Genomic DNA, 72,089 nt, shown 5'->3' with positions numbered 1-72,089 from the left:
TATAGCCCTCTCCCTCTCTTTCACTCACTCTGTTGAATGAAGCGAAACAGAAAAGAAAGAAGCGACTGTGGAAATTCGGCAAAAATGAAAATGGAGTTGTGCACCAGTTCCGTCACCCCTTAACCTCGTCTCCTCCGCTTGCCTCTCTCTCTCCCCCAGCTCTAGAGGAGCAACCCAGGTAACAACTCCTCGGCAGTCCTCAAGCTCCCCTCTCCCAGACCGACGGACGGACCGACCGCCCGCCTAAGCAAACCCCCCACCCTCACACACATACACCTCCCAAAAACACACACATACTTCTTGGAAGACTTCTCTGCACCAAAAATAAATACTAATCTGCAGTTCAGTCCAGCTTCTGAAAGAGTCTCGTTGGCCCCATGACATTGTTTGCTGGGGCAAAATTGTTTGGTGGTGGACTTGCTATTTTGGCAAACACTGACACCTTTGGTACATGACTGAAAGCCAAAGAGTTTCCTTTCCTTTGTTTTAACTGATATCTATCTAGCAGTCTATCAGAACATCAGTGGAATTGCCATTTTTAATTGAAATACAGTTAGCTTGGCCACTAGGTGGGCCATAGGCGACAGCGAAGTGCATCAATGTGCGGTGGCTAAGAATAGAGGGTCTTATTGTGGCACATCTTCTAAGGATCAGCAGTCTGCAAATATAGCGCTTAGGTATGTAGACGTACATAAATCAGAGCAACAGACCTAAATATACAAAACAAAAAACAAAACAAAAAAACAACAACACCAGCAGCAGCAGCAGCAGCAGCAGTGGATGGAATATGTTTTAAGTGCTGATGCTAGCATAAGGTCAAACAAAGTACTTTAAAATCTGCCCATCATCTCAAGCTTTCACACTTTAAGATGCCGGTTCTACTCAGCAGACTGAAGCTGACACCCTAATAGACCTGAATGCCCGGCGGGTATGTGCCGTTTCCCAGGGGATGGGGAGAAGCCATGTGAACACGCTGTGGTGTTTCCCCTGGAGCGCTGACTGTAAGCAATACCTCCAGTGCCTCGTACTGCACTCCCAGCATGGTGGGAGGGAGAGTGAGTCGTGTACATTGTGCACTGTGTCGATGATAAACATATGCCTTCAGACTCAGTTAAGCAGGCACCATGTCTCACCCCTCCAAATTCCATGCCTCTCCCTCTCTCTCTGATATTCTACTCACGCACAACTGCGGCACTGCTCCACCAATCCGTTGCATTAACCAAAATCTCAGACAAACGGGCCACTGGTCTCTCTGTCTCGCTCCTGACCAGCCGGATAGAAAGCCAGAGCTAGAAACCTCGCCAGAAAGTGACATTTCCAGACAGTGAGATTCAAAGGTCTAAAACTCAGAAATCACTCTGAACAAAGATGTGAAATTCATAAGAAATGTTGAATAAACGTACAATCTGAAATTGAATAAGATAACTTGTGACATTGACCATATAAATTTCTTTGCACAGATGGTCAGATCAGATGTTCTTGTTACCACCGAAGCACAAGACACTCTTTGAATCATCTCAAATCATGCTGGATAACATGATCATCAGGTTTTACACAATTAATGTAACTTGAGAATGGCTTTTATTAAAACTTAATACTAAAGCATTCTTATTTTTTTAATTCTTAAATTACAAATTATATTTTTACATTTTAAAATATTTTAAAAAATTATGCATAATTATGTACATTTCTTTAAATAGGAATTAAATTAAAATTGCAAAATATAAGCATTTTCACTAATGGTCTCAAACATTTGGACACCACTACAGTACATCATCCACCACATGTACTAATTTTTCTTTTTTCTTTTTTTTTTACTATAAAAACCAAGGCTTCTACATTAGATTAAAGGATTAGTTCACTTTCAAATGAAAATTAGCCCAAGATTTACAAGATTTACATCCTAGGTGTATATAAATTTCTTCTTTCTGATGAACACAATCTGAGAAATATTAAAGGTGCCGAAGAACATGTTTTTAAAAGATGTAATATAAGTCTAAGGTGTCTCCTGAATGTGTCTGTGAAGTTTCAGCTCAAAATACCCCATAGGTTTTTTTTAATAAATTTTTTTTAACTGCCTATTTTGGGGCATCATTATAAATGCGCCAATTCAGGGTGTGTGGCCCTTTAAATCTCATGCTCCATGCCCCAAGAGCTCGCGCTTGCCTTAAACAACATAAAAAAAGTTCAAACAGCTAATATAACCCTCAAAATGGATCTTTACAAAGTGTTTGTCATGCAGCATGTCTAATCGCGTAAGTATTTATTTGGATGTTTACATTTGATTCTGAACGAGTTTGATAGTACTCCGTGGCTAAAGCTAACATTACACACTGTTGGAGAGATTTATAAAGAATGAAGTTGTGTTTATGAATTATAAAGACTGCAAGTGTTTAAAAATGAAAATAGCGACAGCTCTTGTCTCCGTGAATACAGTAAGAAACGATGGTAATTTTAACCACATTTAACAGTACATTAGCAACATGCTAACGAAACATTTAGAAAGACAATTTACAAACACCACTAAAAATATCATGATATCATGGATCATGTCAGTTATTATTGCTCCATCTGCCATTTTTCGCTATTGTCAGTCCCTCCAGAAAAACGCGATTATGCGATCGCCTGATTTCATGCATAATCAGCCAAAGTCCGCATATTTATGCGGGGTCGCATTTTTTCAAATACGCCGCATTTTCGCCGCATAAATTGCCAATTTCAGCAAGCAAAATATGCGGGGCTAGCATGATTTCATAATCCCTGTATTTTTGTTGCAAAAAAGTCACATATATCTTAGCAGAAAGTTGACACACAAGTAAAGCGCCATTATTTTCCCCCTATTGCCATGGGAACCTTATGAAGTGACGTAATTACGCGACGTGAACATCATCTGCAAACCATGAAACCATGATGATAGAAGAGCCTGTGGCTGCTGTCCGTCCGGCACGTTTTCTTAAAAAATGCGATGGAATATGCGGGAATAGAATCATTCTCATTTGCCAACAAAAATAAGCGCAAAAGACCGTGCGAAGCAGTTTCCCGGTGTGTTACATGACAGTGAGGGCAAATTATTTTGCACTCCGTGCAACTGCGTGTTGACGCTGGAAAACCACTTTCACTTTGCCACCGCCAAGGATGGTTAAAGCAGCAGCGGAAGAAGCATCATTTTTGCAGAAGTTGTTGAATATTATTATTATTAATAATAATAATAATAATAATAATAATACGTTTATTTTATATAGTGCCTTTCTACAAACTCATATTCCTTTTGTAAAGCTACAGAACTTGTTTGACTCAATGTTTTGTAAGTTTGAGCCATGTGTTAATTAAGGTCTGAAATAAAACAGAATGAGAACTTAAATATTCTGTGATTTAGTATGCTTGCTTATCATAGGAAGTAATAGGAAATTACTCTTTACATTAAAGTAGTAGCCTAGTGAGAACAGGGTGTTGGGGGAATCAACAAATCTTTTTCATCAAACCGCAGTTTTTGCAAGTTCCCGCAATTTCATCTCATAAAACTGCAAAAATTCCCGCATATTCCATTGCAATTTTTAAGAAAACGTGCCACAAAATCAAGGATTTTTGCCCGCAACAATCACAAAAAAATTCTGCGTTTTTCTGGAGGGACTGTATTGTCCTTGCTTGCTTACCTAGTCTGATGATTCAGCTGTGCACATCCAGACGTTAATACTGGCTGCCCTTGTGTAATGCTTTGAACATGGTCTGGCATATGCAAATATTGGGGTCATACATATTAATGATCCCAACTGTTACGTAACAGTCGGTGTTATGTTGAGATTCGCCTGTTCTTCTGAGGTCTTTTAAACAAATGAGATTTATATAAGAAGGAGGAAACAATGGCATTTGAGACTCAGTGTATGTCATTTCCATGTACTGAACTCTTGTTATTCAACTATGCCGAGGTAAATTCAATTTTTGAATCTAGGGCACCTTTAATAAATATCCTGATGCATTCGAGCTTTATGATGGCAGTGAACGGGATCAACGAGTATGAGCTGAAGAAAGTGTTTCCATCCACATACATCCATCATAAACGTACTCCACACGGCTGTGAAGCGATGTATTTGTGTAAAAAAATATATCCAAATTTAACAAGTTATGAAGTAAAATATCTAGCTTCTGCCAGACCACCTTCTGTATTCAACTTACGAAGAAAGTGTAAACTGGCGTCGCGTCAGTTAAGCTTTTTTCTGTAAGTTGAATAGGAAAGGCGTACGACGTAGCGTAAGCATCAAAGAGTTTTACGCTTTCTTCGTAAGTTCAGTACGGAAGGTGATCTGGCGGAAGCTAGATATTTTACTTCATAACTTTTAAAATATTGATATTTTTTTACACAAACGCATCTCTTTGCTTCAGAAGGCCTTTATTTACCCCCTGGAGCTGTGTGGTTGTTTATGACGGATGGATGTGGATGGAAGCACTTTCTTCAGCTCATACTTGCTGGTCCCATTCACTGCTATTTTTAAAGCTCGGATTCATCAGGATGTTTATTAATATATCTCCGATTGTGTTCATCAGAAAGAAGAAAGTCATATACACAGGATGGCTTGAGGGTGAGTAATGCTTGACTAATTTTCATTTGAAAGTGAACTAATCCTTTAAGACACAGCATTTTAAATAAATTATCAATATTCACACGTCAAAAAATGACATTGTTGATAAAGGTTAAATACTAAGTAGACGGTGTCTTAATTACATCAAAAAATGTTGTGTGACCATTCAGCCCTTTGTCCCTGACTGAGACATCACCTGCTGCCCAGCAGTGATACTAGTTAATTACTGTTAATCTCGTGGGAAAGAAAACTGCCATTTTGTTTTCATTACAATGCAGTCTGCAGTCAAGGGAAAACCGCGTTGGTGGACCAATTAGTGTCATTTGGCTCTGATCTGTGGTAAGGTTCAAGCATCTTCTCTTTTGCTTTATGTTATCTGTGCTCCACATCTTAAGAATGTATTGGGGAAATAAGAGGATAGTATCCCTGTATAGCCAGAACAAGCTTTATGCAAGATGATGCATGTGAGTCTCAGAGGACATGAAGAGTCTCTTTGTTCCCGTCAACCCATGAACCACTGCAACACTATCCACTCTGTTCCACCATCGTCGCATCCACCCTTCAGGATTGGTTGAAGCCGATTTGAGACCATGACTCAGCAAGTTCCTCTGTGGTTCTCAGAGGGTTACAGTCTTGTGTGTCCCCAACTGACCTCAAATGCATTGTCAATATACTTCAGGCTTCTAATCCAACACGGGCCCAGTCGGCACCCTCAGCGTCCACACCACTCCCTCAAATCCAAAAAGCCTGGCATCAAAACAAGGATAGCTCCAGCTTCTGCACACTGTTTAATTTAAAATAAATTACCAGCTTAAAGAGTTTAAAACCCATAAAGTATGAGTGCCATAAATTTGTCATCAGAGTAAAAAGGATTATCTGAGTCTGGATAAACAGACAAATCATGATGTAAATGAATATACGGTATGCCAAAAACATTGTGGTGCCAGTGGGAGAGCTGGTGGTAAATTCAAAATGTCAAACTGAGGATCATGTGAACAAAACACCTTTGGAGTGGAAGAATTAAGCTCCTTTTGTACAAAAGTTGCCTTTTGTACAAACAAAAGACCTTCATGAAACGCACAAGATGAGAGTTCTTTGTGCGTGAGAAAACCTTTAGTTTTTAAGCATACTCTATTCTAAAATGTACACCTGGAACTGGACAAAAGCCGGGACAATAACAAATGAAGAACTTCTTGCGCAAGGCTACTCATAATAGAGTCGCAAAGTGAATTACTCTCGAAATAAGCAATGTTTTTTCATGCTAATTAATTATCCACTTCTTTTCTCATCACGGCAGTTGTTTTGCTGCTGGATTAATGAGAGACATATCACTGCTTTGATTTCATTATGCTTTATCAGACGAATTCTTGACTCAAAGGGGCAGAAATGAAAACCGCGTACCGGTGCGGCACACAGAAATAGAACGTAGAGACCTTCTTTTCATTCCTACATCAAGTGCACCTCATCTCTGAGACCCTAAGCTTGAGTACAACATCAAAAAATGTTTGAAAGATATCAGTGCACATTATGAAGCCCCATCATCTTCAGCGAATTGCACTGTGCCAAACTCTCTGGAGCTACAGCAGTCCAAGGCTCTGTCTCACACCCCCCCTTTCTTTTTTGTAAATCGCTGCACCTTTCTCTGTCTAGCTCCGTGCCCCCTCCTTTGGTTGTGCCCTTTTGCTACTCCTCTGCCACCCACTCCCTCCTTTTCTTTCTGTTTGCCTCTCTCCTTTTCTCTCCTGTCTCCCTCCCAAGCTTTCTCTCTCCCTTTAATTTACAAATCCTCCAGTGAAGGACAGGAAAAGTGAGCTCCATGGAAACCTGGCACCAAGCCATCTCATTACACCGCCAATTGATTCTGGCCCTACGCCACACTGCTGTCCCCTGCGAACCCACTTCCCATCATGCACCTGACATCCCCAGTCTGTCTGCAGCAAAAGAAAAAGAGAGAACACACACAAACTCACGCTCTCTCTCCCCCTCGATCTCCTACTAAAGCTCTAAACAGAGAAGACCGGACACAGTTCTTCATTGTGACATAATGAAATAGGCAGAAATGAAGAATAACTTGAAATAATTTGATTTATGAAACACGAGATTCGTTTAAGATTCGTAAAATATACTGCAGCCGATGTAGCTTGTACTAAATGGGGTGTTGAGACAAAGAAATACAGCACAACTCATGAGTTAGACATCGCAAATACGGTTATGGAGATATATGTCATTTCAAAGTGTAGTGATTTTCTTGGCTGGAAGTCTTTATTTATCTAATAATGACTAAAAGAAACATCTGCCTGGAGCTGAAAACACTTACAAGCCCCTTGACATGTCATGTCCTTATAAACAAAATTATTAGAAAAGGAAATGTATTAACAATTAACAGAACATGCCAATTTTTCTAAATGTCATCAAGGTGTTCGTCCTAAAACCCTCCAAGCTTTATTATTTGTTATCATCTAATCATCAAGAGATGATCCCCCTCACAGGGCCTTACGGACACTCATATCTGTATGAAGCCCTGCCAATAATTTAATCTCTGGATATGAACTGCAATTGCTTGCAAGAAATAAATCAGAAAAAGGGAAGGAAAAAAGAGTTAAAAGTAACACATGGACAACTTGTTGACATAATGAACTTCGCATGTTCTGGGATTGACTCTGAGCACAAAGACTACTCACATCTGGCACATGTGGTGTGGCCTGAGGAGAGCATTGGGGAAAATCTGTCTGAAACTGACCAGCTGGTTAGGCAGGAGAATAAGTAAGTATCTGCAGGAATGAAACAAGACTTTAAAATGCATATTTTAAAAAGAATTTAAGGGCAATTTTGTGACAAAATGAAAATTTTTAATGCAGTCTTTAGCTTCATATGATCCTTCAGAAATAATTCTAATATGCTGATTTGGTGCTCAAAAAACATTTCTTATTATTCTTTTTTGAAAACAGTTGCGCTACTTAATATTTTTGGTGGAAACCATGATGCATTTTTTTTCCAGGAATCTTTGATGAATAAGAAATTTCAAAAGAACAGCATTAATTTGAAGTATAAATCTTTTGTAATGTTATAAATACCTTTACTGTCAATTTTGAACAATTTAATGCATCCTTGCTAAACCTATTTATTAATTAAAAAACATAATCTTGCTGAACACAAACTTTTGAATGGTAGCATATACCATGAAATGGTATGTTTACACTTTGAAACATAGCACAGTGTATCTAACTATAAGTGTCTCCAGTCATTCCAGCAAATTTTATGACCTACATATGCAAACATTTTAGATTTTTTCTTCACGATTTAAGATGTTTTATAGCTTTACATTTTGAAAAGTTTAAAGTTATATGAAAAAGATTTTTTATTTACGTGGTTTTCAAAAAATCTGTGACAGAATAAAGATAACTTTTCCACACTTTGGGAAATCTGCAGAATTCTGCAAAAAGATTCATGTGTTCATGTATTGCTTCAGTTACTTGTAGCTGAAAGCATAATCAAAAAGGGTCATCATATTTATTAAGCAAACAACCAAGAACCTTATTAGAGATGCACCGGTCGACTGGCCATCAATCTGTATTTATGCACCAAACACATGATTGGCAACCTTTTTTTTTCTTTTATTTTGGCCGATCACTGTTCCGCACTTGCACACAAACTGCATTGCAATCATTTCCAAAGATGTAGTTTGTGTGGAAATATTACAAAGTCTGTAAACAGGACATTAACAAAGAGATGGGACATGAAATGTTCCCCTAGGGCCATTTTCCTAGTTACATTCACACCACAAGTAGGAACTCTGAAGTGACATAAGCCGTCCAATAGCAATGTCATTTAAGCGTGCAGTTCAAGAACGTCAACAACTCCATAGCGTAAAGGCTGAGAAGTGCCTGGACTTCGACGTTGGTCCATTTAAGACTGCTTTCTATGTTCGTGGCGTAAGTATATGTAAACTGTGTGTTTACAAGGCTTTTTAAAAATGCCGGGTGCTGGTGTTTCGCATGGCATGTGTTCGGCCAATCAATGTAAACTTGCATCATTGTGCTGGGTTAGACCCTACTCTATAGTAGCAAACTTAGTCCCCCCAAAAGGTGTTCCTATAACAAAATTGTTCCCAGTTCATGTGGTGAGAACATGCCAAAAAGGAAGTACTTCTGCCAATAGGAACTATGCCAGTTACAGGAACTCTGAAAAACATTCTTCTGATGTGAAGAGATGTTTTATCTCTAAGGCAAACTGACTGTCTTCGATGGCATTTTCTTTTCATCTTACCTCTGTATCATGCCTATTAAAGTAGTGTTTATAAGCACAGCACTGCTTTGTGTAAAGGGGCAACCAAGGAAATGCTATATTGCAGCTATTCTATAAGAGACAAAGCTAAAATCAGACTATTGTGTGACCATTGTAAATTTTTTAAATTATACAATCAAATTTAAATCAAAAACAACTGTTCATGTTAAATTTGTGTAGCATCTTTGTTTGGATCATGATTAAAATGCAGTGTTTGCCTCTAATTTCAAATGGCTACAGGTATTTTTTTTATTATTTAAGGCCAGTTTAGCCTGTAAAAGAGCAAATAAACAATAAATACATTTGCTTAAAGAAAAAGCAACCAGTATCGGCCCATTTGCTTGTAAAAAATCGGGAATCGGCCATGAAAAATCACGATCGGTGCATCCCTAAGCCTCATGAATGATGGACTTTCCGATTCCTTTTGCATATCTGGCAAAGCACTGAGCTGCTCATCAAGTGTTACATGCCATGAAACAAACACTGGGTCTCTAGGGCCATGCTGGGCTGAGCCAGCCACAGTTTGATACCACATTCCTACGATCTGGCCACTGACAAGGTGATTCTATCATCTCAGAATCTGTCAAAGTGCAAATTTAATTTGATTCTCCAGAGAATGTATAACAATTATGAATTTCCATGAACTGCAAACACAGTGTGATACGATCAAGTTGTTGTGATGCTGATGACAAAAGATGGATTCGAGCGTGCAGAGACTGGAGGATAGAGTGTCCCATCAAGGCCTCTAATTGTCCCACTAATGTGAACTTCAACAATATCAGTCAATTGATTCTTTTAACCGACGGCCTCATTGCACATAAAATCAATCTCTGTGATAAATCCTCTCATCGTTGCCCAGTGTGGGCAATTAGGTAGAGTTATTTTGGGGGATATGAATGGAATTCGATTTGGGGGGGAAGGCTGGTACATACAAACAGTCTGAGTGCGCTGCAGCTGCAAGCAGACCGCTGGCAGATAGAGTTAAAGTCCCTGCCAGCATGAGAGGCCCAAGTCTAAATGTATACGGGTTGTCTGAGGACACGCTAATTTATGTTACTCGATCCTGACGCAAGACAGGCTGTAAGATGCCAGGCTTGTGGGAGAGGCACGTCAGGAATCTTTGGTGAGGGGGCCAGATGTGAGGGGAGGAGGATACCTGCCCGAGAGGAAAGCGCAGGTGTGATGGGATGTAGCTGAGGGCCACAGAGGGGCAATGACTATGACATTGCTTCATCCTGTACTTAAGCTTTAGAGCTCAAAGCCTGAACGACAATGTCCAACTTCCAATGAGCTGCTAAATAACTGTTTTCCAAGTTTCTAGCCTGATTTATTATGTATTACAGAAAGTATCTCCAAAATATACCTCATGAGATGTGTACGGAGTGTTTTGTTCTGGAGGTAACGAGCCATTGTGGTTGCAATTGCTGTGAAGTTGCCCAGACTTCCTTCCTCAGCTTTCAAATCAAGAAGGGAGAAGCACTGTGATTCTGTGAATCACCGCCAGTGATTGAGAAGAAAACTTTACTCTTGCAGGAAACAGAGGGTTTAACTCGTAAGTACTGAGCGGTCTGAACGGAAAATATAAAATATCTAAGTATGGAACGTGAACACAAGTCTAAAAGATAAAAAAGGTGGTTACAATCCAAACAATGTGTTTATCTTGACAGAAACATCTAACTACTATATAAGCGAAACAGAGTTAAAGTCACAAAAAAAAAATTATCCTTAATATTACACTGTTCTCAAGGTTAATCAGTGAATCTCTTCTCACATTAAAGTCCATATTTCTACAAAAATGGCACTTTTGCTTCATCGCTAGAGACATGCATAGTAATTACTGTTGCCATGGAGAAGTGAACTGCTACACAGGAGAGGAGATGTTGGCTGTACTTACATATAAACACATGTTTTCCATTTCTAGTAGATGGGAACATTTTTGAAGAGCTGGAGGGAGTTGTAAAATATTTCAGGATTGAGCTGAAAAGAAGTTTTTTTTTTTTAATGGTGTTTTATCTGTAACTAATGCCTACATTTGTCTAAATAATAAAAAAAAAGCCTTTTGGTGAAGCAAACTGTTTCAGTAAGATACTGCACATCTACATAGCACAATCCAATGTACACAGCACATGCATAATGTGGCCTTTACAAAAGACCTTAAAGGCACAGTTCACCCAAAACTGAAAATCCTGTCATTATTTACTCACCCTTGTGTTGTTTCAAACTTGTATGACTTTCTGTGAAGAAAAAAAAAAGATATTTTGAAGAACTATAATATAATTATACATAATTTCTTTTTATATTATTGGCAATGCTTAATTGTTTTTTGGGGCTCTTAAAAGCATGAACTAGAAGTCACAGCTCAGTAAAGGGCTTGGATTCTTGCAGTTCCATCAGCCAGTCAGCACTGTCATGATGTAATTTCCTGTGGCCTTCCTTGGTTTGACAACATTGGCTCTAACTACCTTTCATTATTTTTACAAATCCATTCGGTGTCGCTATTGGAGAAAAAATAACACACTACAGCTTTAGCAGTTCTATTTATTTTCTATTCAATTTTGACATATTTTGTGCTGAACAACACAACCAAAAAGGAATGATTGTTCAGTCCAACAATTTATCCAGAAAGTTTCAAGGAAACTTGGAATTGTTTAAGGATGTAGCTCTGAGGGCCCAAACCTTAATGTCCTTCTCATCTCTGTCTTCCAATACTCTGCCGTTCTCTTTATTTCTCTATGCAGTGAGTGCCAAGCCCCTGCAGGGCTGGCTTTGTTTTTTAATAGGGGCTAATACTCGACCTTGGTTCCTTCCCATGGGGACAGGGCCCATGAATACCCCCACTGTGCACCTCTCTCTCTCTCTTTCTGTATCCTGCTTATTCGCTCAGGGAATGCCAATGCTCTGAGGTAAGGAGCCTTTGTACCTCTAACACACACACACACACACACACACACACACACACACACACACACACAGTGGTTCTGGTAGAGCTATTGTGAACCTGTTCCCTCTCACACTCACAAATAGAGAAACATAATAATCGCCTTGGATTGATGAAGTAGAAAGCGGGCCGATGCTGGGGTGCGGGCTTTGTGAGCCAGGTTAGTGTTACCGCCACAGCGGGAGCATTAGTGGACCATCAGAAAAGAGAGGTCTGCTCACTGGCGTAGGTTCAATGTTACCAGACATTATCAGGACAAGTTAATTACAACAAGCTGCAGCAGCCATCTTCCATTATGGTTAATTTTAGGGCATTTAAGAGAGGTTTGCCCAGAAACAGACCCCCAAAATAAAGTCGAACAAGGTTTGTGACTTGGCAACTAGGCTGATTTATGCATCAACAACAAAAAAATATTTTAATATTTAACTGAACATCCTAATTTATAAGAATTTATTCATTATTACAAACAACAACCTGAAGAGTTCAAATATAGTGAATAAAAGCTTCATTTCAAAATTTAAACAGGCCAAGGCAAATCAGATGCAGTAATGAAGGTGAGAGCACTTTATTACAGTTCATCTGAGTTGTTTTACGGATATAAAGTTTACCGGTTTATTAAGCACCACCTTGAAAGGCATAAGGACTTTATATATTTGTTTACTGTTAGTTGTAACGAGTGTTTCTGTGTAATTCGCTGTGTATGTTGATGATAATGCAAGGGAGAGAGAGAGTTTATGGATAATATTTTAATACACACTTGCACTGTGTTTTATTAAGCTCTTACAGTGATTTTCTAGAGTGAAAACAGACACTTCATCTTTTGTGTGAAGTACAATAAACATCATAAAACTCATCTGTAAAGTTTTGGCCTTCATTCGGATGGGGTCGGGTACAACAGGCTTGTACTAATATAGTGGAAGACAATATTTATTTTAATAGTTATAACCGTAATTGAACTAAACTATACCTGTTTTATCTCCATGCAGCATGTATTCGCAGTTTCTGACATTCTGACTGACACCTCACACCAGAGAACAAGCTCTTGAAGCTCTGCCCTCTTAGGCCGAGCACAGCAGCTCATTTGCATTTAAAGGGCACACACTGAAACTGCGCATTTTGGCAATTTTAACAGGCTATAAAAACTTATCTGTGGGGTATTTTGACCTAAAACTTCACATACACATTCTGGGGAAATCAGAGACTTACAGTATTTTACATCTTGTAAAATGGGGCGTAACAGGTCCCCTTTAAGTGACAAGCAACATCAAACTTTGTCAGTTGCTTAGCTTCTTTTTTTGCTACGTTGTAACAAAAGCATGGAATGATCCACTTTTAAAAATTTTTAATTGCTAGAAATATTTCTTGTAAAAAATTAAATCAAATTTTTAAATTGCTATAATGCTAAAAAAGCATTTGTAACAATCAGTAAATTATACAGCTACAGTGTAATTCCACAACATTTCTGGAAAACAACAGAATGTAATGCAAAACATCACTGACCAGTTTGTAGTTTTTTATAGGGACAGTAAAATTCAAAAACAGGGATGCTTTTGAGAATATACAGTACCACTCAATTAAGACTTTTTAAAAATAAAGAATACTTTTATTCAGCAAGGATGCATTACATTTATCAAAAGTCTGTTCTTTTAAATTTTCTATTCATCAAAGATTCCTGGAAAAAAATGTATCAGTTTCTACAAAAACATTAAGCAGCAACTGTTTTCAAGATTGATAATAATAAGAAATGTTTCTTGAGTATCAAATCAGCTTGAATCTCAATGATTTCTGAAGGATCATGTGACACTGAAGACTAGAGTAATGAAAAACTTGAGTCTTACTGACCCAAACTTTTGAACGGTAGTGTACAACAACATAAAAAATTCTTAAACTGGATGACATCATCTCCTGTAAGCCTGCAGTAGCAGATGTAGGACAATACCACAAACCAGTTTTGGGGGCATCACTGCCGCCAGTCCTGATATAGAGCAGCAGAAAAGCCTCTTAAGCCTCAAATAGTCATATTCATGTTGAAGCTTTTGCACTGCTGCTCAAACCTAATATGTCAGCGAATCCTAATTTGAATGACTGTGAAAGTCAAGCAGCTGAATTATTCAGTTATGAACTATTCATCCTTCTCCAAAGATCTAACTGAACGCTGGAGCAAACTTACAGAAGCAGGTACAAAGCCAGCATCAATAATCTGCATTTCTCAACACATTCACATGCTCTCTGTCTTTGTATGTTAGTACTCAGCCACCATTATCTCACGGGTACATTATTGACAGCGTGTGTGGATGTCCGTTAGCCTTGTTTCTGTAGCTCATCATTGTAAAGCTGGAATGTATGGGATGAAAAAGGTGAGTTAAAGGCACCGTATGGTAATTGCTTCTGAGAGGTGGACTGCTCCTATAATTCAAATGAACTCGCTTTCATGTGTTTGTGTATTCACAGACGGCATACAGCTTGTTCTGTTTGCATTTGCCACTATAATGTTTGTTTAGAAATGCTTAACATTCAGTGACATGTGTAAACTGATAAACCTGAGCAAAAAAGGGAAAATAAAAAAATCGCTTGGTAAATCCCTTATATGCAGTGGTTCCCAAACTTTTTAGCGTGGAGTACCCCCTGAATTGATTACCATCCTTCTGCGTACCCCCTCTCTTCCACTTCGACTGCAGTCACACCTTTAGCATTAAGGGACAATATTTGCCCCCTAAATTTATTTTCCAGTGCATGTTTTTTCCTTTATGAATAACTTTATAAAATAAATAATGTTTTAAATAAAAAATGTTCAATAGAGAAATATGCAGTGATGGTAAAACTAAGTAAAACGTTTAAATTTTAACTAGAACCGCCAGTAGGTGGCAGCAAGTCACTGTTTTTATGAGTGAATCATCGAGTCGTTCATTTAGTAACGAAGCAAGTGGCTATGAATGAATCATTGAATAATTGACTCTCACGATTCGTTCAAAGCCGCAGGATTGTTCGCGAAACAGACGTGTGTTGTAGTTCTGTGGTTTTCATCAGAACTATTATTTCATTGCAAAATAGAGTAGCTAAATACTGACATTAATGTGTTTAAAATGTACGTTTTGTTTTTTGACCTGTTGTATAATAATGTCACGTTTGCAGTCATGTGGATATTTGGGAACAATTGTTACCATCATTAAATACGAGAACTCACACAAGGTATGTTTTTGTATTGGAGAAAATTTTAAATCGAAATTAATCCATTATCTGTGTCTATATTTGTTCTTCATGCGAGTAAGGGCTAAATCCTCACTTTTACAAAAGAGAACGACAGTAATTTAGCGCGATAAAAGACAACATGCTGCACGCAATATAACGTTATCATATGCATGCTGCTTGTGTGGATGCAGTCATTTTTGACTGCAAATGATGAGGTAATTTGATTAAATGTACTGGATTTACGACATTTTGTTAGTTAGAAATACATGCTCGATTTTAATATTATTTTATGTTAGAATTAAATGAACTACTCAGCATTTGTTCGCGTACCCCCTTTTGTCACCTCACGTACCCCCAGGGGTACGCGTACCCCAGTTTGGGAACCACTGCCTTATATGCATTTAAAGGATGTGTCAATGGTTTACTAACTCCTTCTTAAGCCCTGAATAAGAGCAATACAGCTGCATGACAAAGATGCAGAGCTGCCTCAAACTGTGCTAACTTTGAACTCAATCTTCTAACTGACCTTCTGTCAAAACAGCCATGATCACAATTTACTATAGACGTTAAACCCTTTTTACAACAACTATCTACACAGGCCCTCAGCCCAGACATTTTGATGATGGATCTGAAAGCATCTATAATATTAAGCCAAGTAGTAGTGAGCTAATCGGTTTGGACTAAATAATCCTTTTGAACTAACTATTGGGAACTGTCAAGTAAGGCATGGAAAGCATTCTATGCAATGAGTTAATACAAATGCAAGGCATTAGATTAATGACAACAATGTGCTGTATCCATAACCATGAACCTGACCGCAAAGAGGAACGGGCTTACCCAAATCACAACTCAATAGATAGATGTTTAGATATGCAGAGGCTGTTCAACATGCCTTAGGCTAGACATCTTGATAAAATACTAAAATATGGGGAAAAGGTGAAAGAAATGTATACAAATGTGTTAAGTCGATAACATCAACAGTGGCTGACAACCCAGCCCACTTGCGGCATAGGAAAATGTATATCTTCGAGTTAAAATATTATTAAAAAAGTGTTCAAGATTTTGTAAATATACTGCGTAATTGTGTGTGTCAATTGATTTATTTGTGATAATGCAATGAAACATGCCAAATTGTGCAGACATAATTTTATTAATAGCTGATTATGACGTAGTCAGTGCTTTTTCCAGTGAGCTTTTTTTTTCCTATGCATTTTTTTTTTTTTTTTTGCATAGTAAAATAAAATATGTAGCTGTAGTTTGCCTTTTGTTTGCCAAATAATTTTGTCAAATATCTTAAAGGGTTAATTCACCCCAAAATGAAAATTCTGTCATTAATTACTCACCGTCATGTTGTTCCACACTGTAAGACTTTTGTTAATCTTCAGAACACAAATTAAGTTCTTTTTGATGACAGAATGCTGTCTGATTTCCTTCCATAGACTGCCTTTGTAACTACCACTTTGATGCTTCAAAAACTTCATAAAGAGATCGTAAAACTAATCCATATGAATCGAGCGGTTTAGTCCAAATTTTCTGAAGAGAATCAATCGCTTGTTATGACAATTTAATTTAGCCTTTTACTCGCATGTAAACACGTTTGAGCTTCCAGAAGAGGTTTGCTCTTCTGCGTTATTCAAGTTAGGTTGAGCTTCTGCTAATGTTTGCTGATCAACTTTTACATGGTCATCAGAAAGATCTTCATTTGTCTTCTGAAGATGAGCGAAAGTCTTACGGGTGTGGAAGGACATGAGGGTGAGTAATTAAGGACAGAATATTAATTCTGGGGTGAACTAACCCTTTAATCAATTTTAGTGTTTTGTTCTTCCCTCAGTTCTACTGCTTAATATTTTGGTGGAAACCATGATCATTTTTTCAGGATTCTTTGATGAATAGAAAGTTCAAAAGAACAGCAATTCTTTCTATTATATTTTGTTACAGTAAGATCAGTATTGGTTATTGTAAAACCAACAGACAAATGCAGAATGCTGACAAAAACTCCCTTAAAAATGTTTTATAATTATTTGGATTTTGCTATAATAAAGCATCCGCTAATAACTTAAAAGTAAATATAAAGTGTACAGTGCATCTCAATTAAGTCTAGAGTAATGCATTTAGTGACCTAATGCAATCTTGTGAAATTCTCACTATGACCTCAATAAAAACAAGCCAAGAGAAACTACATATAGATATGGTTTTCAAAAGGCAATTAGCATATAGACCGCCTACGAGAAAATATTCATACAGTATCTAATAATGAAAAGCTTTAGTAGATGTTATGACATGAGCAAAGCAGTGGTCCGGTCTATAACAAACTCATGAACTTTGACACAATTTGGCTCATCATTTAAACTAAAACGAATCTCAAGAGACAACATAAACCCTTATTTTTGATTTGTGCCAAGTTTGAGGTTTGTTTACTACTTAGTACTGATATTTATCCTTGAGGGCACTTTTACAATTTTGCAGTAGCACTCATTTTGATGGATGCAGTTGGCTTTACAAACGGTATCCTCTTATCGCTAAGCATTCACTTATTGAATGTTGAAAGACATTTTGCATAAACTCAAAAGTCCCAGATGCTAATTGTCAACTGTTGATGCACTTCACCAAAAAGTTCTCAAGTGATGGCCTTGTCTTTTTATCCTCATACAGTAAAACATAATGTTTTACATCGTAAAAAGCCCAAATAACATGAAGAGAATAATGTTGTGCTTCCACTTTGCATGAATTTGTGTTCTTGAGTGATTATTTATGTCACTCACAGTACTGTCATCAGTCAGCATCTCAAAAGGCTTTAATTGCACAGAATATCACTTAATTTCATCATTCAGATGCATTTTAAATATAGTTTCAAAAGTCCAAATGCTTCATGCAAAACTGAGCTGACCATTTTGTAGTATCTTAGCAACAGCACGAGCATCTGATCTTTTCCAATGAAAAGCTCTAAGCACCAGGTCAGGGGGTCTTTTCAACAGTAAATAACACTTTAGTCCCTGCCCTGGCAGCAGAAAATATATTTTGTAAGATAAATGCTTGTGAGATTTCACGTCTTATCGGCGAGCCGATTGGATGAGAGAGTCTCGAGACAGTGCTATTTCACAGCAGCTGACACTGACATAAGTGTTGAAAATCAGCAGCGGTCTTTTTCTTCTCTTTTGCCGTTGACAAAAGTGTTGCCCTGCCCGGTTTAATTCAGTTTGGGAGGGAGAGAGAGAGTAAAAGTCGAAGCATTCTCACAGGACGAAAGGAGTGGTCTCGGGCCAGATGGCTGCCCTACAGCTCTGGACTCAATACCTAGCCCTTGATAGAGCAGACAGGCCAGTACACTCTTCAAAAAGGCCTGAAAGAAAATACAGGCAGAAAAGACTAGCCTTTCCAAAACTTTAATTACCCAACTGTCTGTTGTTGCTTTTCACTGGTGATCTCTGGACTGCCCACCCCTCCTAAAAGCACACTGAACCCCAAGAGAATCCAAAACACAAGACACAATGCAAGAGGGGAAAAATGAGTCAGGAAAAAGGGAAACAGGCGATGGAATAGATGGGGGGGGGGGGGGGGACACATGCACACACAAACACTAATACACACACATAAAAGATATGCAAATGCATGTGTCTGGGGCGACAGGCATTAACTAGCATTGGTGCCATCTATTTTTAACTGTTGTCTCTTTGCAGTGGGAGGAAGGTGTGTGATAACTTCCTTAAGCCCGGCTTAAAAGAGCAACGCAGTCAGGATGAGCGCTTCTTCCAGAAATATGCCACTTACCACAGGCACAAAGGAGACGGAGCAGTCTAAAAAAGGTGCTAAGAGACAGCTATTGTAAAAATAAGCTTCTATGAAATCCTGACAGCGTGATGTCTTAATAAAGAGCAGAGAAGAACTCTGTGGTAAGAGAAAAAGCTGATTAAAGCAAGAGCTGACCAAGCTAAAAGTATAGAGATATGCAGAACTACATATTTTCAATATTAACTAGTCAGTGGGTTGCCTGAATGACTTGTTGACCTTCTGATCTTGCTCAGATGTGTTGCTTATGGGGCATTTACATAAGATGCACTCCTGTGTACAAAAAGAGAGATGGAGCACAAAGAAATGGGACAGAACACAGCTGTCTTGCTTTTAAAATCTGGACTATTTTTAACTTTACATACGCCTTTAATAAATGCTCACCGTGGGATGTTCAAAAACTTCGCAAGATGCGATTCAATGGCCAAAAACATCTAAATGTGCATGGCTGAAGTAGTGGGATGTATTTTAAACCGCAACTTCTCTGAGAGGGTTTTAGTGTGCAAACCATCTAACAAGATGCTGTCAGCAAGCTACAGTAAGCAAAGTGCCGCTACTGAAAATTTCAACACTTAGAAAAATTAATTCACCTCATTAATCAATTGGTGACTAGTTTTGAGGTTCCCAACATACAATGATCCCCTAGCAAGATGGTATGTGTGTATATATATATATATATATATATATATATATATATATATATATATATATAAATATATTTAAGAAAATTTGCAAATTAGCAAATACATTTAAGAAAATTATATTTATTACATTTATTTAAATATTTAAATTGAAATAAATGTAATTTAATAAATATAATTTTCTTAACTGATTGTTAAAATATATTGTAAATACAACAAAATTAAATAATGGTTTCAAAAGTTATAATTGGTCATATTGTCGCTGTACTAAAGCAAATGATTAAAATATTATCTAGAAAATATTTACTTTTTTATTTAAATTGACACTTTTTTTAATCTTAGAAAATTATTTACAGATTTTTTTTCTTCACACTGTTAAAAACTGCTCTCAAAAGAATAAAAAAATGTATAATCACAATTAATCTCATGATTTCTGACCAGCGTTTAGAAAGCAGAATGAAATAATATTACTAAATTTGGTAACGTGTACTGTTCATTAATATATGTGCGTGTACGTGTGTGATATATATATATATATATATATATATATATATATATATATATACACTAGTACACATTACCAAATTTAGTAATATTATTTCATTCTTGTTTCTAAACACTATACATATATATATAAATTTAATAAAATATGATAAGATCTCAGAGTTAAACTGTGTCAGAAAAAAATGAATCTTAATTATGTCAGATAACACTTAAAGGTGCAATGTGTAAGTGTCACAAACTCTGTCTCTGTGGCTCCCTCCGATCGCCACCTGAGGGCACCCTCACCCGAGTACTAACTGTTCCTGGACTACATTTCCCATACCCCATATCTGGACTGATTACACACTCACCTGATCCATATTCCCCAGACTATAAAAGACCCTCATGCCCCACAGTGCTTTGCGAAGTCTTGTTTTGCCCTGGCTGACATTTCTGAGCATTTATCCCTGTGTATTGTTTTCCCGTGTATGACCTTGGACTACCTTATACCTTCGTTTACTGCCTGCTGCCAGCCCTGTGTTATCTCTGCCTGTTTTCTGGATTACCCTGTCTTGTCTGCCGCCTGTCCTGATTGTTTGCCTGGTGTTGATACTGATTACGTTTTGCCTCTGACACTGCTATTGCTGGTATTTGACCCCTGCCTATACGACAACGAATATTTAATAAAGCTGCAAATGGATCTCCCCGAGTCTACCGCCTCGTTACAGAAGACTTCGCCTGACCACGATCCATCAGCTATTCAACGTCTGTCTACGGAGTTATCGACTCAGGCCAGTGTGTTAGCTGTCCACCAGCAGCAGCTCACCTGTCTTACCTCTGTCACCGAGGAGCTTGTCAAGACGCAACAAAGAATGCGACTCACCCACGCTGACGTAAATCCGTGGGTGAGTCTGCCGCCTCGTTACAGAAGACTTCGCCTGACCACGATCCAGCAGCTATTCAACGTCTGTCTACGGAGTTATCGACTCAGGCCAGTGTGTTAGCTGTCCACCAGCAGCAGCTCACCTGTCTTACCTCTGTCACCAAGGAACTTGTCAAGACGCAACAAAGAATGCGACTCACCCACGCTGACGTAAGTCCGCGGTGTCACCCACAAACACCACCAGCAACCCGCGCTTAGCCTTCCCAGAGAAATACGACGGATCACCGGCTAGATGCAAGGGGTTCCTGTTATAATGCTCACTGTTCATCTCACAACAACCCGCTCTGTATCTTAATGACGTGAGTCACATTGGTTTTGTGTGCTCCCTACTGACGGGGAAAGCACTAGAATGGGCAACGACTGTGTGGAGTAATGGACAACCTTCATTTTCATCACTGGAGGAGTTTCTGCAGCGTTTCTGCGAAATCTTTGAACACGCCGAGGGGGGCAAAGAGGCCGGTGAGTTACTGCTGGCGCTTCGCCAAGGGAGACAGACTGCTGAGGAGTACGCTCTCACATTCCGCACTCTAGCTGCTCAAACTACGTGGGTGGATGACACACTTAAACTGTTATTTCGCAAGGGGTTAAACACCTCCAGTCCGAGCTGGCTTGTCGCGACGAGGGTCGAACTCTGAACGGATTTATCGATCTGGCTATCCGCATTGACAACCTGGTTAGATAACGACATTTTATGGATTTGAACTTTGCCAATTCTCATAACGTAGCCCTAATTCCGTGTGGTTCTGTATTGTCAGTGGCCGTGCTAGATGGGCGCCCCCTGGGGACTGGACAGGTTAACTACACCACTGACGACGTTTCACTGCAGATTGGATCTTTGCACAAGAAATCTATGTGCTTCTTCATCATCAACTCACCACAGAATCCCATCATCCTCGGGTAGCCTTGGTTACGCCAGCACAATCCACAAATTTCCTGGGCAGACAACCAGATAACTCACTGGTCGGATTACTGTCGTCAGACCTGTCTCCAGTCTCTACAGCGCCAAAGCCCAACTAAACCCACTTCACCCACTGATAAACTACCCACTGAATATCTTGATCTCACCGAGGCCTTCAACAAGACCCGAGCCGCCCAACTACCACCACACCGCACCAGCGACTGTGCCATCGACCTCATTCCAGGTTCCACACCTCCCAAGGGTCGCATCTTTCCTCTCTCTCATCCAGAATCAGAGGCTATGAAAATTTACATCGAGGAGGAGCTAGCCAAGGGCTTTATACAACCATCGACTTCTCCTGCATCAGCGGGCTTCTTCTTTGTCAAGAAAAAGGATGGTGGCTTAAGACCCTGTATTGACTATCGTGGGCTCAATGACATTACAGTTAAGTTTCGTTATCCCCTGCCTTTGGTTCCTGCTGCCCTGGAACAACTACGAACCACCCGCTACTTCACCAAGCTTGATCTCTGAAGCGTATATAATCTCATCCGCATAAGGGAGGGAGATGAATGGAAGACGGCCTTCTCCACCACCACTGGCCACTATGAATATCGGGTCATGCCCTTCGGCCTTGTCAATAGTCCTTCCATTTTCCAAGCCTTTATTAATGACGTCTTCTGGGACATGCTCAATAAGTGGGTGATAGTGTATATAGACGATATTCTGATCTACTCTGATAACTTCCCTGATCATGTTCGTCATGTCCGGTCTGTCCTACAGAGACTCATTGAGCACCAACTCTATGCCAAGCTGGAGAAATGTGAATTCCACCAGACTTCAACATCCTTCCTGGGTTACGTCATCAGCGCTGAAGGGGTAGCTATGGATGACAGCAAGGTCCAGGCAGTGGTATATTGGCCATTACCAACCACGATCAAAGAATTACAACACTTCTTGGGATTCGCTAACTTCTACAGACGCTTTATCTGGAATTTCAGCCTAATCGCCGCTCCACTCACCTCCATGCTCAGAAAGGGAAACACCAGGCAAACAATCAGGGCAGGCGGCAGACAAGACAAGGTAATCCAGAAAACAGGCAGAGATAACACAGGGCTGGCAGCAGGTAGTAAACGAAGGTATAAGGTAGTCCAAGGTCATACACGGGAAAACAATACACAGGGATAAACGCTCAGAAATGTCAGCCAGGGCAAAACAAGACTTTGCAAAGCACTGTGGGGCATGAGGGTCTTTTATAGTCCGGGGAATATGGATCAGATGAGTGTGTAATCAGTCCAGATACGGGGTATGGGAAATGTAGTCCAGGAACAGTTAGTACTCGGGTGAGGGTGCCCTCAGGTGGTGATCGGAGGGAGCCACAGAGACAGAGTTTGTGACAGTAAGATTTTTGCAGCAAAATATCCAAAAACCACTAGGCCAGTGTTATATGTTTTGTTCACTTGATTACTTACAATATCCAAAATATTTCCAACTATTTGTAAATCATGAGAAAATTTCAATTTTAACCAAGGCTCTGGGACGTGTGAGGAGTCGCCTGTCAATTGCGTGATATCCGTGTTACCCTCGGTTTCTGGCTTTATTTTGTAGAAACCATGGAAACACCAAAGACGCCTTAATATACTACATGTTTTAATAGACAAGGGAACAACTGTTTTGATATATTTATAGACAGAAAACGAATTAGTGTTATATAGCTCAACACGTTTAGTCTTATTGTTCAAATCTAATTTTCTTGATTTTTTTGTGAGTACCATGCTTTACCATGCCTCAGAGAAAAACACTATTTTGTCAAGTAGCTAACATAGCATAATCAGATGCAGCTTTTTTTTTAGTAACAGTAATACAGAATTTTCTCCATCATACAATAGATTTTAAAATGAATTGCATGCCATTTATCAACACAAGCCATCCAGTATTTCATGTTATTCTAAAATCGATCTATCTTATTGCAGTGTGTAACAGTGTCTTACAGCAGCCGCTGAGCGAACGCACAGAGTAACGCTATAACATAATTTTCAACACACTCAAATGTATCTAATATGATAAACAGAGCTGTGTTACCTCATACTCATGACCGGAAAAGCGGAAGCGGTGCCGGCGACTGTGGCATAATAAAAGTTCTGCTGCTCGTGAGGCGTGTGTTGTGCAATCGCTCCAGCGGCCTTGTTCAGCTCCCACAACACTCGGTCCTGCTCTGCTTCATACTACAGTAACGTTAATAATCACATCCATGAACATGATTTCTTCCCGAGTCCTATCCCTATTCTTTTGCACCATCCATTGAGGTGAAGACCAAGATTCCGTGCTCAAACTTGGCTTCATCAAGCTACGCCTTTGTTTTGAATAGGCCTCTTGCGAACAGAAATCCTACATACTGCACCTTTAAGCAAAACATGGTCAGGTCAAAGTGTCTGAAAAATTTTTGGTTCCAAATTTTTATACATTTTATTGGAAGTCCACTGTATGAATAATTTTTGGGTATAATATGTCACAGTTTACTTTATTTTGCTATCCTCACTTGCATATAGAGTCCTGCACCCACTAGTAAAAATATATCAAAAAATATCAAAAATGTCTGAATATTTTTGGTTTGACTGTATACATTAATGAACAGCATATAAAAGGCACTAGCACTGCCTTGTGGTACCCTGGGATTACCAGACCCCAGTTTAATGACCTCTGAATGAGTTGACCACTGTGACCCAACAGTCTGAACGAACAGGTCGCCTGTGCTTCATATTCCCTGTAAGCAACATTGTAAGCAATATTCTGCCATATGGATAAGTATTATCTGTTCAGCACTCAGATCAGGGCGGAGAAAGGTAATAGGCACAAGGGGGCATATGGCCAGGTTTAGAAAGCAGGCTGAAACCGAACCGTACGTCTTCTGTCTCACGCCCAACGACTCCTTCCATGAAACAGATACAACAATCGTCCAAAAAATGCTGCATACCTGATGATGCATGTCGAGAGGAATCCGAGACCTAATACAGCACCACCCTGCAAATGACCTCACATTCATTGTCTGTCAGGTGTTAAAAGATACATTGCAGGAACACGGTGCCAAACTCCCCCCATCAAAAAAAAGAAAAGAAAAAAAGTACAGATGAGATAAGCACATAAGTTGTGTTTGTTGTTGTTTCTACTAAACATGCCAACACTAGGGAACAGCAGGCAAAGTGTGTCTCTTCTTCTCATGGTTGAGCATATGGCAGTTATAGTGAACAAACAAACAAACAAACACAGGAAGCAACACACAAGTGTGATCGCAGGATGGAAGTGCTAGTGACTTCTCTTTATATTTGTGTTGAATGGTTGTTGGGGTGCCTGGGGAGAGAGACATGTCAGGCTGACAGCAAGCAGGACAGGCTGCTTAAACCAGTGAAAGGAAGAAAAAGGAAAGCAGGAGGGGGAACAATGATCAGCTTCATATGGGGAAGACATCTTGTGGCTTTGCACAGCCGGGCCGGCTCACAAAGAGAGCCATTGTTCCTGCGCAGCCACCTCTGTGCCTCTCTGCTCTGAGACCAAGCCGTACGGGGCCTGTACGGGGCCGCTGCAACCTGCCCCGGACCCCACACGCCTCCGCTGCTCCCGCCGCTCCTCTTCTAAAGTTTCATGTCGTTTGAGCTTATCATTTTTAGAGTTTTTACCTTTGTGTATTGGAGGGCGCGTTCCGACACTGAATTAAGTTTCACGCCGACTCATAAGCAGACTCCGGCTCACGTTTCACCCGCAGATCGCTGACCGATGAGGATATGTTTAAGACAAACACACACAATGAAATCCTTGAGAAAAGAAGCGCAGGTCACATCCTGAGAGGGTCTAGTAGATATATGGCTTATGTTGCTTTGGCGGGCTCAGGATGAGAAGCAGAACGGAGGCCAACGACTAATTGAATAGATAAGATCAAAAGCTGGATGAGAGAATTCTTCCGAGCTAAAAGGCTGAAAGGAAACCAGGGGTAATGGAAAATGAGGATTTATCCCGCACTCTCTGAATAACAAAAGTATGAAAAACTAAATGGACTGACATCTCACACCGAGTCTATTACGTCCTCATGAACATAGATGGCTTTACTTAGCAAGCAAGCAAGCATGATTACAAACCCTGGCACTAAAGCAGATCCAAGCGCATGGAAGTGGAATCAGGCCACATTCCATCAGTGTTCGTGGAACTGTTTTGCCTCCTAAACCGCAAGCATACAAAATAGTTTCTCAATCCCACAGTGCTCGTTTAACATTTATACCACACATGTCTCAACAAACACAGAGGAAGACAGACCGACTTCTGTTTAAAGAGATCCTATTTTTCTTTCCTTCCTATTTTTACAATACATGCAACATCTCTTCCTTCCCAAATACTCTATACATCTCTGTCACAAATATACATTATACCATAATATACTACAAATATGTAGTTTTGGACAACCCTAACATATACAATAAACCAACCCAAACAATCAGACATGGGCCAAATATAACCAAGTACACACACACACACACACACTAACATGGGTAAGGTCACTCCATACTTTCTATTAGTGTAACATGGACTCGCTGCCCCTAGGCATCCGCTCAGAGACTATAATAATCTTGTTTATTAGCAGACGAAATAAGGAACCATCTGACAAGCCTAGCACCCAACTGCCGGGTCAAGAGGGGTGTTATTCTGTCTGTTTCTTCTTATTTTCACCTCTTTCTATCACTTTATCTTTATTACCTCTCTTTCTTTCCTCACGGCTTTATTCAGCCAGCTCTCATCTTCCAAGCCTGCTCGCTCTCCCTTATTCATGGTTGGAATGCCAAGGACAGCGAAGGTCAGGCTGCTTTGGATGGAGAGCCGGTGGTCTCTCAGCAGAGGTCATTAATGTACAGCTACTGCAGAGCTTCGCACCCAGAGAAGCAGACTAGAGGGAGTTCGCCCGGTGTACTAATGCACTGTACCACGGCACACTGCAATTCTTATCAGGGTCCCTTGCAGAAAGCTAAAGGGGAGTGGGAGTGTATCAGAGCAGACAATTCATCTAGGTTAGCAGCCGAATGGTTGATATGGGGTTATTTGTACAATCTGAAGGCTCAACTGTGAAATTCATCACCATCTCTCTACCATGTTTGAGCTGCTCTTCTAATTAGCTTTCAGACACTATTTAAGAGCTCGTTTTGGCATATCACTTTATCAGCCCCGGCTTGAGGGATTCATTAAAGCCATTAAAATGTTTCTGAAATCACCTCGTCCAACTCCGCGCTGCAACAAAGTCTGAATGCAGATGATGCCATTCTGACAAAAAGCATTTAACTTAACTTAGTCTAGCATTCTCTCTATTTTTCACTTTCCCTCCCTCTGCTCATCCATAGTGTAGGTCTTTCTCACAGTATGTATCTCATACTTTAGTACACTCTGCCCTCTGCAGAGATATTGGCTGATTTGCCTTGACTAATAGCAATGTGATACAATCAATCTTCGATTAGAAAGGAAAAATCCAGACACCTGAGCTGGATGTGGCTACACAGTATGCTCTTCTCTGCAAAGTGTAGTTCTCTACAGTGTTTGGTCTTGAGTCTGTTTGATGTCAAATTTCTGTCTATTTAGGATAGTGATGTTTTCTGAACTTGAGTTCAGTTGCTTGGTTCTGAAAACGATTAAAAAATATAAGTAAATGTGTTGACAAAATTTCAACATCAGAATTGGCCGATAAAGGCTTAAAATGTAATTATCGGCATCGCTCGATATGAAAAATTATGGCGACAAGATAACATGTCGATTATGAGCCTGCGAAGTCCTAGCGATAAGATCACATCAGCAGTGTGGTCATGATTGAAGTGAACTTTTGCATATACGGCGATTAGATTCACTGTTTTGGATTGTTGATTTGAACTTGAGCGCATAAGTAGAGAATGTGTCCGGTGACGCGTCCAGTGTGCGAATACCCGCCAACAGTCACTGGCGTGTGCGGTACCTCTGCAGTAGAAACAGCAGCTCCCCCAGGTCCTAGTGCCTGCCTGGTGAGAAGTTTTATTTCTTTAGGGGGGCGCTTGTGGACTACTTGTTAAAATGAAAAGTAAATAAAATATGCAAATAACATTAAAATACACAAGTTAAAAAATACACGTTTCTTCTGTTTCTGAATAAATAAAGCAGTGATTGATATCATAAAATGACAAGTCTGATTTGATTTAATGGTCAGAAACTATAGCCTACGTGAAAAATAACATTATATATACACCGATCAGGCATAACATTATGACCACTGACAGCTGAAGTGAATAACATTTTATCTCTTCATCACGGCACCTGTTAGCGGGTGGGATATATTAGGCAGCGAGTGAACATTTTGTCCTCAAAATTGATGTGTTAGGAGAAGCAGGAAAAATAGGCAAGCGTAAGGATTTGAGCGAGTTTGACAAGGGCCAAATTGTGATGGCTAGACGACTGGGTCAGAGCATCTCCAAAACTGCAGCTCTTGTGGGGTGTTCCCGGTCTGCAGTGGTCAGTATTTGTCAAAAGTGGTCCAAGTGGATCATGTTTTCTTTTACATGAACCATGCACTATGGGAAGAAGGCAAGCTGGCTTAGGCAGTGTGATGCTTTGGGCAATGTTCTGCTGGGAAACCTTGGGTCCTGCCATCCATGTGGATGTTACTTTGACACATAGCACCTACATAAACACTGTTGCAGACCATGTACACTCTTTCATGGAAACGGTATTCTCTGGTGGCTGTGGCCTCTTTCAGCAGGATAATGCACCCCGCCTCAAAGCAAAAATGGTTCAGGAATGGTTTGAGGTGTTGACTTCAAATTCCCCAGATCTCAATCCAATCGAGCATCTGTGGGATGTGTTGAACAAACAAGTCTGATCCATGGAGGTCCCACCTCACAACTTACAGGACTTAAAGGATCTGCTGCTAACATCTTGGTGTTAGATACCACAGCACACCTTCAGGGGTCCAGTGCAGTCCATGCCTCGACGGGTCAGGGCTGTTTTGGCAGCAAAAGGGGGACCAACACAATATTAGGAAGGTAGTCATAATGTTATGCCTGATCATTGTAGATAATTTTTATCTGAGTCTAAATGCTACATCCTTCAACTGAAGTCACGCCACCCACACTTCATGTGTTGACAACTCCATTATTTTTTTTTTTTTGAGCAGTGATTGACTTCATTATTGTTATTTTCAAAGCTTTCAATATACTGTACTCTTATTATAAAAAGATCAATGTTAACATTTATTTAGCTCTTACAAGTAACATTTTGCTAAGGAGACCTCAGAACTCTGAAACCGGAATGAAAAAATATAGTTTTTGCTATTTTATAAATAATTTATTTAGTATAAATGCTGATGGTTTGAAAAACAAAAAAAAACAAAGTTAAAATGCATTTATTAAAAAATTATAAATTAGTTAAAAAATGCAAATTATTATTAATATTATAATTATTATTACAAATGCATGTGTAGTTTGATCCTGGATCAACATCCTTTGGCAAACTCTTACTGTTAATTAGCTCTAAAACCAGTCTTAAGATTAACCAAACAGGAATGCTGATCCAAAACCAACAAGAAACTTAACCTACCAAAATAATGGTCAGTCTACAGTAAGTACAGTGGTAAACAGCTGCCACTAGTACTCAAAGTGTTATTCACATAGATAAAGCAAATGCACAGCGGTTCAGAGGCGAATAATACAATGTAAAAAGAGACCTGCGGGGGCTGAGGGAGGGAGGTAGAAGCGATCAAACCAAGTGTGAAAACAGCATAATTGACATCAAACAGCTTCAGGATTCAGCAAGTTCAAAAATGCTGTGGTCTGACCCTAGAGCTTGAAGATGATTTCACAGCAAATCCATTGTGTTTTATTTATTTTAAGATTCCACTGTTCAAAGATGAAAGCAGACAACCTTTTATGACGATCCAGCGGTATATTTTTAACAGTCCTTAATTTGGCGAGACCTTCAGATGATTTGCAGATGGAAGTGCTTAGTCCAAACGCCTGTCTGTCATTAACACAAATTGTCTGTAATATTTGTAGAAGTCATTTTTTTCTAGCTCTATGTCTCTCATCACACATTCTGCACACCTCAGCGGCCTCCAGCCTAAGAGGAGACCGTGAGCGGTTCAGCTTTCTGCACTGACCCTGTGACCCTGCTGCAATTAAAATAAGGCTCTCTCTTTCCTCTACTCGCACTCATCAAAAGGAGCTCCTGACTCAAGGTCAGCCCACAAGCTGCTGTTTTCTGAATGAGTGCACCGGGCTTGTGGCACTGACAAGAGTAGCCGTGTGGAGAAACATTTGGGGTTTGTTATTTCTGAGTAAGTCATGAGCAATTAAACAGCATCTAGGACAAGTGTTAGGAAGTAACTACTAAAAGTAGCGAAGCTACTAATTTAATTACACTTTTAGTAGAATGTCAGTAGCTCAGATATTTTGTAAAGTGTAGCTTTTCCATTAAAGGTAGGGTAGGCAATTGCAGAGAGGCTAGCAATAGCAAGTCAGCTTTGAAAGCATGCGATCCCACCCTCCCTTCAGAGCGCACTCCAAAGTCACGCCTCCTTCAAAACACATGAACGCTACACAGCAGATTCTGCAAAGCGTCACGATTCAACCAGTATAACAAAAAGTGTTTATAAAACAAATTGCCTACCCTACCTTCAACAATTATTTTTTTTCCTAACAAGTAGCAGTGCAGCCACAGCTTTATAGCTATCCGCTGCAACTGAAGAGGATATTGTTAGAATGGGTAAATTTGGTCAGTCAGTTTTGTACAGAATATTGCTCATGTGCAGGATATAAATGGTCACAATGTCCACAGAATTATTTAAAAGCACAGTGAGACCACTACCACGTAGAATGTAAAGTGCTGTGGCTGGTCTAGGAAGACTAGTGAGCATTTTAACAGGAGGATGAAAATCCCCTGAATGTGGGACCACCTCAAAATAGCTTCTAAAGACCTGGATAAGACCTCCAACCTCCAACTTTATCTTGAACTATAAGCCAACGGCTATAACAGGCTGGATTGAGAGATTGTGTACCAGTAGAGAAACCATTTATTAGTTTTATCTACTGCAAAAAACACCCCGCATTTGCCAAAGAACATAAGGACTGGAGTCCTTGTGCAGTCCGAATTTAACACTCCAGCATTAGATGGTGTCAGGTATGTTCGTAGATGACTGAATTGTTTTAATGCCAACTGCATGCATCCATTAAGCATGGCAGGGGAAACATAATGGTCTTGGGAACGCTTGTCTGCAGCAGGTGTTGGAAGGATTTACAAATTTGCTGGCACTTTGAAAATGGAACAATACTTGGGAATCCTGCTGAACACAATGTAGCCAAGTATGGAGGATCTGTTTGGAGATCAAATGTGTATTTTCCCGATCATGATAACGATCCAAAACACTGCGCATGCAACAACGTTGTGTGCGCAATGAAAGTGTCAACCCTCAGAATTATGAAGACTTTAGAACCATTGAAAACCTTTGTGAAATTATAAACATGAATTGTGATAAATCATGCAGGTCTTCCAATGAGGCTCAACTGTGGGAAGAACTTAAGAAAGATTGGAAAGAAGTTTAGCATGACACATGCTCAAAGTTTAGTGAGTCAATGCCCAGGAGAATGGCTGCTGTAATCAAAAACAAGAGAGAACCAATAAAATATGAATAACTTATTACATTGTAGTAAATGTATGCTTTATTTACTGTGATCTATGCTTCTTCTGCATGCTATAATAAAATTCATATTTAATTATATGCTGGAGTTTGCAGAAGTGTCATTAAAAGCAAATATTGTGCAAATATCCCCTATGGACATCACTTTGGCCACTACTATATAAAGTCACAATTACAACTAATAAAGTAGAAAAAGTAAGATACGAAGTCAAAGTGTGAGATAAAGTCACAATTGTGAAATATAAAGTGACTAAAGCTCTTTTGTTGCCTGTACCTCAGCATTTCTGGTGGTGAACTGCTATTTTTCATATAAATAGAGCAACATTCTCATTAATGGTCTTAAAGTTTGTATGTCAGCATATGTGTGTGTGTGTGTGTGTGTGTGTGTTGAGCAGCTAGTGGTGGTTCAGCTGCTGTTTCAAGACTGATGAGTAGAGGATATTAACAGCTGCGTGCAAACACAAGTTTTGTATTCTATCCATGTGCCAAATATTTGTTTACACACATAGCTATTAAAGGCATCCAATTGATGCCTGCAAATATCAGTAATGGATAGGCACAAAAAAGCACATACTTACATCTGAATGATGACTTTGTTCTTCGTGCCACAAAACTGGTGGGTGCAAATTTCAATTAACCCCTGAAAACAAAACAAAAAAACATTACTTCAAAATGAGTCTGAAGTCACAGTCATTAATTCACACTCTAGATTCCAGTGAGCTTGTAGAGATTTTCAGTGAACACTCTTCTCAATTGCACTTTGTTATCTAGTTAAAAAATGGTTTTAACTCCATGACCCTGTTTACAACTGGTATTAAGATGTGTTTTGGTCGATCGGATCACAAGTGGATGACGCTAAATACAGGTGTAAGTGGGGTGCAAAACATTTTGAGCTTGTCCATCTTCGACTATTTCCAGAGGTAGTTGAATACGCATTACTCGTGTGGTCAAATTAGCGTTTCGATCAGCGGAAAAAGACCACCTATTGGCCTAATGTGTAAACATTATGGAAAGCGCGCCAGCCAGACAGGATTTAAACTGTCGGCTGAAGACCCAAGTTTGGTTTGAAAATGAAAAACGTACCAAGCATATTGTTCTCTCACCATTCCTGATTTCTAACACACACTCACCACATTCGGCATGGTCTTGCATCTGTCAGAGCAGAAACGAAAGCTGATGCTCTCTGTGTTTTTTCGTTGTCTCTGGACACATTCATATGTAAATCGCGCGAGTTTATTTTGTCCATTAGATCGAAAGATCTGGAAAAAGCTGATACATTTACCCGCCCATAGACCTTCCACTCAAAGAAATCAGTACAGAAGTGGTTGAAAGTGGACAAAAGAGACGGCTTGAAATACCAGGTGAAAATGGGCATGTGTCTCCCTTGTCTACTTATGATCCAATCGACCAAAACGCATCTTAATATCAAGTGTAAACAGGGCCCTTGTTTTTAACACATGTGATTATATGGCAACTACTTCTGTTGCAAACACACTAAAGAAAACTACAGCCTTTAAAGTGTGGTAAATACTCTCTAGTATGCCAACTTCCCTTAAGCAGGCCTGCGGCAGACTGTAGTACCCACCAGAAACACGTACACTCTTATTGTTACCATTATCTTTACTGTTATTCCCCTTTGCCAGTGCAAACACATTCCACCCATTCCTGGCCTGTGCACTATTGGTTGAAAGCTGGACTCCTTCAAAGACAGATTTCTCATTTACGATCAACTTTTTCCTTGAATTTTTAAGACAAAGCAGCCAATTCCGGGCATGCAGTCAAACAATGGAAGATGAAAACAAAAAAGTTTTTTCTCCAACACACACGCTCCTGTTGCATTAGCTCACCGTTTTCTTTTATTGCACTTGAATATTTTTTAATTCTGTTGGCTTTTACGGAAAATGGCCTTAATTATGACCCTGCGTTCCAAGCGATGGCAAAATAAGCAGAGAGCTATTAACGTGTGGCTCCTGTATGCCTATTAAACAACATGGATCTAGGCAGGCTAGTCTCTCTTTTCCTACCTGTGCACAGCAGGCTTGAAAGCAGCCTTTTAGGCAGTCTATTTGTGTTCTGTGTTAAGAGCTTTAATTTCTTTAGTTTGGCAGGTCATGGTGAGCTGCTCATGGTTCAACCCTGTTTGACTGTGAGGCACGAGAAATAAGGAACAAGCAATGCAAAAACTGACAGTAACTAGCTTATTAATGGGCGGCTTATATTTTAATGCGCATAAAAAGCAATTATTGACTGCAGCGAGAGGGAATTATCACATAAATGGAATATGACACACTGGTAATTAAACAAGTTTTCCATAAATGACTATCTAATTCAAAATATTGAACTACTGTATTCTCGTGCAGTATGCAAATACAACATTTCAACAGTCTGAAGGACATGCATACTCAAGATACTTCCTAATCAAAGACATAAGTTGTCAACTTTAATAACATCTGATGTTCCAGTACATACTTTGATCATGCATGCTGTGAAAATATATACCACACTCCATTGACTACTGAAAGAACAATGCAAAACATGTTGTCTGTTGCTTTAAAAATGTTCTGTGCTCGATGTAGTTGTCATTTTATCTTTCTCTCATCATTCAAATATTTCCTCTGGGGTGCTCATATTACAGCAAAAACCTTGCTGATTATGATGGATTAGAAAAGTGTCCATGATCCGTTTCATTTATTTAAGAAAAAAACATAAAAAAACTACCTTGATGATGGCAAAAAAGCTCTCAAGGATAAACTTGCCTGCAGCATGAATGGTGGGATCCCTCAAAACATTTCAAAAGACAAAGAGCAGAAAGCAGAATGTATGAACAAGGTTTTGTTTTCCCACAATGATTCAGCCTCAGTAGTAAAAATAGTTTTTTTGTTTGTTTTATTTCAAAAAGTATTTTATATGGAATTTTATTTTATTTATGTTTTACAATTACATCCATTTGATTTCTTTTATTTTAAATGTAACATAATATTTAAGTTAATTGACAATGAAATGGAAGGTAAAAGAAGATATTTTTTAGACAAATGCCTCAGTGTTTGGTTACTAAAATTGTTTAGTTAGCAACATGTTCCAAAATAACTTTTGTGTTTCTCAGAAGAAATAGTCAGAATTTTAATTTTTTGGATGAAATATCCCTTTAACATGGGGCAACTATGATTTTATGCAGATTCAGATTGGGGTCAGTGTAGATTTTAAGATTGGAGTGTTTGTTGTCTGGATGTGGGCGTTACGGATGATTATGTGCTCTGGATCTCATCACAAAACCCACTGAAATAAACCAGACTTGATATGTGATTAATTATTTAACATTATGTATGTAATTAAGGGAAGGAATTAATTGAGGTGAGGATCATACTACAGTAGCCCCTCTTAGCAATTTCCGGGATTGGACTCTGATTATTGATTTATTTTTCTTTTTATGTCAAATTAGATGAAAGCAGAACCACCAATTGTTATTTTATCTATAAAGTTGGCATACGTTCTAAATACACAATCAAGGTGCACCAGGCAGTGCAATCATTCATTTACAGTAACTATAGTTGCAGTATTCGTGAAGGTCAAAATAAATGAGGAGAAAAATAATAAACCGCAATTGTGGACACTTCTATCCGGAGTTGAAATTTTCCAGAAGGACCCCCTGAGTTAACCAAAAAGCAGCTGGTAATTTTACAACATCATTTTAACCAAGGGTGAGTGAGAAAAACAGATGTGTTTGATTTAGATAGGATTAAAATGAAAGTACAGCTATGAAACTAGAAACTGTGAAAACTAGTCCAGTCTGAATAGGGCTTTACACAGGTTTACAGAACATTCCTCCTCCCTGGTGGGTCACAGGTCATGGATGCTAATGTAGTGAATAAAATGCAACTGAACCCTTAATCACAGATAGTTAAGACAGCAATGAATAAATTTAAATATATAAAAATAAAACACAAATAAAACATCATCATTTAAAAGGAAGGAGAAAATAAACGTATCATATCTTTTGTCAATTAAAGATCATACGTCCAAACAAAATATACAGAGATAATTCATTTCTTGGTAGAGGCTAGCCAAATTATGCCTTTATACATAAAAACATGGACAAAAATTTAAAATGGGTACATTAAAAATACATTGTGTGACGAATTAAATGTATTTTTGTAAACTACAATTTTAAGGCCAAGTATTTTCTGAACATTTGTGGTGCTGATGGAGCTCTGCTGTACTGTGTAGTGGTTTATGACAGTAACTGGGCGTCATCCTACTGCTGCAGTCCTCGCTCTCTGTCTCACTCTGCAGTCATCAGAGGCCCCTGAGAGATGGCAATTTTTTGTGAGTGTCCTCAAATGACCCGCCGTCCCATTTGCCTCCCTCCCTCTTTCTCTCTAGGCTGCTTCCTTTTTCTCTCTCAAATCATCCTCCATGCTCCCTTGCTTTCTGAATGTTTCCTCCTCCCTTTGGCCTGTGCTCTGTCCCTGTCACTCCCTCTCTCTGTCTGTCTCCCTGAATCCACCTTTTCTACCCAAAAATAATTCATCATTCCCCTTGTACCTCACATCTTTTGGGGACTGTCCTCCAACAGCTCTGAACGCTTATTTATTTATTTATTCTAAACACATCTCTGACCACCCTAGATTGTGGTATAGTTTGGAATTTTTTATTTATTTTTTATTTTCAATTTGTGATTTCAGTTCAGTTTAATTTTCAATAACACTTCACTATAGTTTCCTACATGCACCTAATTTTTTTTTTTGTTATTTTTAAAATGTATTTTCTAAATAAAAACAAAAGTTTTTATTTTAACTAACATCAATTAAATACTTCTGGATCATCAAGTTTTATAATTTTATCTAGATAATTTATGATGAAGGCAGAAGAAATAATTAAAAAATATATATTTAATTATATTTATTGAAATTTTTACTCTGTATTTAAAACTAAAATTAACATTTTAATTTGTTTTCTGTTTTCTAAGTTTCCAATAATTCCAATAATTATGCTTATACACAGTATCTCACAGAAGTGAGTACACCCCTCACATTTTTGTAAATATTTTATTATATCTTTTCATGTGACAACACTGAAGAAATGACACTTTGCTACAATGTAAAGTAGTGAGTGTACAGCTTGTATAACAGTGTAAATTTGCTGTCCCCTCAAAATAACTCAACACACAGCCATTAATGTCTAAACCGCTGGCCACAAAAGTGAGTACACCCCTAAGTGAAAATGTCCAAATTGGGCCCCAGGTGTCAATATTTTGTGTGGCCACCATTATTTTCCAGCACTGCCTTAACCCTCCTGGGCATGGAGTTCAGCAGAGCTTCACTGGTTACCACTGGAGTCCTCTTCCACTCCTCCATGACGACTTCACGGAGCTGGTGGATGTTAGAGACCTTGCGCTCCTCTACCTTCCGTTTGAGGATGCCCCACAGATGATCAATAGGGTTTAGGTCTGGAGACATGCTTGGCCAGTCCAACACCTTTACCCTCAGCATCTTGGAGGTGTGTTTGGGGCCGTTATCATGTTGGAAGACTGCCCTGCGGCCAAGTCTCCGAAGGGAGGGGATCATGCTCTGCTCGTTTATGGTTCCATCAATGAACTGTAGCTCCCCAGTGCCGGCAGCACTCATGCAGCCCCAGACCATGACACTCCCACCACCATGCTTGACTAGGCAAGACACACTTGTCTTTGTACTCCTCACCTGGTTGCCACCACACACACTTGACACCATCTGAACCAAATAAGTTTATCTTGGTCTCATCAGACCACAGGACATGGTTCCAGTAATCCATATCCTTAGTTTGCTTGTCTTCAGCAAACTGTTTGCGGGCTTTCTTGTGGATCATCTTTAGGATTCCTTCTGGAACAACAGCCATGCAGACCAATTCACACCTGCTCCCCATTCACACCTGAGACCTTGTAACTGTAACACTGAGTCACATGACACCGGGGAGAGAAAATGGCTAATTGGGCCCAATTTGGACATTTTCACTTAGAAGTGTACACTGTAAAACCCAATAAGTTCAGAATACTCAAAACATTTGAGGAAACTTATTACCTCAAAACATTTAAGTAAACTCACTCATTTTTTTTAAAAGTTGGTAGAACTTAAAATTTTTGTGACAAGTGGGGCGGGGCTGAGAGCCATGGAAGCGCATCAAGGCCAGTGTGGTGCACAGGTGTCTCTCACTAACAATCCCATCACCAGCATCCCTTTCCCAACTCATCATAATGTTAATTACATACAGTTAATTTACATAAACATAAACATCACATTCAGATCTTGATTAAATGTTATGTAGCAAATAACACATGCTATTATAACTATCAGAGAGACTGTCATTACATACTTGCATATATGTAATCAAACAACATATGTGGTCTTAAATGTTTTGCAGCTCATCCTCAACCTAACCACAGGCTCTACTCTTCACCACAGTGGTAACCCTACAAAACTAACATAACAGAACCCCCCTGAATCCCAACATAATATATTATATATATATATATATATATATATATATATATATATATATATATATATATATATATATATATATATTTTTTTTTTTTTTTTTCATTAACGATAACAGCACTAAATATTTTATTTTATTATATTTATAGTATTTTTTATTGTGTATTTAAAACTGAAATTAACATTCTATTTTTTTTCTGTTTTCCCAAATGTTTCTAAATAATTATGCTTTGTATATATATATATATATATATATATATATATATATATATTTTATATGAATTCTATTTTTATGTCTTCATTAACACTAACAGCACAATATATTATATTTTATTATATTTATAGTATTTATTTATTGTGCATTTAAAACTAAAATTAACATTGTAATTTTTTTCTGTTTTCCCAAATGTTTCTAAATAATTATGCTTTATATATATATATATATATATATATATATATATATATATATATATATATATATACATACATACACACACACATTTTATATGAATTCTATTTTTATGTTTTCATTAACGCTAACAGCACTATATATTATATTTTATTATATTTATAGTAATTTTTTATTGTGCATTTAAAACTAAAATTTAAAAAAAATGTTTTAGTATTTTTAGTGATTTATTTTCATTTTTTCTTTTTTATGTTTTATATTATATTTATATATTTTATATATAATACATTTTATATTAATTATTTTAATTTTAATTATCTCTAACAGCACTGCAACCACCTAGTATCCGCCTGTCGTCAGCCCTCCCTGACTCTCTCTCCATCCTTTTCTCCTCCTCCTCCCTCTTGAGGCTGATGGAAGAGGGTGGGGTAATCCGCACTGGTTGCCATGACACCAGACAGCCCTTGCTCGGTGAAGGCACGTAGTTTCCTCTCTGCTCTATTTCCCCGGAGTGAGGTGCATGCGTGTGTGAAAGGGAGTGAGACAGTGCGTCTGCGTGAGAGATTTGTCTGTGTAAATGTGTATAAGAGATGCCAATGATGTTCGGTAGTGAATACATCATGTGTCAGAGTGCTGTTAAATCAGCAGCCATGTAAATGCTCGCATGTAATGAGCATGTAGACATAAGCAGTGCTAATGCTAAGTTATCCTCCTCTCGACAGGCCTTTATTCAACACCGCCGCAAATCACAATCAGAGAGCGATGTTTGACAGCACCTAAGACCAACACAGCAGGCACTGACATCTGGGAAACATCTAAGCATAATATTTCAACAACATCAACATTCAGAACAGACGTGAATAAAGGCCGCGTTTCAATGAGGCGGTGGCACTTCTGCAAATTCGATGTGAGGCTATTATATTCATGCCGGTGTTGCTCTCTTTATTTTACTTTCTCCCCTTCTCTCCCTCGCTCCATCTCTTTCATCATCCCAGTAAACTCTATCACTCTGTCGCTAACCAAAAGCTGGAGCCCTGATGAATAATTTAGCAGTCGATATTTGCAGCCATCTGTTTATCTTTGCCACACCATCAGTCTTCCTCACAAAGTTCCCATTCACTGCACTTTGCCATCAAACAGTGACTTCAGTCCAAATACTGCATTAGAGGGCTACACAAATGAATGCGCTTTAAAGTTATAGCACTTACAAAAATGACAATTTTGTCATCTTTTACTCTCTCTCTCATGTTCCAAACCTGTATGACTTTCTTTCTTTCTTGGTACCGGAAGAATGGTACTGGTCGCTGTTTTCCATGCTGTTACAATGAATGGAGCACATAGGCTTAGAAGCTTCAAAAAGCACCTAAAAGCTCAATAACCACACAAATTATGGACCACGTGAATTATATACTATACTCCAAGACTTTTTAAAGGATTAGTTCACTTTCAAATAAAATTTTCCTGATAATTTACTCACCCCCATGTCATCCAAGATGTTCATGTCCTTCTTTCTTCAGTCAAAAAGAAATTAAGGTTTTTGATGAAAACATTCCAGGATTATTCTCCTTATAGTGGACTTCAATGGCCTCCAAACGGTTGAAGGTCAAAATTACAGTTTCAGTGCAGCTTCAAAGGGCTTTAAATGATACCAGACGAGGAATAAGGGTCTTATCTAGCGAAACGATCAGTCATTTTGGTAAAAAAAAAAAAAGTAAATGTATATGCTTTATATAAACAAATGATCGCCTTCCAAGTGGTTCTGCCAAAACCGCACTTTTGTATTCTTCAAAAAGCTTACGCTGAATGTCCTACGCCTTCCCTATTCTACTTACGGAAAAAACGGTAGAATAGGGAAGCGTAGGACATACAGCGTAAGCTTAATTTCTTTTTGACTGAAGAAAGACAGACATGAACATCTTGGATGACATGGGGGTAAGTAAATTATCAGTAAAATTTTATTTGAAAGTGAACTAATCCTTTAAGTCATAAAATAGCTTTGTGAGAGGAACAGACAGAAATCTAAATTGGTATTCACTGAAAAACATGATATGCACACTAACTTGTTCATTAGGTTCATGAGAAAAGCAACAATATCTGATTTGTGAACGAATCATTCTTTTCAACGAATAAAATAATACAGTTCATAACTGGTTTGAACGATTCATTTACGAGTTGAAATGATCCAGTTCAACCTATTGATACAGTGATCAAACTGCAGTGGTCCACAGCTCACTTGAGGGGAAAATTACGCTATCGTTCAAAAGTTTCAGGTCAGATTTTTTTTAAGAAATCAATCATTTTAATCATCAAGCAAATGTATAACACTACAAAATACTTTCATTTCAAATAAATGCTGTTCTTTTAAACTTTCTATAAAACAAATTCACTGTTTGTGCAAAAATATTAAGCAGCACAACTGTTTTTAACATTGATAATAAGAAATGTTTCTTGAACACCAAATCAGCATATTAGAATGATTTCTGAAGGATCATGTGGCACTGAAGACTGGAGTAATGGCTGCTGGCTTAAAAAATAAAACATTTTAAATGTGTAATAATATTTCACAGTATTAGTGTTCTACTGTATTTTTGATTTAAAAAAAGTAGCTTTGTTGAGCATAAGAGACTTCTTTCTAAAAAAACAAAAGTGTATCTTAAATTTTTTGTTCTGTTTTGCACAAAAAGCTATCATACAGCTTCAGAATAATTAAAATATTGTGCATATGAAGTGCTTTTTGGTGATTTTCCAGGTGTTTTTACATCCTTTTTGAAACTCGAAAGCCTCAAAAAAGGAAAGAGAGTGAGTACATTTTTCTAGAATATACATTTTATTTAAGTGAACTAACAGTTTAATAATCAACACAAGATCTGAAATGAAATATGGTCATATAACTTTTTCTACAGCACTGAAAGCATGTAACTGTTTTTAAATGACGATTATATAAAGATATGTAGTTATTTCATATTTACCCTTCTATAATGAACTAGTGTCTGTGTCACTAGAGGTCATAGGAGGCTAAGAGGTATATTAACTGAATAAGTGACCTCTGTAACAACTCTCTCAATAACCACATTATGCTTCAACTACCAACAGGGGGCAAACTATATTTTCACAGCATACCCACCCTCTGGTGTGTCTCACAACTTTATTTAACAATGTTTAATCAAACTACATCAGGACGGGCTGCTTTTGATTATAGTGTATGAATGATGAAAATAATATGCCATTTCAAAGTCCTAGTACTGTAATTATGCCTATTTCAATAACATGCCATCAGGACAGTACAGATAAATAAACACAATCCACGTTAATATCCTCAGCCAGCGTTTACATAAAAGATGGGAGCGGGCTGTAGCATAGGCTATTGCAAGGGACGATGTGCTGACTGAGATGAATGTGCAGGGTCCGAACAGGGTCTCTTTTTTGTGAAAATTACAGCTTTTGTAGATCAAGCCCCTGGTGGGGAGCCAATACAACCAGCGTCTTTGTTCAGGTGAAATTCCTCACCGTTATCTCAACCCACCGCCAACAACCCACTCCCCGCCCCGTTCGCTAGCCGCTAGTGCTTTAATTAGGGGTCCTCGAAACCCACTCCGGGCCCGCCGACATGACTACTCTCATGCAGCAGGTAATAGAGGGCAACAGTTGGGTTCCGGAAATTTAAAAAAAAAGTCCATTCATTATCTCCATAGGGAAGTTGATTTTTTTTAGCGATAACTTCTGTAGGCTTTATGCCGAATGCCACAAACAGGAAAACAGGTCTCATTGCATCCGCTTGTTGGAGAAGGTGTTACTGGTAATATGAACTGATGGTGATATCTATAGACTTTTATGGTAATCAGCTAACCTAACTAGTTATTTTTATTGTTGGTGTTTTATTGTATTTAAATATCTAAATGTCAGTGAGAATAAGGAAAATAAAAAAACTTTTAGATATCAATCTGCATATGTGATAGACATTGGTTATGCTTATCTTTGCTCGCTCCTTTGAAGGTATCTTGAGTAAAACGACTATGTTTAATGTAGGGCTGAGGGAAATGGCCAAAAATATTATTAAGATATTTTTTCCATATTATACAGTATCGATATTTATCACAATATTCATTTAACGTTAATGGAGAAAGAAATGATTTCCACATATTTGTCAGACCTTGAGAATGAATGTAAACATAAACTTGTTTGTTCACAATTAAACTACAAAGTAGCCTCATTTTATTTTTCCCTAAATGCTGTGTTTTCAATTTGATTTTTTCTGGATTCTGTGTTTTATGATTTAATACAAATTTATCATTAAAATTGGGTGTCTAATTAATGGGTGTCTTGTTTTGATGTCCTTCAGGGAGGATCAAGCTTTCTTTAGGGGTGTCATACCCCCCCCCCCAAACCCCCCTGTAAATCACACCCTGGTTTCATGTCTTTATATTTTAATGCATTTAAGTCAAACTATTGAGTGTTATATCGAACATTTTTTCCATCGTTATTGATAAAAGTATAACATTGATAAACACAGATACCGTTTTATCACCCAGGCTTTAAAGAAGCACATACAAAAGACCTGAACCGTAAGCGATGCAACCTGTTTTACAGAATATGGAAGTTTGTTATAACCCCCATTATGAGCTCCAAGGTTGTTAATAATGGTATATGCCTTTGTTGAAACCATCTGTTCACATGATTTCAGCTCATTTAAAAAAAAAAAAAAAAAATTGTTTAAAAATCAAATAAATGTTGTCATCGTTTTTAATTTATTCACAATGCATCATGGGATTGTAGTTCTTTTCCTCATTAAAGCCATTAAGTACAAAATCTTGCACCTTTTTGTCTGATTTTCAAATATTTTTTTGCTTCAAATCAAAGTTTGTAATGTTGTGATTCACCTTGGAGCTGGCTGGCTTTATTATAATTTTTTTAAATCCCCATGAGAAAAATGAATGAAAAAGTACTTCTGGAACCAACATATTTGAAGAAGTGGGCAGGCACTAATGCATTCTATACTGCACCAGAATCACTCAACGCGTGTTGCGGGCGGTCAGAGCCGAGCCGACACGGCTTCGTATTTTGGTCATAACTGCCCGTCTGGAGGGTTCTGACCGAAGCCTGACACATCTCATCAGAGCTCAGACACACTAGAGGCTGCTCTAAAAGCGGCCAGAGCAAGAGAGAGGAGGTCAAACATTCATTTTACACTGCCTTTACACACACTGACAGATGCTGTCTGCTTTGATCTATCTTTAGCCAATCCACTCCTATCTGAGGGCCTCTGTCCGGAAAGCCGCTTAGAACTTGCTGCCTCTCCTATGCCCAATGGCACCGCACGGTCGAGCTGTGCATGCGGCGTGCATCCAACGAGAGGGGGGAAGGGTGATTGGAATTCATTCAAACCAACAGCACCCGTAGGTGAAATCGCCAGACTTGAAAGCATACGTGGTAGGCATAAATAGCTGAATGTGCACAGTTGCATGCAGAGAAGTAGCACTGTAGCTTGTGTGCACAATGGCAGCCGCAGCAGCAAGAAATCTGGCAGCGCATGCGTGTGTGTGTGTGCGCGCTCTCTCGGAGCACAGCGCGGCCAGGCTGAACCGAATGAACTGCAGAAGTGCGTTTGCTGTGAGGTCAGAGAGTCCAACATTCCTCTGGAGCTGTGTGTTTACACTGCTCCGAGAGAGGGGGGGATGGCAAGGGGGGAGCAAGAGGGGCTTACAGGAAAGGAAACAAATCAAGTCCCGGCTGCTCTGTATGCGCTTCTACCTGCCGTCTGCCCCGTTATGGCCGAGCAGGACCCCATCACTTATTAAATCACTATAGGCGCTCATCTGCTAGGCCGGCCAGGACGGCACGTACAGTATATCACAACCTAGTTTTCCGTAATCTTATCCTGCACTTAAAACATGGGAGTCGAGTGTAATTCACAGTAGCTTTATAAATTTGCTGGCAGCTAAGGAGTGGTGCGTACAACACGGAGAGCTCGTAGTCGGACGTTTGCTTTATTTTTTATTGTCTTTATTTACTCCTCCTTTTAAATGAGGTCAACATTAAACTAAATAAATCATTTCAAATATGATTTAAATAATTAAATCAAACAAATCAAGGGATTTTTCTGGGAGGCTTCGATACGCTCCAGAATATTTCCAGGCTCAAAGGATTATTGTTGGGAATGGATTAGATTTTTATCTTAATTAAATTAGCATTATTCTGCCAGGTTAATGAGATAAAAAAAAAAGTTGTCTTTAGTGTTGGTTAAAAGGCAGGCAGCCAGCTAACAAAACTGATTCCTGCCCAAAGCTGTACAGCTTTTTAACAAGATATCCGTTATTAAATACGATTAAGACTTAAGATCACATTTGCCAAATTTTGGATTCAAAAATATGCTCCTCACAGATACTGGCTTAAATATGATAATGATAATATTCATTGTATTATACAAACTATAAAAACCTGATGTAAATGTATTTTTAAAAATTCATGAAGCTTATTTATTAATAAAGAATTAATAAAGAAATGGTGAAGATAGAATCTTTTATCTTCTCCTGTATTTCAAAAAACATAATGATCTTTACAGAACCAGATGAAACAAGATGAAAATCTAGAGTCATTTATGAAGTGATGAGTCTAAACTTAGACAACCCCGCTTCGAAAGATTTAAACTCTGTATCTCCTAATCTTTTTATATTATCATATCAAATGCAACAAAGGGAAGCAATCTGGATCGGAACCACTTTTACTCAGAGCCGGGGATAGGGGTGGATTTTCCTGATTTGTGCAAAGACGTTCAATTTCCTCCCTCTCCTGGCCAAAGATGAAAACTGCACAGTGACCACATGAAATCTGAGTGGACATGCTGTAATACATTGAATAACGTGTTTAACTCCAGATTCAACCTGTCACTGGTTCACAGATTTAACCAGAAAAACACTATTTTGCCTTTTAACTAAATGCAACTAGAGGCACTTTTATTGCAAAAGACCAAAGCTCAAAAGAGAAACACCTATACAAACATATGTAGCTCTGTAAAGTTCATGATAATCATAATACATATATCATTTATAATTCCCTGTCAATTTAACCTAATAAGAAAGCATCTCTCTTTAATCACTCATTGAAGAGATACAGAGCTATTGATTATTGACGAAACAACTATAGAGATAAACAGATTTCATATCCACATATTTGCTGGCTTCAATACTTGTCCAGAGGGCTCAGTGATGTCAGCTGAAATGGAATTGATTTCATGTTGACTTAAAAGGGATAGTTCACTGTTATCATTTATTAACCCTCATTTGATTTCACCTGTATGACTTTATTCTGTGGAACACAAAAGAGGATATTTTGAAGAATGTCTGCAATGTTGTTTTGGACACCACACAGTGTACTGACAAAAACACTGTGCAAAACATTCAAAATATCTTGTTTATTATTTCACAGTAAGTCATATGGGTTTAGTACAACATGAAGAGCAATAAGGATTTTTGTCATATGTCATCTGTCCTTTTGTCTGATATCTCAAATGAGGATCGGGAGGTCTTTAAAACTTTAACACACATACGTCCTCCATACACACATTTAGGTAATTTTTCTCACACATATCTTGCTAAAAAATTCCCTTTTGCGGGAATGTTTTTAATCCACGTGCACACACACACACTTCCTAAACCTCTCGGATTCATATGCAGTCAGTGCAATAGCTGACAGCCTAGCATGGGCACATGAATGGAGGCGAGAGCCACAACACAACCATAAGATGTCCAAAGACCGGATGGAGATGTAAGGATGAAAGAGCATAAGAACTGAGACGAAAGAATCAGCTTCAAAAAGGGCTTCGCTGTGTGACGCAGCTCCTTTAGCAGTGCTCGGCGCTGGATGGCACCCCGGCTTGCAGGACGGGGCGCAGCGGAGCAGCAAACAGCTGCCGTACCTCCATGCCGCAGCCGCTCAACCCCTCTCCATCTGCAGCATCGGGGCTCAGAGAGAGAGAGAGAGAGAGAGGCCCAGTTTTGGGGGGCAGTGGGCTGGACATGAACACAATAGCTAGCCGTGGCTTTGACAATGGCTTCATCGCGCTCCCGCCCGCTCAGTGCAGAGACCTTTGCTCTCTCTCCATGACATCCGTATTCAGCCAGCCAGACAGACAGGGAGGACAAGGACAAAGGCAAGTGCAAAAAAAAGGATGGGGGGGGGGGGGGTGCGAAAGCGTGAACTAGCAAGGGATGATGAAGAAAAAGAGGATGAATGGAATGGGTTAGATCGCTCACCTTTTGTCCCGTCTCTCACTCTCTTTTTACGCGTTTAATTCATCCTCAGATTTTTTTCTCCCCTCTTTCATAGTAATCCATCAGGAAGTTTGAAGGACAGAGTGGGTGCTGAGAACACTTTTATCTGCCTGCCTCGCACTCGCTTCTCAGTTTCGGACAGTGTGCGTCTCTCCCGGAGCGCTCAGTCCGGTCCAGCCTAGCAATGCCATTAGAGACGAGACTAGAGCGGCGTGGAAAGTCAGCTGTGAGTGTTTTGGTGTTGTATCTGCACTCCTGATATCCCTCCTGCACACGTTTATAAACCCCCCCCCCCACCTCCCATAATACCACCGGCATGAGAGAGTCGACAAAAGTATAAAGAACAGAAATTATATGTGCGTATGAGTAGTCCGTCTGTGTGAATGTCCTCTCAACTACGTGTGTGTAAATACAATGTTCAGGTATGCTCGGATGTGTGAACCTGAGTTTCACAAAGTCTCGTTAGCAAAGCCATTTTTAGAAGCTCATTAACAGTTCTTACACTAATCTATCTGAGAGTTCAGACAAAAAGGTGGAACAAAAGTGTGATGGAAAAGAACGCACTTCTCTCAGAACAGTCCCGCAGGTCATTTTTAGTCCGTCTGTACCAGTGACTCACCCGTTAGGTCTGCGAGCGGTTCCTGAGCCCCTTGATGCTGGCAAGTTGAGGGGAGGAAATGTTTCGCACAAAAATGGCCAGGGGTGAACTTAAATAAACAAGCCTAATGACAACAAAGATGCAGAAAGATTTATCAGGTTGAGAGACAAGAAACTACTTTTACTAGGTAAGCAAAATGATTATGTGTTAAGAGTTAAGTGCATTTATATGCACAGGTATAATTGAGCTACAATGGGTTTTTGCATAATTAAACTCTAGTCATAAAGCAAAATTAAATATTTGATGGACTAAACACATGCTGCCTGTTACCTGTCTTTCAGAGCAAGCAGACAGCGTCAAGGCCAACTGAAGTCAGATTAACATCTGTGTATGCTGAAAAAGTCGAGCTACAATTACATTATCTACACACTGTACAATTTCAGTTAGATTTTGCATTTACACGACACCTAAAAAGTCAAATTATTGCTTTAGTCTGAGTTACTGCTCATATAAACATATACATGCCTGATCTTGGAAGCCAAGCAAGGTTTGAACTTTCAATGTTTCTGTAATTGTATTTAGTTTTTGTTACTTCGACAGAAAGAACACACAACATTTCTAAAAAACACTTTATAAACATTTGTTATGGCTGTGTTGATTTCAATAATTTTATTTTTTCCAAATTCTAGAATAAAATTTTTCGCCATTTGAACAAACCAAAACCAAAGCCTTAATATTTAGCACATACCTCATACCGCAGCGTTGTGCTATGGACCCAAATGATTCCTCAAATCATGTGGCTTGTTCAGGAGAGGTGTGCTATTACTTTTCTAAGATAAAACAGGTATAAACAAACCCTTAGACTTACATTGAATAACTCCAGCCTTATCTAGAGACCAGAAAATTGTCTATATATAAGGTTTATATTTATATATATATATATATATATATATATATATGGTGGCTGTTTTGAATTGAGCCTGTTAGCAAACACCCTAGAAACCGCAATGAACGCCCTTGCACATAGCAACGCCCTAGCAACCACTCACAACATTGTAGCATCGTAGTGAGCAAGCACAACAAAAGTAAAATATATTTTTTTTTAAATAATATTTCTGTTCTACAATGCAATGGTCATAACTTTTTATTGTTACGTTGATAAAATTCTAAATGTGAAGGAATTTTTTTTTTTAAAAAGTAGAGGGAGGAGGAGGACATTTGAAGAAGAGAAGAGAGCGGAAGGAGAAACAGCATGAAATGAGGTGTCTGGAGCACATACCCACAGGAATGGTGCTGCTCGATACTTCTAAGGCTTTCAGTTGTACTAAATGCATTATTCATTCGGCTCTGCAGTTGTGTCACTGGCAGATTGAGACGTACCCCTTTTTCATGGCAGATACAGACACAAGCATTATGCCGAGGAGCCATTCAGAAAGCTCTGAACTTACACAAATGCCTTGCTCTTGCATGGCACATCATTTATTCAAAGTCATTCAAATTACTGGTCATCCACATCCCACATTCTACACCAATATATCATCACACCCACAGGGTCATCCCATCACATCCATGCAAACCTGGATGTAAAACAATCAACAGGTCCTTGCAGCAAAGAAACTGGAATCTGGAAAAAATCTGGAATAAGCATTGAGCTGTTATCTGTTAGATACACACAATTTTAGATTGCAAAAATAGAAGCACAATATATTTTTGCCATCACGTATCACTTATTTTAATCTTTAAAAATATTAATAATAGCATGTTATATGGATCTGTTATCTGCTAGATGACAGTTCTACATTGCAAAAAAATACGAAAACATAATTTTGCCGTCATTTAACTCATTTTAATCTTTAAAAAATGTTTAGCAATTCTCAAATTCTTATATGTTGTGCTACCTAAATTAACTTGTAACATTTTAAAATAATTATTTTAGTTTTTTTATTATAAACAAATAAATAAACTTTTTTTTTCATTTATATATTATAAATAAATATTTATATATTAAAATAAATAAATAAATATATATATATATATATATATATATATATATATATTTTTTTTTTTTTTTTTATTCTACCATTAGCCATACCATGAAAATAATTATTAGCTTATCGGTAGCAGGCAGAATTTTAAAATCATGCAACCCAACCAAAAAAAAAAAAAAAAAAAGAAAAAAAAAATACGGAGCCTCGCACATGACATGCAAGAAAAAAAAATTAAATTGTGCGCACGATTTAGCCTACTATTTTTTTCCTGCATGTCATGTCTGGGGCTCTGTAAAAAAAAGCTTTTAGGCTAATTGGAAAAAAGAAAGAAATTATACTACATTGTGATGAATATTAAATACTGCACTTCTCTTAGCACTGCTGGATTTTATGACCTGTTCAGGTAAAATTATAACTGTGCATAAAAATTTGTTTTTACAGAAATATTAATAAAAAATAAATGAGCATATCTGTCATAAATTTGTAGTGTAGAGAGAGTGGACTTTTTCAGGAGACTCTTTTGTCTTTGGTCTCCAGTATCAGATGAGCTGCAGTGATTTTCATGACAGCAACAAGGCTTTCGCACTGACTAGCCAGGTTGGATTCTAACTAGCAGCAGTACCCAGCTGTGGTAATTATCGAGATCACTGCGACTGGAATGGTGTCATTGGGCAGTGTGTTAAATGTAGATCTCAGCAGGGCCGATGTGGGCTGCACAGCGTTAAGTGTCAGCAGTGGGTGAATGAGTGATATTTGTGCCAGAGCCGTAAAAGAACGTCAAGCACATCACGGCCCCGTGCCTCCGCTCTATACAGCCATCAGTCAAACACCGGCGTCTTGGCTGCACATAAATGAGCAAACTCAGACACACACAGTTACACACGTCACTGCAGTGAGATCGATGGAAGTGAAAGAGCAGACTGGCCTTTTCTGAACATTTTCTGCATTTATATTGCTCAGAGGTGGTTCTTTTATGAGGCTTAATGTTCTCAGTCATGTTTCACTGAAGTATCAATTTCGTCTCAGATGTTTCTCCCAAAATTTGGCACAAAGGTGCAGACAAATTGCCTCAGAAAGAATTGGATGAGAAATCTTTGAGTTAATTTTGAGATCTCTGATATTTGATAGTTCTCAGATTTACCAAGTTGCCGAAATTTAAAAGTGCCCCTATTATGCTTTTTTTTTTATATATTACCTTTCATGCAATGTGTAATGTAGCCATCTGTTAATGTAAACAATCTGCAAAGTTGTGAAGCCAAAAGTGCACCATAAAGGAAGTTATTGTCTCTCAAAAGAAAGAATCGACTCTTCCGTGATGGTCACATGTCGCAAACTAACACATTTGCCTAATGCCCACCTATGGTCTTCATTGGCTGCCTGCGAACAACGTCTACTTTAACCCTCCCTCATACACTGTAGCTGGTTCTTGTTGTATACATGTCGAGAAGAGGCTGTTTTCTGCTCTGCAAAAGCAAATTCTCTTTGTAAACACTTCCAAAGGATTAGGATGTAAAGAGTCAATGGTTAAAACTAAAATACAACAGCAGAATAACATTTTCACGATTGCTTCTCAAATCTCTGTAAGGCCTAAATGGGATTTACAAAACACCATTAAAGATAGGACAATAGCCACTTTATTTGGACCAACTTGCTCCTCAGAATCACAGCCTGTAAGCATGATTTATTATTGATATATATATTTTCTACCGAGTGTTCAAAATGCGTTTATATTGTGTATGTCTCCGGCTAACTCCGTCTTACTAAAATACTTCTACAAATCATCTGTGGGCCACTATTACCTAAAATTGTGTTCATTAATGCAGATTGCATAGTATTAGTAATGCATTAGTAATGATAAAGGATGGAGCAGGATTTGTTTTGTTTGTTACATCAGTCATTCACGTTAGTGCTCGGCGAACGTTAGCACTATTATTACATACCGCAATAAATTAGAAATATACACATCAGTTTGTTGATGGACATACACTTGTTAATGCTGATGGTGAACGTCATGATGAACGTCATATTGAGTAGTGTATCACTGAGTATCGTCCTGCTCAAGTCCTTGCGATGGAGGCTCGGGTTGAATAACTAGTTCTTCCAATGTTTCATCATCAGACTCGCGGTCGGATTGATATGGTAAAATCGACGCCATCGTTACTGTTTTTACAGAGTGTACAATCGCTGAGCTTTAGGAAGCTGAATCAACTATGGTTATGGGCATTTTGCGTCCAACAGCCGCTGTAAGCGGTAGACCAATCATTACAGACTGGGCAGTCTGACCAATCAGATCAGATCGGAAAGGAGGGGTTTAGAAAGAATCGAAGGAGTCATTTGAGAATCATTGAAAAATGTGGTGATGTATATTATGAGAAAATGAAAGCATTTTTTTTTACCTTTGATGCATGTAAACCTGTTATAGGAGACCTCCAAAACAAAATTAAGAACCTTTAAGGCGAGACACCCCAGGTGAATAGAGTAAAAACATTAACTAATAGATATCACCATACTACCCCACGTGATTGATTACATTACAAATTGCAAACATTTTTTGTATTACAAGTTTTCTAAAATGTAATGTTTAAATATGCAAATGAGGCATTATCTAATTAAATATGCGCTAATTTGCATACATTTCTAGAACAAAAATCTGAATATTGGATGACGTCAGGTTCACAGTTCTCGTTTAATTTTTGGGACATATTAAATTCAAAGGTTTTTATAGAGGGAATTTTGGATATCTCTTTTTATCACTCCATAAATCAGAAAATACAATCAACAGCCAGAAAAAAAAATATTTTCACCATTTTTTTAGGAATAAAATGTATAAAATCAGGCAAATTGTATATCAACAAATCCCTCTGTAAAACCTTCAGAATATAGATAGTAATAAAACTGTAAAGTTTGGTTTATGTAAGTTCTGCTGAAGTGGAGTTTCCTGACTCAGAGCAGGAGAAAAAACTCATTTTGAGAAAACGGCCTTTAAAGATATTTACTGTAATTAAAAATCTATAGATGCAAATAGATAAAGTGCTATAAAATATACACTTAAAAGTGTATTTTGGATGTTTTCTTTCCACCAGTCTGAAAAAACACTTTATAAAAAGCCAAAAAGTGCAAAATCTCAAAATTGACAGGTGCTTGAAAAAACACCATATTAAAATATCATAATAGGGGCACTTTAGGAGAAAAATGAGTAGTAGGATTTATTTTTTTCTCTCCATATAATCTCAATGCTGTCTACAACTATGACATTTAAGTTGAAGTGTGCAATTTTTTGCATCACTGACTAGAATTGCAAAAATAATATTGCTAAACAAGTTTCCTGAACACATTCAGTGTGCTACTAGTCGAACAAACTCACTCTAATGGTTTAGCGAATGTTGTTGTTGTAGGGCTGGTCAGGATGCTCAAACAAAGAGAGTTTACAATTCTATTGATATCTGACTGGTTTGAGCTTGGACATAAAATGCTAAAGAATAGGAGAATATAGGAAAGCATGTGTAGCTGTGTGTGTTCCCATTTGGTTGCATGTGTCTTGTCAAATGTATTCCCGATTCACCAGTGACAAACTGTTCCTTCTTAATTGCTCTGGGCAAACTACTAGAAGCAGGCCAAGCATCTCTGAGAGGTGAATAACTTTGCACCCTGATCAGCACTGCACATTTTTTTCTTCTGAATAATCAAGAACATAATGCACTGAAGTGAATTTTCCCCCTAAAAATTTTGGTGTGCTCAAGAGAGCTTATTTTAAATATAATTTTTCTCCAACTCAAAACCCAACATCTGGGCAGTGTATTTCACAGGAATGGAAACACGACTCTAGTGGGTGATTTATGCTGTAGGGTAAATGAGTGGAGAACCTGGGCCACTTGAGTACTAACATTACAGCACAGAGGAGAGCACGCTACATATTTCAGAACAAAACATCTATTCAGTTCTGTTTCTGTGAAAGTCAGTGTGGCAGATGAGATGTCTGGACTTATTACTTTGTCAAGCTCCTTAAATAGAAGGGTGACCAGGTTTCTCATGGTGGAATATGGGACGGGATGGACAGGCAATATATAAAGAACAACGAAGCAATTACAAACAATAGGGCAAATTCGATAGTTACAAATTAAATAAACTACGTTTTTCAGGTACAGGTTTACTTAACATGTATACATTTATTTAACATCTTTTGTTGTTTGATTAACATGAAAGACAGGCAAGTATTTTATGCTGCTGTCACTTTAAGACAGAATGGATCTAATATACTGGCACATATCCGGTTTTCCCCGAGCTGTGTACATTCACTTAAAGGTGCTCTAAGTGATCCTGGGTGGAGTAACTTCCTGTTGACGCTCGAAGTGTTGTCAAACAAAACAGAGGCTAGCTAGACCCTCCCTCCTCCTCCTCCTCCTCCCCCTCCCCTCCGTGCTTCCTGAAACAGTCATGAACGCGCATTTAAAATCATTCTTGTCGGTTATTGGCTGGAGCATGTTTATTATGTTTTGTGGTCCAGACTGCACCAGTTTGTTTTTATTGCCGTTTTTGAGCTTGTGGCGACTACAGAGACCGTGTTTTTTTACAGTGTGTTCAGGGGACAGGGAGCTAGCGGATAGTGAGGAGATGTTTGCTGTATGTGACAAAAAATGTTTTGGCCTAAAAACGCGTGACATCACTTAGAGCACCTTTAAGCCATAACCAACTGTATATATGTGAGACACTCCACATACTGGGCATTTTGACATCTATGTTTGTATTTGATATTTAAGGCGCAAAGAGAACCGAATTCGGGATTACACACTGTCTGAGAGAGCGTTTCTGGTGTGTATCATTCAGCGCGATTCCACATTAAGTTCTTTTTTTTTCTTCCACAACTTATTGTGCATAGTTACGGAGCCCCGCACATAACATGCAAGAAAAAATAAATAAATCGTGTGCACGATTTACTAATTCATTCCGTTGATTTACTAATTTGTGTGCACGATTTAGCCTACTATTTTTTTCCTGCATGTCATGTCCGGGGCTCCGTACATAGGAACTTTATAAACTCTTTTTGAAGATCCTTGGTAAATGTACACTCTAAAAATGCTGGGTTAAAAACAACCCAAGTTGGGTTGAAAATGGACAAACCCAGCAATTGGGTTGTTTTAACCCAGCAGTTGGGTTAAATGTTTACCCAACCTGCTGGGTAGTTTTATGTAACTCAACTATTGTTTAAAAATTACTGTATTGTTTGCTTAAAATTAACCCAAAGTATGTTGTAAATTAACATTTATTAATATATGAACATTTATTAAGTTTAATGAATAATAAAACAAACATTTAAACATTAAATTGCCTATTAATAAATGTTTACCTTTTGATTATTATTGTTGCATCTAGTAATTATGTGTCTGATTTTTAATTTCCAACCTATTTTGGGTTCATTTTAAACAAACAATACAGTAATTTTTAAACAACAGTTGGGTTAAATAAAACTGCCCAGCAGGTTAGGCAAATATTTAACCCAACCACTGGGTTAAAACAACCCAATGGCTAGGTTTGTCCATTTTCAACCCAACTTGGGTTGTTTTTAACCCAGCATTTTTTAGAGTGTACACACATGCTTCTTTGACATCTTCATGTCTGACTCAATCTCCTCCGTGCTCTATAATATCCCAACTTCACTAACTGTAAGTTAATCGATGACGAATTGTGATTGGATGGTAATTTTGTTCTACAAAATATACTATGATGAGATTGGATACCTTTGATTAGGCTATTCTCACGTGACAGAAGACTACTAGCAAAGTCAATTTAGGAAAGAAGAAATACGGGACAAAATTTGGGACGCTAAAATAGAGCTGAAATACGGGACTGTCCCAGGGAAAACGGGATGTCTGGTCACCCTATTAAATAGACACCACATCAAACTTTACATTAGAGCACATACTATCTTTTAGTACTACATTTTTGACTCAATTTTCCTGTCACACTGAAAATCAAGGCAAACCAAGACAAAGATTTCTTTCAGCGCCAAGTGCCCATGATCCTTTGCAGAGGGGTTAAATCCGAGCTGACTGTGTAGCATCTCAGCGCCAGTCAGGACTCATCCCAGACCTGGTTTCCTGCGCTAATCTCTGTCCCACATAAGCTGCTTCCTCTGCTTACACAGCTCTTTACTACAGTTCAAGAGAATAAGAAATATATGAAAGGTTTAAAAAAAAGAACGACTGAAAGAACGCTTGAAAGAGGAATGGTCGAAAAATATAAGAAAGTCAAAAGAAAGACAGCTTGTTGAACTATGCTGATAACGACAGAACTTGTGAAATGCACCCCTGGGTGTTTCCCTGCCTACAGCCTGAGACGGAAGGATAGGCTCCAGCATCCCTGACATCCTACATAGGACAAGTGGATGGATTGATAGATGAAAAAGAATGGATGAAAGGTCAAGAGGTAGGACCAACAAAAAAGAGAGAAAGAAATATATATGAAAAGGACATAAGGTCAAAAGAAAACATGGAAAAAAGGATGAAAAAAAGAAATATAGGAAGATAGAAAGGCAAAAAAGAACAACAGAAAGAAAGAAAACAAGCAAACAACCATCTGCAGCTATACGGAGATGTCTTAACTAGAGTTAAGACAACCTTCTCCTAAAGCTCGGCCTATTTCCTTGGTGGTCAGAGCCCATCTGCAGTGTGCACCTGTCCCCACTTAAGCAACAGGAGCTCAGCTATATGGTGTGTAAGGAAATCCGATCTGGAAAATAAGGTGAGGCTGTCAAATGTAAGGGTGCAGCCTGTCTTCAGTAAATACAGTCATGTTGATTCAGCTTTCACAACTCATCGGGGTGCCACTTACACAAAGCTTGGACTGAGCTAAGACTTTCAACATATTGCTCCTCATGTACATGGATAAATCTAGAAAAACCTACAGATATCTGATCAGAGGCTATTTTCGAACATTTCTAGATTACAACCACATTCATATTGGAATGATATTTCATATTTATAATCATATTAATCAAAGCAGACTGATTTACAGACCTGTCTGTCCCCTCCAGACGCCTGATCCTTTAGGACGTGGCGCTGTAAAAACCGGCCCAGGTGATTTACAAGCCCCATCTCCGCGTACAAGAGCCTTCAAGAGCCACCCTCCCCCAACAGCCGGCTGTCCTGCTCATGTCATAAAACACCAGGTAAAGATGCTCACTGCCCCAGACGGCAGAGAGAGAGGAAGAGGAGCAGAGAGGAAAGGGATGCTGAAGGCCCAACGGCTAAAAGGACTGCATGGCCCACATTCCTCTCACTTATCTGGGGCAGCTGAACAGAAAGTCATTTGGCAGAAAAGGCCCAGAGAGAGAGAGGGAAAGCAAGAGCACAGGGTGCCAGCACTAAGACTAAAATAATTACCTGTCACACCGGCAACAGTGTGAGCGGCAGACGCATTTTGCCCCGTGAAATAATATGGAAAGATTAATAGTTCTCTCTCTATCCAACTTTCTCCTCTCTCCTGGACAACTCTCTCTCTCTGCCTAACATTGTCTACACACAGGGAATTCTGAGCATATGTTGATTAGCAGATGGAGAAAAGGCACAGCAAGAACAAAAATACTGCAGACCTTGACAACAAAGAATGTAGATCAAGAGCAGTAATTCTCAGCCAGAGGTGTGTGTGTACCCCAGGAATATTTAAGCAGGTTTCAGGGAGGATTTGGAAAGACTTTGCCTTGTTAAACCGTGAATAAATAAAATATTATATTTTAAAAACTTTTAATAATAAAAAAATTGTATATTAAAAATACATTTTATTATGAATACAAAATAAACAAACAAAAATAATAAATAATATTGTATTAAAATAACTTAAGAAAAAACTATTAAATAAAATAATACTAATAAATATTAGTAATTATTATTATTATAAAATATAAAAAAAAAAGAAAAAAAAAATCACATTACTAATTGCACTGTGTAGATCTACTGTTCAAGACTTCATGTTGAAGGGAAAAGTTTTTATTGGCATATTACGTAAATATTTGTTGTAATATATTTTAGGCCTGGGACACACTAGACGATTTTCCAATCTTAACCGATTTTAAAGAGGTGGTTCATTACGATTTCATTTTTAACTTTAGTTAGTGTGTAACGTGGCTGTTTGAGCATAAACAGTATCTGCAGAGTTACAGCGCTGAAAGTTCAATGCAAACGGAGATATTGTCTTTTAAAGTTATGGCAGTTTAATGCCTACAATTACGACCGGTTTGGACTACAACAAGCTTCTTCCCGGGTTAGTGACATCATAAACCCTGCAATTAACATAAACCCTGCCCCCGGGAACAGGCAACAAAGTGGGCGAGGCCATGTTGCGCGGCGGTGGCATTAGGGAAGAGGAAGAGTTGTCTACACCGGAGGTGGGGGATAATAGAACACGTTATAAACAGTGATATTGTCTACACTGGATGTGGCATGGAAGACAGCTTCCAGAATCTACACAAGTTCAATGCTGGATTTGTACAAAGGCTATTACTGAAAGATGAAGCAGTTCCCACTTTAAAAGCAGAAGCTGCTGTTTATCGGCCCTAAACTGTAAGTACGTTTTATTGTTTGTACATGTCTTTTAAATGTATAGTTCTGTTGCTATTTTTTGTTTGCATCAAGGACGTAAACAAAGACCATCGCAGTTTGGCTTCACTAGCCAGTTAACTAAATTCTATTGCATACTTCTCCAACAAACTTCTATGTTCATAGACAAACAGTTGTTCATGCTATAAATTAAACAATACCTTTATGAAAATGCTACTTCTCAGCCATGTATTCGACTACAGTAAAGCTTTAATCAGGATAAAACCGTATATTGAAAGCTAACATAAACAGCAGTAACATTTACAAGTGACAGCATATCTAAACACTGACACAAGCACAAAAGGAAATACTTACCATTCAGAAACGTCCTTTAAAAGTCGTGCTTGCAGAGGTTCTGCTTGACCCTCTTCATTACTGCTATCTCGGTCTGATTCGGGCTCAAAATGGTACGGCAATATTAGCCATTATTCACATAATGTGAAAGCATGCAACTCTTGCCCGTAATGGTAAGGGGCGTGGCGTTTCCTTACGACGTGTGCTAGATGCTTCAGCAAATCACAATACACTCAGCCAGCTAACCAATCTGAGCCCATTGCGTATTTTGAAGGGAGTGGTATCATAGAACCAGGAAGTCAAACCGGTGTTCAAATGACAATGGAGACAGCGGTGTAGAATAAAGGTACAATATATGAAAAACACAGCGTTTTTTTTTTTTTTTTTTTTAAATGAAGCATTAAAACATGTTAAACTGCGCCCCATAAACACAATCAAGCCTAGAAAAAAAATCAGTGAACCACCCCTTTAAAACTGTGGGAGACCACAGACATAAGGGCAGTTTCAACCGATTTTTAGCATTATAATTCCCCGAATGCACACTCTGTAAGATTCGTCTAGACCACGAGACCACACACCTGTTGACTGTAGAAACATTTTCACAGTGAGAAGAGCTCTAAGGGAGACTCGCGAGATCAAACGTGAAGAAAAACAAATGGAGGACGATCAACATCATCAGCTGGCTCTCCTGGCGTGAGTTTTGCTTTACGGAAAGAAAAACAAAGGAGAAATAAGAATATGGGTGTTCTTCTTTCTCAATACTTCACTTTCGTGGCATGTTTGTGGCTGCAAAGTTTCAGCAATAGAAGCACACAACATCTGGTTGGTGAAGCTTGCTCGCTCTCATTGGTTATTGCGGGTATCAAGTCAGAGGTAGCCCGATCAAAAGTCGTAAATATCAGACATGTTTGATATTTATGATTTGGGATTGTGCAGGCTCTGACGCAATCGGGACCACAAAAATAATCGTAATGACACCACACAATTTAGGATTTTTTGGACAAAAAGTCAGTTGCGACTTGCGAGAAGCCTTGAATCGGGCCACAGCCCCAGATCACTGGGGGTTGCAAATCGGACCCAAAATCGGGCTTAAAATCTTCAAGAGTGTGGCCAGCCTTACTTATTCTGTTGGAAAAGAAAACCCTCAAAAAAGATAATCTTAACCAGTATGGCCAGGCTAGGAGACCAGCCAACCACCTTAAGCTGATTTAAGTTTTTTTCAGTAATGTATTTTAAAAAGTAATGATATAGTATAAAACCATGTCATGGGTTTGATATTTAGGGAATACATGAACTGATTAAATGTATATTTTGAATGCAATGTAACTCGCTTTGAATAAAAGTGTCTGGCAAATACATATACGTTCATTCAAAAAACTACACTGATTAACAACTAATTTGATTATACCACACATATTAGTTATAATGTGTTACCCAAAACTGTATATACAGTAGAAATGATATGAAGTATATCACAAATCCCTGCCAGGAGCTATGAATGTAAAAAGAAAATATACATGAAATACTTTCCAATCACTGTGCTCTGTTGCTTATGTACATTTTATGTAAAAAAAGAAACAAGAAAAAAAAAAAAGGCAGCGGGTGTTGCTGCAGGCAGGCAGAGTTTAGCCGGGCTGAGTTGAGGTGTGGTGTTCAGAGCAGCTGTGGGGGCCTGACCGCAGGGAGAGTTGCAGTCATTCTTCAACTCCCTTCGAGACACATTCAGCCATCACACCCCATGACAAAACAAACAAGATCTGTGATGATTGGAGCACGGCCAGCTTTTAGGGGAAAAAAAGAATAAATAAATCTCCCTCCATCAAACCTCGTCATCCTGCCTAAAAGCTATTAGTGCCCAGGAGAGTCACGCACCCTCTGACTCCTCTCATGGTGGGCTGGCAAATTAAATTAATAAACGAATCAAATGGAGCAGGGCTGGACTCTGGCCCTTTGGCCCGTCGGACAGAATGTGCACCTCTCTACAAAGTTGTAAGCATAGACATATTATTGTTCTCATATTTCTCCTGAGGATGAAGAAAATTGTCCTGGCTGTTAAACATTCTAGCCATTTCATGTCTCTTGAGAAATTTGGGTCATTTGTGATTTTTAAATAACAGTTTTGCATAGTACAGCAAATAGGAAACATCTGATATGTTATGGAAGTGAGGATTGAGATACTATACAGCATAAATTTCACTATTTTGCTAAATATACTCACCAGCCACTTTATTAGGTACATCTGTTTTACTGCTCGTTAATGCAAATATCTAATCAGCCAATCACATGGCAGCAACTCAATGCTTTTAGGCATGTAGACATGGTCAAGATGAAGTTCAAACTGAGCATCAAAATGGGGAAGAAAGGTGATTTCAGCGACTTGGAAAATGGCATGGTTGTTGGTGCCAGACGGCTACTCTGAGTATTTCAGAAACTTCAGATCTACAGGGATTTACATGTACAACCATCTCTAGGGTTTACAGAGAATGGTCTGAAAAGGAGAAAATAGTAGCAGTTCTGTGGGCAAAAATGCCTCAAAAAAAGATTGGTCAAACTGGTTCGAGCTGATACAAAGACAACAGTAACTCACAAATAGGGCTGTGCGATATGACGATATATATTGTTACCACGAAAAAAAAAAACGTCTATCATTAGAGATTTTGCTAAATCGTATATATCGTAGTATGTAAATATATTGCACTATTGACACTTCTGAGTGATGAAATGCATGAATGAGAATATAAAGAGCGGGACGTGCTTGATATTAAAAGAGTTATAAGCAGAATATATCCTGAAAATGAACTCGGTGCAGCACTCATACTGACTGGCATACTGCCAAAGTGCACGGATGAAACCTGCCTCTCTCAGAAGGCGATCACGAATTAGAGACGTGCTCGATGTTAAAGTGTATTAAGCACAATAAGTAGGGGTGGGCGATATACTGGTAGACACGATTAGCCGGTAGCAATTTGTCAACTGGTAGAGATTTTGGACGATAATTTCTGTATCGTGAGGTTGCTATGCTGCGTGGTCACGAAAGCTTATAATTTGCAAGAGTTTTTTAAGCATTGCGGTTTAAAAACAAGGGGTTTTAAACCATTTAAGTGCAATTAGCAGCGAAAGACAACTCATTTCAGCATATGCTCGCGCTCTCTGAGAGATTGTTTCCCAGCGCTGTCCGAGAGACGCGCGACATGAAGCCGCTGCTAATAGAGCGTGCGAGGGCTGAACGGAGTACTTTTTGACGCCTAATTGGGCTTGAACTGTTAAATACACATACCTATGTGCCAAAGTGACCATGTATTTGCAAGTAAACAGAGTGATTTATGTCTTAAGTGAAGGTACAGTTGAGAAAGACAAGGCTCGAGTTAATGGACCTGTGCAGTCAGTCTTAAAGGGACAGCATCCAAATTTACCTGCTGTCATTATTAATGCTAATCAAATAACAAAAAAGAGAGAAAATCTCTCACTGCTTGCTTTTGTAACTTTTATAAGAATAAATGTACATTTAATTTACACAGTAAAGACGATGCATTGTTTTTTATACCTTTGATTACTTTATACATTTTCTAGTGCTTTAAGTTTTTTCATGTAGGTCTATTTCTGCATTGAAGCAGATGGGGTACAGCAGCAGACGACCACACCGGGTGACACTCCTGACAGCTAAGGACAGGAAACTGAGGCTACAATTCTAATAAAGTGGCCGGTGATTATATATATAATATATAATAAGAAATGTTACTTGCTAACCCCAAACAGATGTTAATGAATCATGCTCATAGTTAAGATAATAAATTGCACCTGTGGTTACCCCGGTAGGACACCTGTGTGAACTTGAGGGAAACTGACTTCTTACAGCCACTAAAATCACACTGACAACAGTTAGTTAATAGTAACTGTAACAATGGCTCACAAAAAGTTAATTCTGATTTTATTAATTTGCACATTTAGACTTTAAAGCCGCTTTTCCACTGTCAGGCCAAAAGGTTCTCACCGCGTAACCATTCAATTCCATGCCGATCCGGGCCAGTTGGTATGGTTACGGTTTAATTTTCCACTGTGGGGCTGATAACGGCCGCTCTTTGGAACGTAATGCAAAAGCATCAGTCATTGCCTTGGTAACGCAATGGTTTACTGATGATATGAGATGTAAATAACAACCATGTTATGGAGGATGATCAGATATTTCTTTTAATTTTATTATTAATTTGTGTTTACGTCACTCAAATAAAGCGCTTAGCCAGCAACAGAGAAACTGGTAGCCAGGCAACAGCCAATCCTGAGTGGCGACGTCACTTCACGGACTCTACCAGTAGGAATTCTGGGCCGAGAACGATTTGTAATCAGGATCAAGTGGAAACACAACTGGAGCCATTCCTTACCATTCTAAGAACCATTCAGCCTGATGGTGGAAAAAGCTAATGTGTGACACGAGCATCCAAATCCTTTTAGGGGACACTGTACAATAAATACAGTCAAAAATAGACCTAATAAAGCAAAAAATAAAACCCTGGCATGGACACTGGACATACATCTGTGACTCCAATCTTGTTTGGATCTCTGACCCAGCTAATGTTACATAATTTATTTGTAGGATCCTCTCAGACCATGGGCTGACATGTGAGCATGCAACGGCATTCCAGGGTCTGGAAGGTGACGATTAACAAGAATAAACGGCATTCAGTCTTGTGTTCTGTGGTTGTGCATTCCCGTCAGTGTCTGGAGAGCATGTCTTTTCTATTCCATTTCTCAGTCTTTACACAAACACAGACCAGGCTCTATAGATGATGATCGATGAAACCCAAGACAATTATCCCAGCAGAGAAAGCAAACGCACACTGAAGCCGGTCTAATGCTAAATTGCAATCACATAAAAATATTCCTTATATCAATCACAGAGCTGCTCTGATTGGTCACAAAGTGCTACATATATTTTGTCTAGTTCAGCTATGGGTGACAGGAATAATAAACTTATAGGACTATACTGTACAATTATCACACATTTTCTCCAAATTGCTCATAATTGCAGGCACGAGTTGTTATTTTAAGCTTGGTCCTATGTTTTTGTAAGTCACACCTATTGGAGCTAAAGGAAAAAAGGCTATATTAATCATTGAAGCCCAGATTGTGTGCACATTCTGCATCAGCAAGCACAGAAGATTTGTGGTTGCCCTAGTGATTGCACATCGTGAGAGTAACTCCTGAAAAAATGGCCTCTCTTTGCACAGCGACTGCAAACCGGTCCAAACGCCATTAAAGGAATAGTTCAACCAAAAACCATTTATTCACTTGCATGTCGTTTCAAACCTGTATGACTTTCCTTTTTCTGTGGACCATTAAAGGAGATATTTTGAAGAACAGTTTTTGAACATACAATGAAAGACGATGGGGTCCAAAACAACACTGAGCCCACTGTATGGACGAAAAAAAAAAACATTCTTCAAAATATCTTCTTTTGTGTTCCACAGAAAAAAGAATGTCATACAGGTTTGGAACAACATGAGGGTGGAATAAATAACAACACAAATGGACAAGGTTGCCAGGTTTTCACAATAAAACCCACTCAATTGCTACTCAAAACTAGCCAAATCGTGTTTCAGGGGGGATTCCCTGGTAAAAATCGCATTCCGGGGAGTAAAATCTGCATTTTTGGCAGGCTTCCCCAGGTAAAATTCGCATTCCAGGGGCTAAATATCATGTTATTTGGGGTCACTTCAACCCGCGGACATGAAAAACCCGCAGCAATAGTGTTTAAGACGCAGACTTGGCAACACTGCAAATGGGTGAACTACCCATTTAAATGCTACCACTTTCAGAAATGGCATGTGGGCCCTTAACTAAAGAGTAGTGAATACAGAGTCAGACTTGTATTATAAGTGGTGTGAGGAACTTCCAGAATAGTTAAACAATGTCATGGAAATGCAGGGTATGCTTGGGGGTCGGGTACCATTTGCTAAATTATCATCCTCAGAAAGGCACTGATCAGTAGACCAGGAACAGGCCCACAGTAAGATTAAAGAAACACATAGCCATGCCTCGTTTAGACAGTCCCCTAGGAGGGCAAGAAACGCTACAGTGGGCATCTCACATTTATCCAATATCAGCAGCTGCTGGACCACCCCCGCCCTCCCCTTCACTACCCTCCCAGTCCCGCTGGGGCATTCAGCAGATTTTAATTTCACTTCTAGCTTCTGTTCTGCAGCTTGTGCTTTAGGCACACAAAAGCATGAGTTTCAAGTTGAACGTGAGAACCACCTCATCTCCTGAACCCTATTAGCATATGAATCCTCTAGCAAAATGATGGAATGGAAAGAGGGACGGGAAGACACAAGAGTGTGACTGAACAGGAGGCAAAGTGTGCCCACCACAAAGTTAAAATCTCAGGCGAGTTTTTTTTTTCGGACAAAAAGGCACAAATTACGTTCTTTTGTTCTTTTTCAAATATGCTTGGTTCTTTGGGCATTATGCTTTTTTAGCCATTCTTTTTGAAAGGTTTACAAGCTTAAAAAGTACGACAGGGAATGCTGTCATTTAAAATGTTCTTTTATGAATATAAAAATTCCATGTGAAAACAAGTGATGCTTGAACTTGACCTTAGCACACTCACTGTTTGTGCAGGTAAAATGTTCCCATCTGGAACTAGCTGTAGCTCTGAAAGGGGTTTGAAAGAAGGTTATAACTGCTATTTGGCCAGGGATTCATCCTCACAGATCATTTATTGGCTGAGCAGCTAATCTGCCAGCAAACCCAAGATTGACCCCATTCTTCAGGGTTGATCTGATGGGTCTAGCTGGGGTGTTGCTGGGGGATATACGATGGGGGGGGAAGAAATGACAACAGTTGCACTGACCCGATCAGTCTCTCTCAGCATGGCAACAAAGGGCCCCATACTTGTTCTTCTCCTCTCCAGCTGCGGACAGAGAAACACCGCTGTCAGCAAAGCAGAACAGGAGTAAATACACACAGAACAAATTGATGTGGACCCTTGTGACAACCAAAATGATTCATGATGGCTTAAAGTAAGTGTGTGAGTAAAATGTCCTTCAAAAATTTACTATGCAGGTCATTAAGAGTCAAGGATATCCAGAAATGTAAAAAAAAAAAAAAATCTTTGTTATTAAAGCATCCTGAATGTAGTCGGTTAAAATTTATTCATGTTGATATGAGAGATGTTCATGTTGACCGTTTAACCGTTAGTGAGAATTTTGACCAATTAATATCAGTTAAATGAATTAAAAGGAATGTTTTTTAATAATTTTTTTTCAAGTATTTTTTCCAAGTATCTTTTAAAGCAGTGGTTTAAAAAAAAGAGCATACACACACACACACACACACACACACACACACACATACTTGAATACAGTATCTCACAAAAGTGAGTACACCCCTCACATTTCAGTAACTATTTTAGTATATCTTCTCAAGGGATAATACTATAGAAATGAAACTTGTATATATTTTACAGTAGTCAATGCGCTGCTTGTATAGCAGTATAGATTTACTGTCCTCTGAAAATAACTCAACATACAGCAATTATTGTCTAAATAGCTGGCAACAAAAGTGAGTACACCCTAAGTGATAACAGCTCTACATCTTTTAACCATGCAAAGCCACATGTCCTATTCATCATGTTCATGTGTTTGTCTGCTTGATGGGACAATACAAATTTGCGTATCTTGTATTAGAGCAGTTAAAATTTGGTGCTTTGAGTACAATTCTCTCATACTGACCACTAGATGTTCAACATGGCACCTCATGGCAAAGAACTCTCTGAACGGTAACACCTTGAAACTGAGTTACAGTACAGTGGCCAGGGTCATACAGAGGTTTTCCAAGATGGGTTCCACTCGGAACAAGCCTCGCAAGGGTCGATCAAAGAAGTTGAGTCCTCATGCTGTGTGTCATGTGCAGAAGCTGGCTTCAAAAAACAGACGCATGAGTGCTGCCAGCATTGCTTTAGAGGTTGCAGAAGCAGAAAGTCAGCTTGTCAGTGCTCAGACCATATGCCGCACACTGCAAAAAGTCGGTTTGCATGGCCGTCATCCCAGAAGCAAGCCTCTTCTGAAGCTGGCTCACAAGAAAGCCTGCAAACAGTTTGCTGAAGACAACCTGTTCAAGAGCATGAATTACTGGAACCATGTCCTGTGGTCTGATGAGACTAAGATACTCTTGTTTGACTCAAATGGTGTCCAGCATGTGTGGCGACGCCCTGGTGAGAAGTACCAAGAAAATTGTGCCTTGCCTACAGTCAATCATGGTGGTGGTAGCGTCATGGTCTGGGGCTGCATGATTGCTGCTAGGACTGGGGAACTGCACTTCATTGAGGGAAACATGGATTCCAACATGTACTGTGACATTCTAAAGCAGAACATGATGCCATCCCTTCAGAAATGGCAGTTTTCCAACATGATAACGACCTCAAACACACCACCAAGATGACAACTGCCTTGTTGAGGAAGCTGAAGGTGATGGAGTGGTCAAGTATGTCTCCAGACCTGAACCCTATTGAGCACCTGTGGGGCATCCTCAAGCGGAAGGTGGAGAAGCGCCATGTGTCTAACATCCAGCAGCTCCGTGACAGTGGTGCTCACACAAAATATTGACACTTTGGTCACAGTTTTGACATGTTCACTTAGGGTGTACTCACTTTTGTTGTCAGTTATTTAGACAATAATGGCTGTATGTTGAGTTATTATTAGAGGACAGTAAATCTGTACTACTATACAAGCAGCACATTGACTACTCTATAGTATTGTCGCTTGAGAAGATATACTAAAATGGTTGCTGAAATGTGAGGGGTGTACTCACTTTTGTGAGATACTGTATATGGTTTACGGGGACTCTCCATAGACGTAATGGTTTTTATAAGTAAATATTGTGTAAAATAAGGATTCAATTTCTTCAAAAAATATTTGTCATTTTAGCCTGCTCTCAAGAGATAAGCAATGGCATTGGCCACTGAAAAACCCATATTCTTCAGCCACTACCAAGGGTCATGGAATATGTTCCAAATGAATCCAATAAATGCGAGACAGCACACATAAAATTGTTGTACCAAGCAGATAGGTGTAGATTTATGATCTGTTTTTATCATTGGTAGTCTGCTGGACCATTACACAACACAAAGCGGCATCAATCTCTACTTCTGTCAGGCCATTAATGACGATGGCGGCCGCTACCCCTCTTTCTCTCTCTGGCCAAGTCCCATCAGCTTTTTGTTCATTCTTATTTTATAGTGATGAATGACTGATGTTATCGCAGACTAGGAGACAGGCTTTTACAAGCATGGATTACTTCTGTACATGACCAAAAAATACCACACTATAAGAGGCCAAGAGCATTAGATATAAGCACATTGCCACAAAGCTCTTCATTGTGACAGCAGACTATATAAGCACCACACATGTAAGGGGATCATATTGTTTAATGTCTTCCACAAGACATCATTTATACATTTTTATTTGTCTTTCTCTCTGAGTTTGCAGAGGACTGGGGATGCAACAGTACAAGACGTGAGCAAGGCTCAGAGCAGCTGCCCATGTCATTATTGCTCTACACAGCTTTTATCATTCCCATAAATCTGGTTCTGCAGAGTCCCATAAAATGGCAACCTGTGAGTGTCTGGCACTCCGAAAACCCCGTGGAGAGGGAGAGGGAGAGATCGAGACGGAAAGAAAGAAGGAGAACCATGGGAGCTGTTAACCTGACTAATGGCAAACTCCACTTGTGCGAAAGCCCAGCGGACTTCATGACCGCGTTTACTGCTGCTACTGATGAGTAAACAGAGGTGAAAAAACAGAAACTTGGCATAATCAGTTTCAAAAATGATGACAACAATACATACTCAGTTTAAGTGCTGAGTAGTTTGGACTTGAGTTCTACAGGAAAGCAACTAACACAGTGTCCTAACCACCAGGCACAAAGCAGTGAAGAGACATGCAACATTTAAACTTTGGCGTAGGCCCCGTCCATAGTACAATCCGGAGGGTAGCAGACGTTTGCAGATCCTGCCTGAAGATGAACGCCGGCGATGGTATCTGCGAACACGATAGTGGGTGGGAACAGAACTTATATACTTAGGTGACGTGTAATGATTGGTTAGAAAATGAGCAATGACGTGCATTAGAGTCTTACGGGTAGAACTTCCGCTAAACGCTCCCATTTCTAATTCATTTGGGTATATTTCAATTATCCATTCAATAGTCCATTTTGCTTGTATATGAAATAAATTTGGTGCTCAAGAAAATGTCTTATTATCAATGGCAGTTCAAACAGTTGTGCAGCTTAATATTTTTGAGGAAACTGTGATACATTTTTCAGCATTCTTTGATTAATAGAAAGCTCAAAAGATCAGCTTTTATTTGAAATTGAAATCTTTTGTAACAATGGAAAAGTCTTTACTGTCACTTTTTATCAATTTAATGCATTCTTGCTGAATAAAAAAATCCTAATGCAAATCCTAATGCAAAAATCCAATTTTACGAAGCGACGCAAGTGCTTTTTTGGTTTGCGCAAAAAAACATTACCACTTTATTTACAAAATGGTAATCTCCAATGCTCATTCATGCAGTGTCTGCTCTTGCATCAACACAACACACATGAGTCTTGGTGCTCTCGTGAACGTGTTGGAGATTAATATTTTGAAAATAAAGTGGGGCTTGAAAGTGGTAGTTGCATAGGCTGTCAATGAAGGGACAGAAAGCTTTCAGATTTCATTAAAAAGATCTTCATTTGTGTTACGGAGATGAACGAAAGCTTTGTAACGACATGAGGGTGAGTAATTAATGACAGAATTTTTATTTTTGTGTGAACTAACTCTTGAAGGTCTGGCTACACAAGACTAGCCATTAGTGGCTAATATTTGTTGCAACATTGAAACTTAAAGCAAAGACGTGAAACATTTAAAACAACACCCAAATTCAAATATCAATAGCAATATTGCTGCCAGTTGCTGCTCATAAACCTTACAGAAACTCACATGTGAACAATACCGGCTTCCACTACAGCATATGCTACTTTTATCAGCTGATCTCATTTCACACTCAGCCTTCAAATCCATCACAGGGACAGGTAAGATAACTGAGAAAACAAAGAGCTCAGGAATAATATTGCTTCCAAGGGTAACGACAGAGTCCTGCAATTGTGGGAAAGGAAACACCTCATATAATGCTCAGGACATTCTTAAAAATAGGAAAATGACTGCTTTCCTTCAAGGCTCAGTGGTCTTCTGTTGTATGCTTTTAGCGTCGTGTTAACAACTGAACTCTCTCACCCCATACTCAAAACACACAGCTGATGTCAGTATGATAATGTTGCGTGAGCAATGACGTGTGTCTGCCAGACCAAACAAAAGATCTGACACATTCAATGTACTTTGGCCCAAAGCAGAGTGAGCTAAGACATCATAACAACAGGTTGAGGTCATCCTGCAACCTCGTTTGCAACAAAGCTATCATGCTACGGTAAATACTACTTAAGATTAACATTTCAGGACACCTACACTGAGTTCTTAAAAGTGGTGACATCTTTATATCCCTCTGTCCTATGCGGAAAACCAGTTAAAGGGAGCCTCCACTACTGCACATCATCATTGCCTAAATTAGCGGTTTTTAAATGTTCCTACTTGACCCAATACAGAAACAAAGTTTTTTTTCCTCCACTCACACAAAAGTACATAAAAATGTCTTTAAAAATCAAACAATTAAATTACCCTTAATATAAACACAATAAATTTAAATATGAATAATATAAATTATTATGAATAATAAATAAATTATATATCTCAGCATATAATAAATCACAGGACAAATATGTTTATCCTCATTGCAAGTGAACTCTGTAATAGTCTGTGACATATTTTCTTTCACATTACATAATTTTGTTCATGTTTTTTAAGGATGAAAGTATGTCATGCAATCTGTTCATGTTGTCATCTTCTTACCAGAAATAATTTCACAAATTCAGACTAAACTTTTGGGCCACAACCATTGACCTGAGAACCCTTCCTTGGTTCAGTCTGGCTACAAGATTTCTAAAGAGGCACATGCACATAATATCTTTGTTTCCTTCAGTTTAACGCAATAATTTATCTAAAAAAACATTTTAAATTAATTAAGTTTAAATAATTCATTGGTTGGTGGTTGAAAGGTTGCAATCAGGCTGTCATTTTGGCACCACATAGGGTGTGTTCACACTTGACATGTTTGCTTCGATTAAAACTAACTCTGGTGTGATTGCTGTGTTATTGCGGTTCATTTGATTAAGTGTGAACGCTGCCATAAAAACCCTTGCGCGCACCAAACAAGTGGACCGAGACCCCTGAAAGGGTGGGTGCGGTTTGACTGAAATATGAAATCAACACGGTCCAAAGACATTTAAACGAACCAAAAACACTCCAAAAAGGACAGAATGTTGAAGCATGCCTGTTTTTTCCTGTTTTCTCATCATAGGGGTTGTCCATTACAGTTTGGTACAGGTGTCAGAAACACATTCTCTTCACGAGTTCTCAGCCGGTCAAAATACCATCATATGTACTTTTTTTTTGCATCTTTAGGTTCGGTCTTTAAAATGACAGTGTGAACGTTAAGCGAACCAGGACTAAATGTATCGTTTTCTTTTCTGATCCGGACCGAAACAACCAAGAGAACCAAACTACAAGTGTGAACACACCCTTAGATTTAAGCCAGCAATTAAACTTGAGTTATTAATTTTAGTGGGTTAACCTTTTAAAATTATCTTGAGCTGTCTGCATCTATTATCATGAACAGTTCAAGGATCTCCAGCAAATTTATCAATTTACTAAATGTTTCTGGTTAGGAAGTGAATTTTAAAATTTAAAGTATATATTGTGATGGGGAAAGTTGAAAAAATGGAAACGTGCCCACTAGGGTTGGTCAATGTCTACCAAATTGGCATCAGATGATGTCTACAGTGAAACATCACGTTGGACCATGACATCGGGGTGGGGGGTTCACATTTGTGTTAACCTCAACTTCCAATGGAATGAATTAAAAATGCTCATTTTGCTCCGCGCCAGTGGACACGCACCGTTAATGTGGCAAAAGAGAGAACAGGCACAGAGTTGAAAGGGCTTGAATGAAGCGAGTTTGGCTTTAGATAAAACTACTAGAAGTTATAGCACTTATTACCACGTACGATCCTGAGTGCTTGTGGTGTGATCAGCACCACCGTTTTGATGCACTGCTCACTTCAACTAGAAACAGTGAAATGGTGCTACCGTTCTGTCTAGCAATCCGGATGGAGACATGGCCCGCCATTTGAATATCAGTGGTTTAGTTTGTGTAAAACATCTAGTAGCCTATAATTTGTTTGCCGTTTTTTTGAACAATCAAATCTTTACTGTTTAAATTGTGTTCATTGAACTGTTTTGAATATAATTTGTATTGTGATCAGGAACAACATTATGTCACATTTGTTGGAGGGGAATCACAATGCCGGCTCAATTTCGTGATGTCTGTCAGCCATCGTTGACAGACGATGGCATCATCTGTCGGCCCAACCCTAGTGTCCTCGGTTTTCTTGTAAGACATATTTGCTTTCATTTAAAGCAAACATAATAACTGACCACTAACCAAGAGTGTCTGGGTCCATAAAAAGACACTCTTCCTTAAGTTTATGATTTTTTTTTTTTTAAAGTGATGAATGTGTGTAATTATCTAAGTGTTAGAACAAGTACCTAAGAGTCAATGATTTAGAGTGCAAACACGCTTTTCATATGTAATATTGTGTAACAGTTACTTACAAACAGTGCCAAAGGGTGCAATGAAAAGAAACCATATTAGTGGGTTATGGGATTTTCATACTGCTATTTGTTGCCAAGCAGCACTTCCCAGATGTGAATTCCCAGTATTAAAGTATGGGAGTGAGTGTTATGTCTGGTGAGCCTTTATGAAAAAACAAACAGGCTATGTTGGAAAACACAGCTCATCTCTTCATCTTCTGCTGGACAAGGGAACTGCCCAACAGCTGAGAGGGAAAATGATTTCATGGACTGTTCATGGTTTCCCCTCTGAACAATAAAATAAGAGAGG

At 38.8% G+C, this 72,089-nt stretch overlaps 1 long non-coding RNA gene across 2 annotated transcripts; it reads left to right on the top strand.

Moving 5' to 3' along the window:
- Positions 1–41,586: 41,586 nt before the first annotated feature.
- On the top strand, positions 41,587–71,322 carry LOC125248988. Of its 2 annotated transcripts, none has more exons than XR_007180467.1 (4): positions 41,587–43,730; positions 56,187–56,321; positions 64,949–65,057; positions 67,517–71,322. It is a non-coding gene; the product is annotated as an uncharacterized LOC125248988 (long non-coding RNA). The 2 variants fall into 2 exon arrangements; XR_007180468.1 differs by lacking the exon at positions 41,587–43,730 and adding an exon at positions 46,439–46,796.
- The last annotated feature ends 767 nt before the right edge of the window (positions 71,323–72,089 follow it).

This window comes from Megalobrama amblycephala, linkage group LG16 (assembly GCF_018812025.1).
Source record: "Megalobrama amblycephala isolate DHTTF-2021 linkage group LG16, ASM1881202v1, whole genome shotgun sequence".
In the NCBI taxonomy this organism is placed as follows: domain Eukaryota; kingdom Metazoa; phylum Chordata; class Actinopteri; order Cypriniformes; family Xenocyprididae; genus Megalobrama; species Megalobrama amblycephala.
The sequence above is the reverse complement of the archived record's forward strand: the minus strand, read 5'-3'. Positions and strand labels throughout refer to the sequence as shown.